Below are 72089 nucleotides of genomic sequence, written 5' to 3'. Positions count from 1 at the left end.
AGAAATTGGATTAATTAGTCAATGAAAGTCTAGATAGATATTATCTGTTTTGCTTGAAGTATTTTTCTAAGTGTATTTAATTAAATAGAAAATTAATATTTAAGTTGATTTTTTAATCATGATACTTAAATATTTGAAATTTTTCTTGGATATTTAATTAAATAGGGAAATTATTTTTGTTGAAAATTAATTTTATTAATTTTGGGCCAACATAAAATTAGAGTAATTTTCCAGGATTTATTTTATTTTGTTTTAAAGCATTTTCGAAATGCAATATATATTTATAGAAAATTAAATTTGAGTTGTAAATTAATTTAAATTAATTTTGAAACAACTTAAATTGAATAATTTTCTAAATATTTATGGAAATTATTACTAAGATGGAAATAATTCACGTTATTTATCCATCTAAGTATAATTTATAAATATTAAATTAAAATTTATATTTGGAATTTTTCATTCTAAATTGGAAATTTTAATTAAATAAATATATATTTAAAATAAATTGATTAAAATAAATATTAGAAGAAAATACAACCCTTCATTAAATAATGAGCTTTATTATAAGGATATTCGATCTCCATTGTTGGTTTTACATAGCTATTGTTTTAGTGAGTAATCCTCCCTAATGGAGGAACGTTCATTAGCAAGTTAGCACCGTTTAATCTCGAAAGATAAGTAATCTTGTAAGTTTTTTTTATATAGTTTATGCTCACCCTAATGGTGGCGACTATATAAGACTTGCAAGAATATGAAACAATGGTGGAAGCTCATAAGATAGAATAGCCTTGACTCTCGCCTAAACGGGACAACGCGGATTCATATCTTGATCGAATAAAAGGTTGCTAGAATGTTTGACATTTTAGATGAGCTGACAACTCTATTCAATGAATGATAGCTTTGACTCTCACCTAAACGGGACACTGATATCAGTTTGTTGAAAACCTTGGAAATTATTTAGGATTGTATGTTTCAGTATTTTCACTTGTCATTCCTACTTGCTATATGCTTCATAATTTCTGAATTGTGTATGAATTTGTATTGAACCATGTTATTTTCTGTTATTAAATTGTAGTTTAATTTCGAATCTTCATTGTTGGTTTAACTTGATTTGTTTTTCTAATGAGATAAATCCCTAATGGATTTTCACCATTAGACTAACATAACAGTGTTAGATCTCGAAAGATAAATATTGTATACGCAAGGTCTAGCTATTCATCAATTGATGACACCTTAGACTAGTGTCTTACAATATGAAACAAGAAGATTGTATAAATAAGATTACTTTTGACTCTGGCTAATCGGAGCATCGTTGGATTCTTATTTAAAACGAAATTATCCTAATTCCTCTTAGCTTATTCATTTCGAATTAGCTTGAAGATATATCATTGGATGAATGGTCTATAAATCATATAAAGTCTTAATTTCTCTTAAGAAATTAGATGACGCATATGATTATATTCCCGGAATTCTATCCCTAAATGATATAAATCCTCAATCTTAGATATCTCCTACTTGTATAGGCAAATCATAGAGTTAGAATAGTAGTGGTGGCCCAAGAAAGAGTTACTAATTATACAGTTATACTTTCACAAGTGTTTCATAACCATTTTCTATCAATGGATTCAAACTGTATGAGTTTAGTATTCTGTGACCAGAATCCACTTGCACTATTCTAAGAACTCTTTGATGTAACTAAAGTAAGTCATCAAAAGATACAATCACATATTTTATAAATCTAAGGCATTTGTATCTTGTTCATAGTGGTTTTGACAAGATCATTCTCTGCAAAGAGTTAATATGCCTATATCCACTGAAAGTAATTTCATCTCATTCGCAGATGGATGTACATTCAGGGGTGGATATGAGTTTTCATTGTATTCTTAAAACGATCACTCTAGATTTTACCTTATGCAAAAGAAATTTGAAATGTTTGAAAAAATTTCATGAATTTCTAGCAATGGTGAAGGTAAGTGGTTAAAGATCTTGCGAACTGATAGGGGTGGAGAAAAAGTTAGTAGATATGCAGTTCAAAGATCATTAATCTGATTTTGAATAATATCCAAACTTACCTCCCCAAAAATTCGAGTTGCATATTGATGATTAGTTACTAGTCGTTGCCTAAATCCTGCTATGGAAATATAATTTCAGAATGATGTAATGGTTGTATACTTAATGTAAATAATTACTAGCTTCATGGATGACCTAATCGAAATCTTAAGAAAAGCTAGAACTGCTAACCTTGGTTTGCATGTTTGTTAGCTATTCTAAGTGATTAGGGGTGGAGCATCCCATAGTCATTAGATGAGAAAGTGTTTGTTTAAACAAATACTACTTTTCTATGAAAATGACTAAGTCTGAAAGTAAAGTAGCAAATAAAGGAGATATTTTTTCTTGATTCCAAAAGTGTTCTATCATCTTATTTTACAAGATGATCCCACTGCCTCTGTTGTCTTAACACAACCGAAGAGGTTAATACCATTTAGTTTTCTTAGACATAGTTCACTGTACCTTGTCGTAGTGGGAGAGTTTCTAGGAACTCACTCTTCTTATGACTTGGAAGACACTAGTGATCAAAATCCATTGTGAGTTTAAACAAGTAATGGATTGTCAAGATAAGAAACTAAGAAGAAAGCCAAGAGAACTATGGTTTGATCCATTCACATGGAGTAACCTAAAGTTTTCTATTACAAGGACATGATAGGAAATTTCGTTCATAAGTCTATTCAATGGACTTAACAAAACTTCCTGTTCCTAGTATTATAGGTATGCGTTTATCTAAACCTATGGCTTGTGGTATACCTGGTAATTACTTACTCTAATGCAAGCATGAGATGCTGATGTATTTTCTTTCCAATGGAAATCTATAGAAGCTTCACGACTTCTTAGACATAGATTTTATTTATCTAAGGAAAAGTCTCAACTATTCCAGAGAAGATAAAGCCATGAAAGAATTTCTTAAATCAACAGTGAGAGGTCTCAGATATGCTTTTGTATGCCTTAGACCAGACACCTGCTGTTGAGTGGGAGTAATGAGTAGGTATCAGATTAATCCAGGAGAAGAACATTGGAAGACAATCAAGTAAATTTTAAGATTAAGAAGAGGAACTATATGTTAGTCAATAAGGGTGTGTTTTGAAACTCTTAGACTACACCACATCAGATTTCGAGACTTGCCTTTGTGCTAGAAAGTCTGCTGATGAGATGGTGATTACTTTGGGGGTGGAGTAGTGATTTTGGAAAAGTGTAAAAACCTATCTGAAATCTCTTAGTCTACCAGAAAGAGACTGAATGTTAAAAGTTGCAGGAAAGATACTTATTCAGTCTAAGGAAAGTTCTATACATTTGTGGCAGTGTTCCAACTTGCCTTAACTACTAGGGTTACTTCCTGTATAACAAAAGAGTAGTTGCCCAAAAGTATAGAATCCAGTATCCCAAAAGAGTAGACATATAGAGAGGAATTTCACATTATCAAGGATTTTGTGATTAAGGAAGAGTAATGGTGGAGAAGAGGTTGTGTTTAATTCAACTTGTCAGATCCCATTACGAGGAGTATACTACTATTACACTTGATTGGTATATCAAGGTGTTAATGATTATTTGAAATGCACTTTTTGTTTTATATTAGTGCAAGTGGGAGTTTGTTGGGTTTTATGCCCTAAATAAAACTCATTTCATATAATCAGATTTACTTATTAATAAAGATCAGAAATAACATTTTATGTTGCATGGTTCACATGATTTATTTAATGATTATAGGTATATAATGTATGAATTCTTTTTAAGTCCAGAACATATGAGTTGGTTAAAGATTATAGTGTTGTCAGCACAGTGGAATATAATCTTTATTGTATGTTCAAAAGTAGATTCCCTGATTTGTCAGAACACTGGATTTAGACTGACATGGTATAATCAGCGATAGGTATTCTTACACCTTGGAAAAGTGTTATGTCCTTTCCAGGACATTGGCAAAGTTTACCAGTATCGGATGCATGGAGTATGCATTGGAATGGACCGATATTGAACTTTGAATTAGATTTTGAAACTTACCGTAAATATCTATTCAATTCAATATCATAAGTTGATCCTAGATCACATGATCGAAATCCTGATATGGTTAGGCTCAATTTCAAGAGTATTACTCGTGTTCTTTGATTTGTTAGTTAAGCCCAGTTTTGTATCAGGGTAATACGTACATTTTGGGAACACGGTAATACAATTGAGTGGGGGAGCGCTAACATAAATATGGAATCTATAGCTTCTATTTGGCAAATAGAAGTAAAGGATGATTTCCTTCGAGCTTAACCAAACGAAGATAAATGGTGGAGATCTCATTTCACTTAGGTGAAATATCATTTATACAGGGTTAAGTGTTTTAAGGATAAAATACATTGTAGGGTGTTACGGTAATTTAATCCTGTACAATGTAAATCATCTATATAGAGGATCATTGATCACATTAGGGTTATAACAATGGATAACTAATGACGTGTCTATATCGTGGAGCATATAGAACGTTTCTATATGACTGAGAGTGCAATTCCAAGTTCTAAGTGTGGATTCAATGAGGAATTAATAAGTTAGGGAATTTACTTGGTAAATTCGGTTCGACTTATTGGAAGCTCGGTTATATAGACCCATGGTCCCCATACTAGTTGAGGCCATCTTTTGCTTGTAAGACTCAGTTAATTGATTTTAATTAATCAATTATAATTCTAAAAGTTAGACTATGTCTACTTTATGAATTATCACAGTTTAAGGATGAAATCGTAAAGAAAAAGGGTTTCTAGGTTTAATTATTAATTAAGAGACTTTGTATCTCTAATTAATAATTATTTTAAATGACAATATTATTTAATAATCTATTTTAGTTATTAAATAATTAGTTTTGGCATTTAAATGATTAGAATTGGAAAAATGGCATTTTTGGAGAAATAGAAATAAAATTGAGGAAACTGCAAAATCCAAGTGAGGCCCATTTCCCTCTATGGCCGAGCACTCCCTTTGTGTTTCCCAATTATTATTTTCATTTTTAATTGCCATGTAATTGCTAATCAAAGCCTAGCTATAATAGGAAAGTGGTGGATCACACTAAATAAGGCAGTTAATCAATTACACAGTAAAAGAGGAAACTGTTTTATTTAGAAAGTTGTGCTCTCCCTTCTCCCTATATAAAGCAACCTTTGTGTCTCTTCTCTTGCATGCTATCAGCCACGAAATTGAGAGAGAAAAGAGAGAGAATTTTCGAAATCCTTGTGAGATGAGTAGTGCCCACACACATCAAGTGGTATCTCAATCATAGTATGGAAGACTATGGAATTTCTGCATCAAAGAAGGAGAAAAGAAGATCCAGGTTCAGATCTTGGTGATGCTCTGCTACAGAAAGGAATCAAGGGCTAGAGATCTGAACGGAAGGAGTCATATTATTCCGCTGCACCCACTGTAAGGTTTTCTAACTTTATATGTGTTTATTTTCATTGTTTTAGAATTCATATTAGGTTGTTAATCCAACATACTTGTTAGTAAATCTAGATCCTGGTAAAATAATTTCCAACAGTGTCTATATGGTGGAACATATAGAGCATTCTATATACTGAGAGTGCAATTCTAAGTTCTATGCGTGGATTCAACGAAGAATTAATAAGTTAGTGAATTTAGGTTATAAATTCTTGATCTGCTTATTGGAAGCTCGGTTATATAGACCCATTGTCCCCCCACTAGTTGAGATAATATTGCTTGTAAGACTCATATAATTGGTTTTGATTAATCAATTATAATTCTCAAATTAGACTATGTCTATTTGTGAATTTTTCACTAAGTAAGGGCGAAATTGTAAAGAAAGAGTTTTAGGGGCATATTTGTTAATTATGATACTTTGTATGGTTCAATTAATAAATATGATAAATGACAATATTATTTAATAATTATTTATAGTTATTAAATAGTTAGAATTGGCATTTAAATGGTTGAATTAAAAAATTGGCATTTTTGAGAAAATCAGATGCAGAATTGAGAAAACTGCAAAATCCAAGTAAGGCCCATTACACTACATGGCCGGCCACTTGGAATGATTTTTCAAACTGATATTTTCATTATTTTAATGCCAAATAATTCAAACCTAACCCTAGTGGAATGCTATAAATAGATAGTGAAGGCTTCAGGAAATTTACACTAAAATTTCACACTTTTCATTCAGAAAAAACTGAGCCTCTCTCTCTCCCTATCTTTGGCCGACCACTCCCTCTCTCTCTTCTTCCTAAAGATTTCGAAATACTTAGTGTTAGAGTAGTGCCCACACACAGCAAGTGATACCTCAATCATAGTGAGGAAGATCGTGAAGAAAGACTTTCAGCAAGAAGGAGTTTCAGCACTAAAGAATCAGAGAAAGAGATCCAGGTTCAGATATTGATAATGCTCTGCTACAGAAAGGAATCAAGGGCTGAATATCTGAATGGAAGGAGTCATATTATTCCGTTGCACCCAATGTAAGGTTTACTAAACTTTATATGTGTTTATTTCATCATTTTAGAAAGTTCATATTTAGGGTGTTAAACAACATACTTGTGAGTAGATCTAAGATCCTAGTAAAATAATTTCCAATAACTGGCCTCAAAGTCATGGTAATTGATTTGCTTGCAAGAAATTTGGACTTTAAAACGATTGTTTGATGTTTTGGATGGTATCATGTTGTATCGAGTGTTATTTGATGATTGATTGATGTTTGTGAATTTACGTGAAAAATAATCGAATATCTGTTGCTGGAATTATTTTTATTGGATAGTATGGAAAAAAATTAAGCAAGTTACTTTTTTACAGAACTCAATTTCGATTTAATTTGAATTAGTTATGATTTTTTGAAGTTTGATCTGTATATGACCTAGCAACATGATAGGATCCATCCAAATTGTTTGCCTGTGTGAGCCTATATGTTTAATTTTGTTATAGATGCATATAGGTTGTTGTTGCTAAATAAAATATCACAGTTCTTGATAGATTTTATTTAGGCCCATTTAGTTTTTGGGCCTATTCAATTAATAACAGTTGTTCATTTTAAGGTTAAATTCCTCTCTTTTGGGCTTTGTGTGAGAGTTGGGAGCCATAGTAGTGGGTACGACATACTGAATCCAGCAACCCTTCACATGAACCACCCCAATTGTGAAGGCCCATTTGCTTGATTTGAATAACTGTACTAGGTTAATTAAATTAGTTTAACCTAATAAAATTGATTATCAACATAATTAATTTCATTTATTTTGAAATTAATTTAAGAAAACCATAGTTTAAAGAATTTTTTAATCTAAGCTAAACTATATGTATTTTCTTGTATTTAATTAAGGGATAATTGCGGCAAAAGTCCCCAAAAATTTAAGGTTAATGCAGGTTAGTCCCCAACCTCGAAAATTGGCGGTAATAGTCCCTAAGGTCGCAATATTTGTAAGTCCGTTGGTCCTTTTTTCTAACGGATCCGTTTTCTAATTCAAAATGCCACGTGTCAATAAATAATTGGTCCAAATTATAATTTGAATTCAAAATAATTTAAAATTAAAAAAAAAAACTAAATAAATTATTTTAAAATTATAAATTATTATCTTTTTCTTTTTTTTTTTCTTTTTTCGTTTTTTTTTCTTCTTTTTAATTTTTTACCTCACAAAAGACAGTATCACAAACAATTATCGTTCTAGCATAGATAAAAAAAATAAAACTTCTTGTCAGTGATCACATCACCAAACACAGGATCTTACCACCATAGCCCATGTACACTCTTCTTCACTATACTATTACAATAACCCTTTAAATCCAGAAGAAAAAAAAAACCCAGACAAAGATCACTGCTACTGTTTACATCACAAAAATATCACTTTAAATCCAGTCAGATACCATAGGCAAACCTGTTAAATAAACTTAGAAGAATCTTCCACTCGAAGATTTACAACAATAAACAAACCCCAAACCAAAATGCACTTTATAAAAATGTATGTAAAACTAGCTCCAATTAAAAAAAATCACATCTACATTTATGCCTTTCCCAAGTTAAATTACTTACCTGATATTGGCACAGCAGGAATCCCTATAAAAGCCGCCAGAGGGGCTTCCTTGGCCGCCGCCGCCATCGCTGCTGCTTCCTTCTCTGAGCTCTGACCGGATTCCTCCTGCTCGAAATCCGAGAACATGCCATCCGGATTCCTTTCACCTTCTCCAGTGGCTCCTCACCATCACCAAAAATATCTCCAACTCCATTGGGTCCTCACCATCACCATCTAACTTGTCTAAATCCCCAACTCAACTGAATAATAAGCTCCAAAATCTAAACCCCAGGCGACATCCACAGCAGCCCTCCGTTATTGAAATCAAGCATGCTATCGGCGCTATAAGATTCTGCGACGCCAATCCCAGGTCAGATCGGGCTCTCTCCTTCATTGCACGAGGAACCTCAAGTCCAGATCCGACGTATGAAATCCCAGTTATTTTGTAATGGGTTTGGATTTTGGGTTTTAAAATTTGAGTTATTTGTTGTTGTGATTGTTATTGGTTGAATAAGGGATTTTGATTACTAATTTTGTTTAGGGATTTTTGATTAAGAGCTCTTTGTTATTGGCTATTTTCTTTTTGTTCTCGGAGTGGTGGTCTCGCCGAGATTGTGGTCTCACCGTTGTTGAGGGTGGGGTGGTGTTGGGTTTTGGGTTGGGGGTTGGTGGGTGCTTCGTTTTTCTGGGTAGTTCTGGGTAGACTAAGGAAGAAGACGAAGAAAAAAAAAGGAAAAAAGAAAAAAAGAAAAAGAAAAGATAATAATTTATGATTTTAAAATAATTTATTTAGTTTTTTTTAATTTTAAATTATTTTAAATTAAAATTATAATTTAGACTAATTATTTATCGACACGTGGCATTTTGAATTAGAAAACAGATCCGTTAGAAAAGAGGACTAACGGACTTACAAACATTGCGACCTTAGGGATTATTACCGCCAATTTTCGAGGTTGGGGACTAACCTGCATCAACCTTAAATTTTTGGGGACTTTTGCCGCAATTATCCCATTAATTAAATATAGAATTATAACCATCTAGATTCTTTCTGAAGCTTAATTTAAATTTTTCATTAAATATTCTTATTTAAGTTGATATTTAGTTATCTATAACTAATCAACTTAAATCTGAATATCTTTTGGATTTAAAATTTCAAAATTAAGTATACTAGTTTCGAATGTATGGAGTATACATTGGACTGGACCGATATTGAACTTGGTCAAAGATATTCGTTGTATCTTTCCAAGTCAATATCAGAAGTTGATCTTAGATTAAGAGAATCTAAATCCTGTTATGCTTAGGCTCAATCTCAGGAGTGCTATTCATGTTCTTTGATTTGTTAGTTAAGCCTACTTTTGGGTCAGGGTGATACGTATATTTTGGGAACATGATAGCATAACTGAGTGGGAGTGCTGAACATAAATATGGAAATCTATAGCTTCTACTGGTGTATAGAATGATTCCCTTCGAGCTTAGTTAAATAGAAGTAAATGAATGAGCTCTTGTTTCAGTGACTATATATTAGATCACTAAAACATCATTTACAAGTAACTAAGTGTTCAAAGGGGCAAAATACATTGAGGGGTGTAAACGGTAAATTGGTCCCATCTCGATGTAAATCATCTATATAAAGGATCTTTTAATCACATTAAGATTATAACAATGGTTAAATGAGATAGCATATTGATATCGTGAAACATATAATATGCTCTATATAAGTCTGAGAGTGCAATTCCAAGTTCTAAGAGTGGATTCAACAAGGAATTAATAAGTTAGGGATTTACTTGGTAAATCGGTTCAACTTATTGGAAGCTCAACATATAGATCCATGGTCCCCATTCTAGTTGAGACTATACTGTTTGTAAGACTCTATAATTGATTTATGATTGATCAATTATAATTCTAAAAGTTAGACTATGTCTAATTTGTGAATTCTCACAGTTTAAGGATGAAATTGTAAATAAAAGGGTTTCTGGGTTTAATTATTAATTAAGAGACTTTGCATGTCTAATTAATAATTATTTTAAATGACAATATTATTTAATAATCTATTTTAGTTATTAAATAATTAGTTTTGGCATTTAAATGATTAGAATTGGAAAAATGGCATTTTTGGAGAAATAGAAATAAAATTGAGGAAACTGCAAAATCCAAGTGAGGCCCAAACACACCATGGTCGGCCACTCTTTGCTTGTTTCCCAATTATTATTTTCAATTTAAATTGCCATGTAATTGCTAATCAAAGCCTAGCAAAAATAGGAAAGTGGTGGATCACACTAATAAGGCAGTTAATCAATTACACAGTAAAAGAGGAAACTGCTTATTAGGAAAGTTGTGCTCTTCCCTTTTCCTATTTATAGCCGCCCCTCTCTTCTCTTGATGCAAGTCTTTGGCATGCATTGTATCACACGAATTCAAGAGAGAAAATAAGAGAGAATTTCGAAAATCCTTGTGAGAGAGAAGTGCCCACACACATCACTCAGTACCTCAATCATAGTTTGGAAGACTGTGAAGGATCACATCCAACTGAAGGACATTTGGGCTCAGATCTTGATTATACTCTGCTAAATCAAGGGTTAGAGATCTGAGTGGAAGGAGACACTTAATTCCGCTGCCATCACTGTAAGTTATTCTTAACTTTTATGTGTTTAGTTCATTGTTTTAGAAGTTCAATTTTAGGTTGTTAAATTAACATACTTGTGAGTAGATCTAAGTTCCTGGTAAAATATAATTCCAACACATACTTGTGAGTAGATCTAAGATCCTGGTAAAATAATTTCCAACAGTTGTTATAATTGACAAATTGCCTCCTGGTTGGAAAGATTTTAAAAATATTCTCAGGCACAAAACAAAAGAATTTTCTTTGGAAAGTTTGATCACTCGCCTTCGCATTGAGGAGGAGGCTCGTAAACAGGACCAAGAAGAAGAGGTGCTTGTTGTGTCAAACAACAACACTAAGAAATCCAGTGCAATGCTGAAACCCACTGGGAAAAATTTTAAGAATCAGAATCGCAAGCATGTTCCAAACTGTAACAATAATTCTCAGATTAATAATCAGGATTGGTTTCCAAGGAACCAAAACAAACAACACAGCAACCCCCTAATAAGAATGACCCGGCACCATTTTTGTGCTTTCTCTGTAACAAACCGGGTCATATGGTACGCAAGTGTCGAAACAGGTCTAGTTATGCTCCACAGGCTAACCTAACTGAAGAGTTGCGTTATACAGCTATGATTTCAGAGATTAACCTGATTGGTGGATCAAAAGGGTGGTGGGTAGACACTGGTGCTTCTCGCCATGTCTGCTTTGATCGTGCGATGTTCAAAACATACACAGTTGCAACCGAGGATAAGAAAGTGTTGTTAGGCGACTCTCACACTACTATTGTTGCTGGTACTAGTGATGTGGAATTAAAGTTTACCTCTAAAAAACCAGGATTCTCAAAGAAGTCATGCATACTCCAGAGATCAGAAAGAATCTGGTCTCGGGCTATCTCCTCAACAAAGCAGGGTTCACACAGACTATAGGGGCTGATTTATTTACTTTAACTAAGAATGGGACTTTTGTGGGGAAAGGGTATGCTACAGAAGGAATGTTTAAATTGAATGTTGAAGTTAATAAAGTGAATGTTTCTGTTTACTTATTGTGTTCTTTTAATACTTGGCATGCTAGACTCTGTCACATTAACAAACGAATAATTAAAAATATGAGTAGTTTAGGTTTAATCCCTAAATTATCTTTGAATGATTTTGAAAAATGTGACTTTTGTAGTCAGGCTAAGATCACAAACATACCACATAAATCTGTAACTAGAGAAAGTGAGCCTCTAGAATTAATTCATTCAGATATTTGTGAATTAGATGGTGTTTTAACTAGAAATGGAAAACGATACTTTATCACTTTTATTGATGATTGTTCATATTTTACCTATGTGTATTTAATGAAAATAAAAGTGAAGCTCTTGATATGTTTAAGTTGTTTGTGGCTGAAATTGAGAATCAACTTAGTAGAAAGGTCAAGAAACTAAGTAGTGATAGAGGCACTGAATATGATTCTACTGCTTTTTGTTGATTTTTAAAACTCACATGGAATTATACATGATAAAAATGCACCGTATTCACCTGAAATGAATGGTAAAGCTGAAAGAAAGAATAGAACCTTTACTGAATCTATTGTTGCCATCTTACTTAATTCTCGTACTGCTTCTCATTGGAGGGGAGAAATTCTCTTAACTGTTTGCTATGTGCTTAATAGAGTACCTAAATCAAAAAGCAAGATTTCTCCCTATGAGATTTTGAAAAGTAGACAACCAAACATTTCCTATTTTAGAACTTGGGGTTGTTTAGCTTATGTTCGTATTCCTGATCCTAAGAGAATTAAGCTAGCAAGTAGAGCCTATAAATGTGTATATTTAGGGTATGTTGTTAATAGAAAAGCCTATAGGTTTTATGATCTTAATGCGCATGTGATAGTGGAATCTAATGACGCTGATTTTTTCGAAGATAGATTTCCATTTAAATTGAGAGATAGTGGGGGTGCATCAACTAGCAATCTTCCAATAATTAGGAGTAATGAACATACTAAGGATTTAGAAACTGAACCTAGAAGAAGTAAGAGAGCAAGGTTAGCTAAAGACTTTGGTGCTGATTTCTGTGTTTATAGCTTAGAATAGGATCCTGCTAACCTCCAAGAAGCTTTGTCTTCTTTAGATGGAGATCTTTGGCAAGAGGCCGTAGATGATGAAATGGACTCTCTTGTGACGAACAAAACTTTGCGCATTGTAAACTTACCCCCTGGCTGTAAGACTGTAGGTTGTAAGTGGATTCTAAAAAAGAAATTGAAACCCGATGGAACTATTGACAAATACAAGGCTCGTTTAGTAGCGAAGGGTTTTAGACAGAGAGAGAATGTAGATTTCTTTGACACCTTTTCTCCAGTCACTAGGATAACATCCATTAGAGTTTTAATTTTACTAGTTGCCATACACAACTTAGTTGTGCACCAAATGGATGTGAAGACTGCATTCCTCAATGGTGACTTAGAAGAGGAAATTTACATGGATCAACCCGAAGGGTTCGTGATCCCTGGCCAAAAACATAAGGTTTGCAAGTTGGATAAATTTCTGTACGGTCTAAAGCAGGCACCTAAACAGTGGCATGAAAAATTCGACACTTTAGTCATTTTAAATGGCTTTAAAGTGAACGAAAGTGACACGTGCATCTATTACAGATCTGAAAATCATATATGCACAATCATATGTCTATATGTTGATGACTTGCTCATTTTTGGCTCTAACATTCATGATGTTAACACTGTAAAATCAATGTTGTGTTCCAACTTTGATATGAAAGACCTCGGAGAAGCGAGTGTAATCCTTGGAATAAAGATTACTAGGTCTGATAAGGGAATTTCTCTAGATCAATCTCACTACATTGAGAAGATTCTAAAGATATATAATTACTTTAACTGTAAACCTGCTTGTACCCCATATGACCCAAGTGTAAAATTATTCAAGAACACTGGAGATGGAGTAAGACAATCACAGTATGCTAGCATAATCGGCAGCCTCCGATATGCTACTGACTGTAATAGACCCGACATTGCCTATGTCGTGGGATTGTTATGTAGGTTTACCAGTACACCTAGTATAGAGCATTGGTATGCTATTGAGGGGGTCATGAGATACCTTAAAAGAACCATGAATCTTATATTACATTATCAGAAGTTTCTAGCTGTCCTAGAAGGATACAGTGACGCTGACTGGAATACTTTATCAGATGACTCCAAAGCAACTAGTGGCTATATTTTTAGGATAGCTGATGGAGTTGTTTCTTAGAAATCAAAGAAATAAACTATTTTGGCACAGTCCACCATGGAGTCTGAAATGATAGCACTAGCAATTGCTAGTGAAGAAGCAGGTTGGTTAAGAAGCCTGCTAGCTGAGATTCCTTTATGGGAAAGATCGATATTAGCTGTGTTGATCCACTGCGATAGTATCGCGGCTATTGCAAAAGTTCAGAACCGTTATTACAACGCTAAGAGATGACAAATACGTCATAAACATAGTACTGTTAAAGAGTTCCTCTCTATTGGAGCAGTAAGAGTGGATCATGTACGCACTGATGAAAACTTAGCCGATCCTTTGACGAAAGGATTAGCTAGAGAGAAAGTTCTTAAAACCTCAAAAGGTATGACTATTGCCCTTAGAATAAATGAGTCATCACTCATAATGGTAACCCGACCTATAAGATTGGAGATCCCAAGAAATAGGTTCAATGGGTGATAACAAGTCATGATGTGATAAGGAATGAGATCATGCTATATATGTAAAGCATGAAATCCTGAAGCGATAGAAGGTTGAGATAATAGAAACTCCTAATGAGATTTATACTCTATGTAGAGTGGAGTACCGAGCTACAGGAGTACTCTTGATAGACTCACTTACGTGAATGTAGAAGTGGGGTCGCTTCCTATGAAATTTGGGCAAATTTCTAGAGCGTTCACTACACTGGGATAAACGTGCATAGCCATTAAAGCACGGGCTTTTGGACTACACCTAAGAAAGGTTGTGCGTGGTACATCGTTAGAGATAGAGTTCAAGACTACGAGTCACTCTAGTATATTCTAAGTGTATTCACAACGCAAAGGTTCAAATCGAAAGATACCTCTATTTATGCTCAATCTTATTGCTTAGAATACTGCTCGAGAAAAATATTTTCTTAAAAATTTCAAGTGGGGGACTGTTGGAACCTTGTGAAATATTACAAAAAATAAAGTGTGTGAGTAGGACTTCCACATGGGATAGAAACACTTCATTTGAAGTGTATAACTAGTGCAAGTTTGAGATATGGGTTTGGGCCCCAAGGGGTACCCAGTTTTGTGCGCATGGGTGAGGACTCACACACCGGACCACCACACACGCGCGCGCGCACTACAAGAAAACCAGCTTTTGCCGGCGCATTGTTGCGCCGGTAAAAGTACCCTGACTGCGCCGGCAAAGATTATCTGGGAAGCTTGGTCGGTAAAGGACTTTTTACCGGCGCGTATAGTAACTGCGCCGGTAAAACTTCCTTTTACCGACGAATAATAACGCCGGTGAAAAATAAGCGCCGGTGTTAAAAAATGGCCTTATCCGCCATGAACCTGCTATGATAAGCTTTTGCCGGCGCAATAGTGCACTGACAAAAACAATTGGCGCCAACAGTCAGATTGGCGCCAATAGTTTTGCCGGCGCACTACATTCGCCGGTAAAACTATTGGTGCCAATCTGACTGTTGGCGCCAATTGTTTTTGCCACTTTTTACCGACGCACTATTGCGCTGGCAAAAGTATTAAATTTTATTTTTTAAAAAATTTAATTAATTATATTTAATTAATTATAATATTAATTAATTATATTTAATTAATTATAATATTAATTAATTAAATATAATTAATTATTTTTTTTAAATAATTATAATATTATATTAACAAAATAAACCAACATAATTTACATTAAAAGATAAACCAACATTAATTACTATTAAAATCAGTATATAAACAAAATGTTAAATGTTCGAACTGGATAATAAAAAAAGTACAGTTCTATAGGCGGGTAATGTCGTCATCGTTGTTTCTCTGAGTCTCGGGAGGCTGCGATGACGATCCAGCACCAGCAGCAGCCGATGATCCAGCACCAGGAGTGGGCAATGGTGGAAGATCCATGGGAGGCAAGTTGAAACCCGGCACAGCTCGAGAAAGATACTCAAACTGATCTTGGAATCGTCTGAGGTAGAGTTGTTGTGTCTCATACTGCTGCCTCGTATGTTGAGTTGTCTGCTCCGCTTCCTCCACTTTTTTCTGTAAAGCCTCGTACTGTTCCATTGTAACAGTCGGTTGGGCTGAAGGATGCGTGGCAGGTGCTCTTTTGGCCCCAACTCCCTTCAGTCTGGGGAGATGGCCAAAGCCTCTAAGATGCCGAGATCGTTCCCCGAGTACTTGCGTCATAACAGGTAAGTCTCGGGGGTACTGTGTAGGATCGACAGCAGGCTCTTCGGGCTCATCTTCAGTGGGCGCTGGTTGAGTTGCCGCTATTTCAACCATTTGCTCCTAAAACAATTAAACAAATAAGTTAAATGGTTAATTTTAACACAAAATAAATTGAAAGAAATAAATAAAAATTGAATTAAAACGTAAACTTACGTAAGCTTGTTGCGCGAACTCGTTGCGCCAATCGTTGCCTTTATGGTGAAACTTTTGAAAAGTTTCCACCGCAGTTGGCAGTTCTCCTGTGTCGGGGTTAGCCTATTTTCAAGAGAAAATATATTAGTATTGTTATTTTACTAGAAAAATTTAAATGAATGATAGTTAAATATAAACTTACCCCTTCGACAACATGTGAAACAATAGGCTTGGAGCCCCAGCCTCCTAGAAATTTCATCTTACCCCGACTTTCTTTATTTTTCGCTGCTCTCGCCTGAAATTAATAATTTTTCTAACAATTAATTATTTATTATTGACTATATAAATTAAACATTACCAAAATTAGAAATTTTAAAAAATGTACCTTTTGTTTGTCTGTGCTCCAATAAGCGATGCAGTCACTCCACACCTCTTGAGTTACTCCCTCAGGAGGTGACATGTCGGCCCTCTCCTGTCCAAGCTCCTCAATGTTTTGTATCCACTTCTTCTTGCAGTCTGCCCTCCAGTCACGTAAACCCTTTGACATCTCGTACTCACCGTAGTCTACGAATGTAGGGTTATCTCGTGGGAGGACAAACTTGGTCTGCAAAAAGTTACACATTAATACATTAATTACAATTTAATAAGAGTATAGTAATTTAGAAATTAAAAAAATTATTAAGGCATACCTCAAGTCTATCCCAGAGTGCGTTGATGTCAGCTCTACTGACATCTTCCCATTTGAATTTATTAATGGGGATAGACATCCGAGTCATCCATTTGGCCATATTGTTGAATTTTTTTCCGTTTTTGCCTACGGGGGTGCCAGTCTCTGCGTGCACCTCAATCGGTAACTTGGCAGATTGTGTTTTGGAGAGCTCCTCCTCAACATTCTTGCCCTTGTATTTACCTCTGACGCCTTTCTTTTTCGAACTGCTGCCACCTGGTGTAGACATACTACATATAGAACACATATTGTTTATTTAAAATAAACTAACATATTGCAAACATATTAAAGAAGAAGGGTTGTAATTTTTATTTTATTTAAAACACTATTTCAATTACAATTCATCATCCTCATCATCAGTTACATATACAGCATTATCATCACTGTCACTCTCTAATTCTAAGGAGTTGTCTTCTTCGGTATTTAGACCCTCGTTGTCATCATCGACAATTTAAAAACAAACAAAAAAATGTGCAAGTGTCCTAATCCTCCTTCTCACTCCATTACTAAAAGGGTAAAGAACCTATCCCATTCAGGTTTGTAATATACATATAGTGCAATCTACGCTCTTAAGATTATTTCATTTTTGTAAAAATTTCGGCAGCACCTTCCCACAGTTCTTATAAGTTAGCAAACTTGTAGTAATTAAGTTTGCCGACTTACAAGAACGTGTAAGAAGACGTTGTACCAAAATATCTACTAATGAAATAATCAAATAAGCAATAGATCATACTATAAGTATAAAACAAGCCCAAACTATCCATGCGGACAAACGATCTGGATAATTTGGAGAAGCGTATTTAAGAGTCCTTACTGACTCAGCCTCTCCAAACGGGTCTAAGGTATTTCGTGCATGTGTAAAATTGAAAAAAAATTAAATTATCACTATGTGATAATACAAATACAATTGTTCTATCCTATCTTTGGTGTATAACCAAAGAGATGAAGAAAAGATAAAAACAATTTAATTTTATGCTATTTTAATATCTTATGCTCATTTGTACTTAGTTTATAATTACACTTACTTTATGATAACTTGATTAAATTCTAAATATAATTACTTTAAAATTTTATTTTATTTTATTTTTAGATTATAAGTATAAAAGTTTTAAAATTTTAAAAATATCACTTGATTAAATTTTAATTTTTATTATAAAAGTTAATTCATAATTTTTTATTTTATTTATTTAAATTACAAATTACCAACTTTTTAATCTTCAAAATATCATTTGCTTACATTTTCAATTTAACAATAAATATTCATTTATAATTTTCTATTTTTTTTAACTTAAAAATTACAACCTTTTTAAAGTTAATAATATCACTTACTTACTTTTTAAAATTAAACAATAAGTAGTAATTTATAATTTTCACATTTATTCATTTAAATTAAAGATTAAAAATTTTTTAAAATAAAAAATAAATTGATTACTTATTATAGATTATAATATATACTAATTTATATATTACATTTTTTTATTTTTATTATTTTTTTTATCATTTATTATTTAAATTAAAATTACTAACTTTTTAAAAATTTTAATATATAGTAAATTATATATTACATTATTTTTCACTTTTATTATTTTTTAATCATTTATTATTTACATTAAAATTACTAACTTTTTAAAAACATTTAATACCACTTTATTACATTTTAACTTATATATTACATTTTTTAATATTTTTTTTAATTAAATATTTTTCTAATTATTTATTATTTAAATTGAAAATATTTTTTTTAAAATAAAATTACTTCACTAAATTTTTAAATTACATGTTCCAATTTCAATTTTATGTTTTACTTTATTTATTTTATTTTATCAACAACTAATTTATTAAGTTATTCTTAATTTTTTTTAAACAATTAATTAATTTCACATTTTACCTACTAAAATTTCAGCAGCATAACGGCTTAAAAATTGTAAACCCAAAATTTTCAAAACCTATAAACAACACAAACAAATATTGCAAGACAATATATAAACAAAAAAATAATCCACCCATCCAACAACAGTCAATTTTATCACAGAACCTACTTCACTAACATGCATATACATATAAACTAATATCAAAAACTACTACGTACTAAGCGAAAGCAAAAAAATATACCTGAATCGAGTGCAAAAATAACAACTTGTGGCAGCTTGCGGTAATCCCGAGCGGTTGAACACGGACCTAATTCCATAAATAGTAAAATCAAATTAAAAATTTAATACCTAAATACATATCAACACATACAACCACAACCACATACACTCACATACACTTATACACACACACATACACACGTATATACATATATATTCACATACATATATACATACATATTTACATACATACACACATTCATATATACATACATATACACATATATACACATATATACATATATACACATATACACATATACACATATACACATATATACACATACATTTATTCATACATATATACATACATACATACACATACACACATATATACCTATATACACATACACACATACGTATATACACTCACATACACATATATACATACATACATACACATCCATATACATACATATATACCATAATACACATACACATATATAAAAATTTAAATTTTTAAACAATGCATTAAAATTAAAAAAAAATACCTTTCAGCCGGCGTTTGGGGGGTGCGGTGGTGTGGACGGCGGCAGTGCGGTGGTGCAGCCGACAGTGGTGAGGACGGAGTGGTGGCCAGACTTTTTTTTTTTGGGGAAAAAATAGATGAACAAAGAGAGATTGAGTGGGAAAGAGAGATTTTGAGATAAATTTAGAGAGATTGAGAGAGTTTGATAGAGATTGAGAGGGAAATGAGAGAGAACGAGAGAGAGAGAACCAGAGAGATTGAGAAAGGGGGCTGTGTTTTCTGAAAATGAAAATGGGGAAGAAAGGGGGCTTCGTGCCTCCTGATACATATGACTACTTTTACCGGCGCATCCAATTGCGCCGGTAAAAGTGTTTAAAAAAAATTACTTTGACCTACGAGTGAAACGCGCGTTTCACTAACACTTTTGCCGGCGCATAATTGCGCCGGTAAAAGTGTCCCCACCTACCAAATAAAACCCACGCGGGAATTTTTCCTCCAACTTTTTTCAGCCTTTTACGCCGGTAAAAGTAGAAAAGCGCCCCAAAAATGAAATCAAAGGCGGCAAATTCTCGCGCCTAATGGTGTTACGTTTTACCGGCGCATTTAACTTGACTACGCCGGCATTGCTATGTTTTACCAGCGCACAAATGTGCCGGCAAGAGTAAACCCAAAATAAATTTGGAATTCCACAATTTTGGTAGTCTCGACAACTTTTACCGGCGCATGTCACGAAATGCGCCGGCAAAAACACCTTTTCTTGTAGTGGCGCCGCCATTGTCGTCCGTCTGTCTGAGCCGAGCTGGCGGGCGGGTGTTGTGTCACCTTATTTTTTGGAAGAAAATTTATTTATTAAATTATTATTTATTTAATTAATTAAAACAGTTTTTTTTAAACATGTTTGATTAATCAGTAAACAAAGGCTTCCTGATTTTTTGCATCGTTCCCACGATCCCATGTTCTAATGTTCCCATCCAGTAACGTCTTTCTTCCCATTACTATTTTCAACGCATTGCCTATATAATGCGACTGAACAGTGGGAGAAAAATATATTTTTCACTCTAAAAAATTATACGATATTATACATACTACTATATTACATATTTATATTTTCGAACAGTAGTTGGTTTTGGGTGTAGTATTTCGACAGTACTCTATCGTGTAATAGAGTTCTGATACAGTGTGTTCGACTGGACTGTTTTATCTTAGGGACAACGAGGCTGATAGTCTGCTTGCACAAATCTAGGCAGTGTCGCGAACGTCTTAAAGAGAGCGACCTAGTCCGCGACTCAACCCAAGTTCTAATTCGGTAACTTCGTTCTTTTTATTTTCTGCAGCAACTAGTTTCTAACACTATGGTCGGCCATAGGCACCTCTGCCTGGCCAACTTCTGAATCTTTACCGTCAAGAGTTTGTACTTTGTATGGCCAAATATTTATTAGTTTCTAAAAAAATAGGAACATAAAAATTAATATCTTTAAATAAATTTAATAGTAATAATTAATGAAAAAATAATTATTCCAACAAAATTTGAACTGTTTATGTAGTTGTACTTGTCTATATGTTTTTTAAAAAATAATTATAATTGATTATTGGATATATTTAGTTCAAATTTTCTTCCTTAATTTGGGTATGTATAGTTGGCAGGTGGACCATAATCACCTGTAAAAAAAAAAAACAAAAACAAGACCCATCCACATCAACGCGCCTGTCAAGCACGTATCCTTTCTTTTCTCATTTTCTTAGATATTTTTTTTTGGAATAAAAAAATTATATTATAATTTTGTTTTAGTTGGCCGGAAAATTTAGAGAATGATACGACGACTTGAGTTCAATTTAAATCTGATATATTATAAAAACGAATACTACAAGGCGGGAACGCCACTCCGAAAATCGTGGATGAATCCAAAAACACCACAATTTTCAAAATCCCTAAAACGCTTTTCTCTTTTATTCTTTTTATTTTTTTTTAATATATAAAAATAATTATAAATAAATTCTAAAACAGAAAACACCTCTCTCCCATATCTGGGAAAATAGAAAGAGAGAAGAAAAAAAAAAAAATCATTATATTTACGTTTCCATTTTCCAAAGTTTTTTCTTTTTAAACTTCTTTTGTGTTGTTTTTTTACATATCTATTTCAGATAACGTCGAGCTTAAATTTTAAATTCGAAAAAAGAAAAAAAAAAAGAAAAAAGGAAAAATAACATGAACAAGAAATGAATCTGCTTTAGGTGTTATTTTTTCGAAACGGATCGGTTTTGAGAATCTATCGTTATTCGTTTTCCCTCTCTCTCCGTGAGTCCACCTTCGATCTCTTACTGCAGAGAGATTTCAGGCGCATGTCGTTTCAGGTTTGTGATTTCTGGGTTAAAAAGTTTCGAAACCTTGTAATTTTTGTATTTGGGATTTGTTTGGATCTGAATACAAGTTTGAGTTTGTGGTTTTTGTGTCTTTGCGTGTTTTTTCTTTTTTCCTTCTATTTATGAGTCGATATTCTTACAATGCAGCTTGTGCATTGGCATTCTTTAGCTCTGAATGAGATTTGAGCTTTCTGGGTTTTCGTATTCTTTGCATATTTCTGGATTTTGAAATTTTTGGTTCTTTGAAATTGGGCTTTTAACTGGTTGATTTCTGATTTTTTTTTCTCTTAAAATTTATATTTAAAGAAGGAATCTTTGAAGCATTTGTAAACAAAAATTCGAAAAGAAAAAGAAAAGGGGTTTTGCTTCAGTGTAAGAAATGTTTGAACGAAAATGTAGGACGATAAAATGTATCAATGTATGAGCTTTAGCGTGTAAGTAAATGTGGTTTTGAAATGTTATTGCGAAGCTTAGCTGCTAATGTCAGGTAAATTTATTCATCTATGAGTTTTGTGTTGCAATTTGTTCTACGTACTATTGTATTGTTGTTCAGAAACATACAACCACATTCCAATGAAAAAACTTGTAAATTTTTTGTGTGGTTAGAATTATGATGGCCCAGAATGACATTTTATAAAGCATTGATTTTTTCTGTTGGGCATTGTGCTATTGGTTTGATATGATAAGGCCCATATGGCAGATGTGTAAAGCCTTGTAACGATTACAGGTTTCTGACACCTTGCTTTGGTGTGTCTTCACATTTTGTTCATTATCCTTCCTATGGTGGACTGTTTTCCTTCTATGATTGATTTTGGAAGGGGGATATTCTTGCAGGATTTATCATGAAGTATGAACGTCCATTTCCAGCCACAAGCTGGTAAATATGGAAAAATGGAATGTTCAAAATGGAGCATATGATGAAAATTCTGCAATGATGGAAAATTTTGGCGACATGTCTCAAGGTAAGTAATCTCTGATTGTTGTAAGCTTATTTTTTATTTGTAGGTGTCAAGAAGCATGCCCCTTTGATTTAAATTTCAAATGCTTCTTCATGCTATACATTTGACTCTCATTTTATATTTAGGCTATCAGAAATCATCTTTGTTGGAGTGGATAAATTATTTACTTCCTCACCTGAGCTTGCCCATTGAGGCCTCAACAGAAGAATTGAGGGCATCCTTGATTGATGGCACTGTTTTATGTAGCATTTTGACTAAATTATGCCCTGGTTCACTTGAAATGGTAGGAGTACTACTTTGTTGCGTGGTTTTCTTTCTTTTTTTTTTTTGTTGGTGAATTTGGAACTGCAACCTAATTTTATATTTCCTGTGGTTCATTTTTTTTTCCTTTTTCTTACAATTTAGGTACCAAATTCTTATCCAGATGTCACAAATGTCAAAAGGTTTTTGGCAGCTGTGGAGGAATTAGGTTTGCCGAGCTTTCAAATTGTAGACCTAGAGCAGGTACATAAAGTCCATTTCAGTTATTATTATTAATAATTTGTTTTGTTGTTGCATCTTGCTGGATATGTGGTAGTCTGACTTCATGGCAGTAGTATCTGGGTTGCTGGATAAAAAGTATCGTATTGACACTGCAGCCTTAAAAATGAACCTATGCCAGTGGGTGTTTCGACTCTTAAAGTTGAACCTGTGCGTTAAAGTTGTATTTTGACTCTTGTGCTTAGCCTTTCCATAAATCACTAGGAGAAATTAGTTAAGCCTTTTTAAAGGGCACAAGTTAATTTTATATGCGCAATAAGTTCCACTTGAATTTGATTTGCAATGTCGAACCATTATTTGACAAGCAATTAATAGGGTCCTTCCCATTGCACCTCTTAGCTTTGTTCATGGTTATCAATGGGATGAGATTGTTTGCAGGGATCTCTGGTGCCAGTTTTACAGTGCCTTAGTACACTTAGAGCTGCTTTTGATTATGGTGCTGGGGAAGATAAAAATGGATTTCACACAAGGAAGAGATGGGATTCGTCAGAGGTAGAATCTATAAATGGATTTAATGGCTTACGAGAGGATCTATCTGCATATGGACAGTATGCTACCCATAAAGAAGAAATGCTAAGAAATTTAGTTGGATCTGGTCTGCAATCTGGTCCTCAGGATTCTGTTACATCAGGTATTACTACAGGTTTTTTTCTAAATAGAATGAAAACAGTATAAGAAGGGGGAAGGGGGCTTAGTGTTATTTATGATCTTTTACATTTCGTTTCTTACTTTTTTTTCTTACTTTTGTTTTCCCCACTCCTTTTAGACCTATCAGCTACTTTTACACATCAGACTGCACAGAAACTTCATGAGCTGTTGTTTAAGCAAGGGTGCTATGCCGATCTTACAGATGCCAAGATTTTGGAAATCATCAACTCATATAGTTTTGATGTAAGCACTTGTACTTTCTTTCCTGTTTAAATCATATTGGTGCAGTTGGGAGTGCGATAATAAAGTTACAAATCAAGCTTGATGATGCTCATGTGTCTTGCCATTATCTTTTGCAGAACACATCAACTCAGTCACTTTGTAATGCTGTCAATCAGATCTTGGAAGATACTATCCAAAGAAAGAATGGTGATGTTTCTAATGTATGGCAGTAAGAGGATGCATGGATGCATATTTTTAAACCATGCATTAATTCCTTACATGGTTTTTAGACTAATTCATTTCCCCCCTTTTTGTATTTTGTTTAGCAGTTCTAACTTCTATTTCCGTGAATACTTTAATCAGCATGTTGCATATCTGTTGAGAAAAGTAATGGATGTGATCCAGCAGCGTATCTCAAATCAAGCAAAGAACTTGAAAAATGTAAGATGCTAATTTGCTTTCCTTTCCCCACTACACATAAATAATATATTGATTGTAGCTTGTCATTTACTATCGACTGTTTATGTTGCCTGCTTGTAGCATAACAATCTCTTCATGGCTCGTGAAGAGAAGTATCAATCAAAACTTAGAGTACTTGAAAGCCTTGCATTAGGGACAACTGAGGAGAATGAGGTTAGTCAAGTTATAGATTTGAGCCATGTTTTCTTTTTTTAACAGATTAAATTAACATAATTTATTAAGCTACCATCTATTTGTGTAGGTTGTTTTGGACCAGCTCCAACTTTTAAAGGTACTGGCCTTTACTGTAAATTGGATCCTTTCGCAGTTTTTCTTTGTTACATGTTGATGTTTCTGAATATATGTTTTTTTTCGTCTTTATCAATTTATATTAGAGACTAATTGTTTTGTTGAACGAATTTTATAATCTTATAGTTCATGATACAAATAAAAATGCAGATACGTAATTATGTTCTTTATACACTATTGTTCTAGTCGTGTATAAAATTACAACTACCATTCATCATGCATGCCACTATTGATAAACATGCTTCCATTAGCTTTCACTTCTTATGCAAGTTTTTGAGATAACTTGTCCATTATTATCATATTTTAATACTACATTGAATATAGCAGCAGTTTAATACTAGTGGTTTGGTCCATTAAAAAAAAAGTATGAACATTTCTGAATAGTCTTACCAATAATTTACCAGTAACTAGTGAAAAGAATGCTAGAACAATTAATTGAACAATCTGATACATAATAAAACTCCTAAAGTATTTCAATAATTATTGCAATATATACATGTATATAAATATGTTTAACTTGCAGAACAGGATACTTTAAATGTATTTAAGATTTGGTTTTTAATTATATTTTTGGGCTTTTGGTTATTCTAAATAAGTTTATTGGAATATGCAGTATGAGAAAATAAAGTTGGAGGAGAATAAAAAACTTGAAGAGAAGGATGTTCAGAAAATAAGGGAAGAGAAGAATCAATTTCAAAATGAGATTTCAAGACTTAAAGAAGAACTAGAATCAGCCAAAAACAAACATGAAAGTCATTGTCTGCAGTTAGAAGAAAATGCCAAGGAAGAAAAAATTCAATTGGAGCAAAAGTTGAAGGAATTTGAGCATGAATTGATAGATTCTAGGAAGAAGATGAAAGAAACAGAGTCATTCGCAGAGTCTAAAATACGGAGATGGAAAAAAAAAGAGCGTACTTACCAGAACTTTATAAAGTTTCAATTTGGAGCGCTGCAGGTATGCCTACATCATTAAATTGTTTCCAAGTTTAACTTTTAACACGTTTCTAAATGTTATTTAATGATAATAGGATTTGAGGGCTTCAATGGAGTCCACAAAACATGAAGTTTTGAAGACAAAAAGAAGTTACTCTGAGGAATTTAATTACTTAGGTACTTGATGTTTGCTTGTTTAATTTCATTTTCAGTTGATATTGTTTTGGGTTATATTTTTCACTGTTTTTTCCTTGATATTTTATGACATATACTTTTACATATATTAGGAGTGAAGCTTAAAGGACTTGCGGATGCTGCTGAAAATTATCATATAGTTCTTGCTGAAAATCGAAGATTGTATAACGAGGTTCAAGATTTGAAGGGTATGATGTTTAGCATAATAATGTTTTCACTATTTTTTCTTTGGGGTACATATAATAGTTAGTTACTTGTCAGCTAATGGTGTTAAACTGCTATTATATTGTTCTTCTTGTAGGTAATATAAGAGTGTACTGCCGAATAAGACCATTTCTTCCAGGACAAAGCAAGAAACACACCACAGTAGAGCATGTTGGTGAAAATGGTGAATTAATAATTGCAAATCCCTCTAAACAAGGAAGCCACAGGCTATTCAAATTCAACAAAGTATTTGGTCCTACAGCTTCTCAAGGTATAGACTTTTGTATTAGTCTCAAATAATTTCAAGATTCTTATTCTGTTTTCATATTTTATTAAATTGGTCACTCTGCCAGCACTATAAATGAGACATATTGTATGTTAAATGTTAACAGAGGAGGTTTTCTTGGACACACAACCATTAATCCGTTCTGTGCTTGATGGATATAATGTGTGTATATTTGCTTATGGTCAAACGGGGTCAGGGAAGACCTATACAATGGTACGTAATTTGATTATATTTTCTCATAATTTATGCACATTTTAGTTTGGCTGAACATTTATCTTTGTTATATCAGAGTGGGCCTAGCATATCATCAACAGTGGACTGGGGAGTCAACTATCGTGCATTGAATGATCTTTTTCATCTTTCTCAAAGCAGGAAGAGCTCCATTGCTTATGAAGTTGGTGTTCAAATGGTTGAGATATATAATGAACAAGTTCGTGATTTACTCTCAAATGAGAGTTCCCAGAAAAGATATCCTATATCTGTCTTCTGTTTATTTTCATTTATGTTTCTGGTCAATATTTGTGAAATAACAATTTGCCTTAAAGGTGCCTGCCTGCTGCTCTGCTTCTTTGTATGCTTATTTTTGTTGTTTTCTTTCAAATTATTATGTCTACTCTTTGTTTTATTTTGGCTTCTTTTTTCCTTAACTTGCACACACTTGGGATTTGGAGTACGGCCCAACCAAATGGATTGGCTGTTCCTGATGCAAGCATGCATCCTGTTAAATCAACTAAAGATGTCCTGGAATTGATGCATATTGGATTAATGAACCGAGCAGTTGGTGCAACAGCCCTCAATGAAAGAAGTAGCAGATCCCACAGGTTTTATTCTTTTTATAGAGTTTGTATTTGCTATTATCTTGTTCAGGATCTGATATGCTTTGTTTTCTTTCTAATCTCCATTCACTTAAAGATCAATCCTATATGAACATGGATTGTAGTGCCTGCCTTACAAATATTTTGAGAATTTTATTCGGGTCTGTAACAATTTCCATATTGCATGTATGCTTAGTTGTTTGGCATATTTCTTGTTTCATTTGGTTATTTGTGTTAAAAAAATGTTTTGTCTTTTTTGCTCTCTTTTTATATTGGTTTCAATGATTCATTTCTGATCATGGTGTCTATCTAACAAAATGATGCAGTGTTCTCACTGTCCATGTTCGTGGCGTGGACCTGAAAACTGAAAGTATTCTACGTGGTAGTCTTCATTTGGTAGATCTTGCTGGTAGTGAGAGGGTAGATCGTTCTGAAGCAACCGGAGAGAGACTTCGGGAGGCACAACATATAAATAAGTCACTATCAGCACTTGGGGATGTCATTTTTGCTTTAGCACAAAAGAACTCTCATGTGCCCTATAGAAATAGCAAATTAACTCAAGTACTTCAGAGCTCTTTAGGTACATATAGTTTTTGGTCCTCAGTTGCAAAATATTATGATACTTCTGTCTTTATATGTTGTATGCATTTACTTTCTGTTTTCCTCTAGTTTTATTGATGAATTCTTATAAGCTTTTGTTTTTCATCCCCAACTGCAGGTGGTCAAGCAAAGACTCTTATGTTTGTACAGTTGAATCCTGATACAGAATCCTACTCTGAAACTATAAGCACTTTAAAGTTTGCCGAGAGGGTTTCTGGTGTTGAATTAGGTGCTGCACGGAGCAACAAAGAAGGAAGAGATGTTAGAGATCTCATGGAACAGGTCTTAGCTTTATTTCTTCTTAAACTTGTAGATTTATATATGCCGGGTTTTCAGCATTATGCCTGAATTCTAGAGTGTGTTGCCATATATTCAAATTTACTATTGTTTCGGGTTAGATCTATGATTTATCATACGATGCTACTACAAATGTAGCTAAACTTTCAATTGTATAGACATTTGAAATGTTGTTTTTTCAATAATAATAAAGGCCAGGGTTAGTTTACAGTAAGTCCTACTAATGCAACTTTTGTTCATTTACTTCTAATGATTTTCAAAAATCCAATCATCTTTAATCTATATACGATGCAGAAGGTTTAGTTGTGTTTAGTCAAGTGTTTCTTAAGTTTGGGATGAATGAGTTCATGTGTTTAACCTTGGTGCGTGGATCTTTGACTTTCGAGCTCCTGGCTGTAGATTTTTTCTTTCAAAATTTGGGTCATAATATTATTACTACAGTAGCTCTATTATAAACTGTTCTTTTGCTTTCGTTATACTAGTTGTCACTAGTGAGGACTACCCTTGACCCCAAGCTTTTGTCTAAACTTTATGGCTCACACTAGCTATATATTTCTAGTTCTTGTTTTATTCCAGCTACAGTAAACCCTTTTCCCGCTTGGTAACCATAACTTCAGATGCTTGCTGTCAAATGTTTGACACCTTTTCTATTACTCACTGCAATTATTTATTGGATATCTTTCAGGTGGCATCCCTTAAAGATGTTATTACCAAGAAAGATGAGGAGCTTGAGCAGATACAGAAAACTAATGTCAATGGTTTGAAGCGCGGTATGAGTATGGGAACTCTAAGATATAGGTCTTCATCGCCGAGAAAATATTCGGTGGCGACACCTCGACAAAGCAAACGTTTGTCAGGAGGGAAAGGATCAGGGCCAAGTGAAAAAAATTCTGATATGGACAACTGCTCAGAATTTAGTGAGAAGCATTCTGAAAGTGGTTCTCAGCAGTCAATGGAGGACTTAAGAAATCAGAAAGAATTCTCTTCTCAAATGAAGCTTTTAGGAGATGCAAATCAGAACATAAATGAAGACTTTGATCTTTTGGGCTTTGGGGATGCAGATTCTGAGGAGAGATTAAGTGACATATCTGATGGTGGTCTTTCGATGGGAACAGAAACTGATGGTTCAATAGCCAGTGTTGTGGAGTTCACTCTGTTCCCTGAATCTACAAAAACATTTGACAATGCCAAATCTGAGAATGCACAAACTGAACAAAGTAAAGCTGAGAAGGTACAAACTTCGAAAACTCAAACTGAGAACAACAATCGACTGGAAAGAACACAATCGGAGGTCATAGACAAGTGAGTATTTCCTTTATCATCTACTGAACATTTTGACTGTCCTTCTTTTGGTTAAAAAACACATAATAGCTGAACGCACTTACTTTTTAAAATGTGTTCAAGTGGCTACCTAGGCTAATTCTTTGTTATCTACTGATTACACTTGATAACTTTTCTTTGGTCTGCTATCTGATTTCTTGGTTTTGGGAGATCTTTCATTTGACACAGCAAGTTAATATCTTGTTTATATCTAACTCAAATCAGGCAAACTATACCATCTAGACTTCCAAAGCCTCCACAGAAGCCATTGTCAGTGAAATCATCTCGATTGTCATTGACCACCAGAAGTTCATCTAAGGTTTTGTCAGGTATGTATGGCCACTTCAATTTATGTTCCCATATTTGCCTTAAGAGTAAGTAATGTTAATTCAACCATCCATTTTCCATTATTACTCATATCCAACATTGTTGTACTGTATAAGGTACGTCAGGTGCTAAGAAACCAACTGTAGGCAGCTCCTCAGCCTCGAAAGCTGCTTCCAAACGATGGCAGTAATCGACATTTTCATATAGGAACAGCATTGTTAGACCTTTGATTTCCTATCTTTTTGTGTGGTGCATTGATGCTAGGAACATGTTATAGTTTGTTGTTTTTTGTATTCCAATTCTCTTCTGTTGCTTCCATTTGTCTGATATTTGAAGAGGCAATGGGAAAGTTGTAAAATATGTAATGTAATTTGGTTCTTATTGTTTTTAAATATATATTTTATATTTATATAACAACGTTTAAGATTAGTTGGTTTTTTCTTAGTTTTTTGAACTGGAACCAAATATTGATTTTCTTAAGTAGCAGTTGAGAAATGGCCAAATGGGATGGCTAAGCTGAGCATAATCATATGATAATTTATACTTATGAGGGGTAGATGAGATGGTAAGATTGTGATTTGGTTTGATAAAGCATTACTATTGACACTGGATAAAAAATGTGGAACATCATATTGAATCGAGGAGCTATGTACCTTCTATCCTAATGTATCTAATCAATGATTTCGAGTACAAATGTGATTGTTGTGCATTTAAAAGATGACAATTATAAGAACAATGCAGCTTCCTTTATTTGGAATATTTAAATTGAATGGTAGGATCAGGATTCAGGAAGCTGCACTACATAACACGTTCAACATAATTACCAATTACAGCACTACACGTGTTCCGAAATCAATAAGGTCAATACTTACTGTACATCTCCTAACACTGGAACATTCCTCGCAATTTCATCTTTAACTACAACCACACACCTTTCATTGTCTAAATCTTCATTGTGCTTTTCGATAATGATATCAGTTGGTAAGATATATCATTTTCTTTTTGAAAATATCCAATTTCAATGCAATAATTGTTGTAAAAACTTAGTAGCCGTTGACAGGTAATGCAAAAATGCCAGTGACAGAAAACAAGAACAAGAACAAAAATCACGGATTTAGTGTATTAGAGAAGAACTTTATGTTCATGAGTCACTCTTCTTTAGTTGTTTAATATCTCAATTAAGTTAAGGTAATTATTATATACACTTTCTTTTTATTAATATAATTAATTACTTTCGAAATTTATGTGTGGTGTACTTTGTCATTAATATGAACTATATATGAATTGGGCATGTCATTCATATTTTGAGGAGATTTTTGTTGTTGGTTGATATTGACAAACTAGTGCTATTTAATAAGTGTTTATTTATTCAAATTGTTTTTGTTATACCATCTCCAATATTCTTCCAGAAAAAAATACCATCTCCAATAAATCGTATAAGATTAGGCTAAAACAATGCTAATGCTACCCAAAATTTTGTAATTATGATTGGTGCAATATAACTTAAAAGATCAACAAAAAGTATAAATATATTAAGAAGTGGTAAAGAAGCTAAATAAAAAATATATATTTATTGTGGTGTAAAATAAGATTGTTGAAGCCCTATTTAGCCAATGAGCAACTGTTCATGGCTATCGTGGAGAAATATTTTTTGAAGGAAATATATTAATTATATTTATATATGAAAAATCGGTGATATAAAGCAGGGTCTTTCAAAAGTGGAACAAGTGTTAAAAGTTTGTTTAATTAATTCAATATTAATGAACCTAGAAAAGAGAGTTGAGAGTTGGAACGAACTTCTAACTAGAATTCTCAAAATTTTTTGGAAATTCTTGACTAGTGCTGAGCTAACTATAATATAAAGATCTTTTTATTAATAAGATCCAAAAGATTTATCATATGATATATTTTAATTTAAATTTAATATAACTTTTAATATATGCTAAATTTAAAAAACACTTTATATCACCATTAAAGTATTGTTTTATCAAATGTGTTAAAATATAACAATAACCACTTTCACACCACTTCACTAAAATTACTCTGATTGCAGTTGTTTGGTGAAGATGAACTTTAACTCAATATCTTAATTAATATAAATACTGTTTTTTTTTTTAATTTCCCTGTTCTTTGATTTCTTATTAATAAATAAAATATAAATCAAATTATATTTAACTTGGTTGTTCGTGATTCATTCATTTCATAAGAGGAGTCAGATAACAAGAACCATCTTGGAAGGATCCAGTATCCCAATGACTTCGTGTCCGGGTCGATTAACTTTTCCACGACAAAGGTAAGTCTATCACCGTGCCCCAGAGTGAGAGACTCCAGAGGCAAATTGTTTTTGACAGATTTTTGACATGTCGAGGTAACCTCTAATAACAAGGACAACTTTTACAATAGGTTGCCTCATTCATTCATACATCAGGTAAAATAGATTTCCACAAGTATAAACATGGGGATCCAATCCATAAACCTACTACTTTGACACAAGACGTGTGAGAAATGACAATATACTCATGGTAATGCAGGGCCCTTAAGCCTATGATTACGAAATTAGTCTCATTTTAGTCATGTAATTGCTCTATTAGTGAGCATAATAGGGATTATTCTGACCCATAACTTGGTTAGGACTAATCCTCGCATATAAAATGATATAATTTCTAGTTGACAAATCAAAATATGCTGCCAAAATCGTTACAGACCTTTATTGTTGTAAGATTTCAATTTATTGTTGTAAAATCTACACATTTATCATTTTGCTTTTTCTTTTACATTTATTCTGTATTTTGAGTTGACCGAAACTTTATAGTTCACTCAATATATCTTACTTATTATTTTGGAACTTAAGATTAAAGAACAATAAATAAATTTTAAAAAATTGCTGGAGAAAGAAAAATTTAAAATCTAAATCTTTCCAACTATTATTTTATTTGCATTTAACTTTCTAAATTTAAATTTTAGCAGTAAAACCCTTTTAACTACTCAACCGTCTGTCACATTTATATCAGTACACTTAATATTATTATTCTAATTTTTTTTTATAAAATTAAATAAATTTACAAAATAAAATAAAATTATAAAAAACATTATATAATTTTAAATTATTTATTATAATTTTTAAATGAGGCCATTTATTTTAACCAAAAATTTAAATTTTATTAAATTAAATCAACTATTAAGATAGCTTCTAAACCAGTAGGGACAACAACGGAAGCACAACCAAGAATATAACTAGAAGAACAAGCTAAAAAGTTAGCCGTCTGGTTCTCGGACCATTTAATAAAATTAATTGAAATAAGAAACAAAAGAGAGGATTGCATAATTTTTAAATGATAATATTAAGTGTACTAATATAATGTAAATATATTATGTATACACATGGTGAATCTAATAAATGTTAGATTAAATTTTGTCAAGGAGGGAGTGGAACGATAGTTGTGATGGTTTAGTGAAAAAAAAATCTTTTAAAAAATAGTGTCACATTTATGAAGAAAAGAAAAAAATAAAATTACACAGTCTCCTCAACTTTGTGGGGACATTTTGAATTTATATAAACAGAACGAACAAATATCTGATTTTCCCTCGAACTTTCTCGGGAAAATGGCTCCGTTCGCTTTAGCGGCACTGCTTCGCCCCACTCACTCCAGGTTACTCATCTATATCTTTCAGCTTCGAAAGTACGTTTTCCTGTTATGTGCCTTCCCTTTTTTTGGGCGCGTCTGTGTTGTGTTTGGAGGCAGGGAAAGCGGTGGAAAATGCTTATAAATTTTCATCTATTCTTGTTTGATCTTATGGTTTATACTTCTAATAAAATATTACTATTCAATAAGAATTTGATAATGGTACATTGGTTTCTGTTTCATACAGGACGTAGTTTCTTTAAGGGTTTTTATTTTTTTATTTTTTTATGGATAGATCATAGAAGAGTTGGTTCGTTTAATTTGTAGCATTTTGTACAGATTTTCAGCTCGCATATCCAATTATTAAATTCATCTTAAATTCTAGTTCTATGTATTTCTATGGATTTGTATTGACTTTGTATATTGAGAATCTATTCTTGTTTGGTGACTAAGTTTAATAGTTACTTCATTGGGTTGTTTAAATTGAGTTCCTGGGTTTGCCTAATATGGCGAAATAAGCTCTTGTGGTTTTGTTTTGTTTCAGGGCTCTTTTGGTGTTAATCCTTTCATTGTATTCCTATGTACCACCGAAATGTGATCTGGGTGCTCTTGACTTAATCCATGTAAAATGAAAGGAGAGGACACTGTTAGGGAACTCATATATGCAATCGAATCAGGTGAAGGAAACTAAAATTAAAATATGCCTTTGCAATAAAAGGGGTGTTCAGTAAAAAAAAAAAAAGTTAGTGATTTACACATGATCAGAAAAACAAGTAGTTGAAAGTGAACTGTTTTAAGTATGCAATAAGTTTAGATGCAGTTAGATAATCTGGTAATTCCTTTGGCAGGTTTTCTGAGGGATACTCTTAAGAAAATATGGCAGGGGGCAATAAGCCTCTCAGGGGTGATCAAGCTTCAATCAAATACTGTTGGAACACAGTAAAGCAGTCACCATCTGAGCTTGCTGGTTTTGATCGTGAGGAATATGCCTCGACTCTCTCTAACTGTATTGATAAAAGATGGGGTAAAGAATTTGACTCCAAAACTCGTGAAATATTGAGTATGGGCGAACTCTTCTCAGCAGCCGGCCGGATATGGGATTATGCCAGTTGTCCTCTTACTTCTTTGCAAAATGATTCATGTCCCAATGACAGTGGCAATAAGAGTGAGCTTTTCTTTGGTGATTTAGATAGGGAAGGAAACAGTGTGTTACCTACTTCAGCAAGGTTCTCTGCTGATATAAGGACTGCTAGTGAGACTCCAAAAGTGCAACCAATTTTAGATTTTATGAAAGTAACCCAAAAGATATCAGCTTCTGAACCTTCTAGTGAAAACCGTACACATTCATTGTTTTGGAGGTTACTGCAGACTGGTGCAAAGAAGCATAATGAACCTTGGAGACAACAGGGACTTGCAAGTGTTGAAATCTCATATGAATTGGAAAATATATATGGATGGATGAAACAACTATCTTTTGCTGGATCAAGTAATTCAATCAAAGTCAATGAATCTGAAAACAGATATAGTAAGTATATCACTCTAGGAGATATTATTAACTCAACAGATGGCTACATTTCAGGAGATACAACTATACCTGCAAATAAGTTGGGTGGTGCCTGTGCTGATAGTAATGCCAGTTCAAGCAAACCTTGTAATTTATCATCATTTAAAGATGCAAAGTCAGACAAATATATAAGATCCTTTTTGTATGCAGATTACGTCCTCAGGGATGTCCTTGAGGAAGACAGTAGTATTTCAAGGACTAGCTTCTCTAATTTAAATGCTGACTATTATACAAACTCTCTAGTTTCTGATAGTGTTACGCTTGAAGAATATGGGTCCATCGCTGAGGATAATCAAGTGCTTGACACCAAAAGAAAAGAACCTGAAATGTTGGTCAGTAAAGATTCACTTAAGGAGGTCACTACATCAGCATCTCGAAAGCCCCATTTGACGCTTGCTAAGCAAGAGCATGCCTTTGCAGGGGCATTTGCTGGAATATTTGTCAGCCTTTGTCTTCATCCTGTTGATACAGTTAAGACTGTTGTTCAGTCTTGCAGTGCGGGGCAGAAGTCTGTATTCTGGATTGGAAGATCAATTATTTCTGATAGAGGTAACTTGGATTTAACAATCAAAGATATTTAATGTTGTTTGTGATTATTCTTACAAGTCTTAACAGCTAGATTTTTTTTTCTTGCTTTCTTTAATATGGTAATTAGTGATAACTTTGGAAGAAATTTGACTGTGATATATTTTCAGGTTTGACTGGACTTTATCGAGGAATTACCACTAATATTGCATCTTCAGCTCCAATCTCCGCCATCTACACATTCACTTATGAATCTGTTAAAGGGTCTTTGCTTCCTTTTTTCCCAAAAGTAGTCTTTCTCATGCACGTTTCATTTTTCTTTTCTCTTTACATTTTTTTTTTCTTTTTCAAAATCTCACCCAATTTTTCTGCAGGAATATTACTCTCTTGCACATTGTGTGGCAGGTGGGTGTGCAAGCATTGCTACTTCTTTTGTTTTTACTCCTAGCGAGCGTATAAAGCAGCAGATGCAAGTAGGAACTCACTACAATAACTCTTGGTATGACTGTGTTTTTTATTTTTATTTTTATTTTAAAAACTAAGGAACAGGAAAGTATAACAATTGCTATGTAAGACGTTTAAGGTTTTCTGGCTATCACATATCAATTAGTGCTTATTTAGTATGAATTTGATTTGATTGTGAGGTTCTGGTAAATCCGAACTGTACATACTATGTATTTCATGGCTTGTTCTATATGCTTCTGAAAACCTCAACTTAAATTGAAATAAATGGTAGGGTTAAAAAAGGTTTAGATTCTATCATAAGTTCATAGCACTTTTTTCTGTATGAGATTTTTTTTTCTTTTCTGTTTTTTTCATTGGTTATTTACAACATTTAATGGAACTTTCCTTTTGCCATGGAGCTTAAATGAAACTTATGTTAAGGTGTTATTTCAATGTTTCATGTTTCACACAGGAGTGCATTTATTGGAATAGTTCAAAAGGGAGGTTTGCGTTCTTTGTATAATGGGTGGGGAGCTGTACTTTGCAGGAACATACCCCATTCGATTATAAAGGTTAGATATTGCTGCATATTGAACTTGCAGTCAAGCCGGCTAGACAAAAGATGGTGCCCTTCATTTGTGTTGTGGGAGAATCTGTATCATAGTGCCTATATCAAACTGTCTTCTTTATCACATGTGAATCAGAGTCTCTCTTTGTTCCTATCTGCAGTTTTACACATATGAAAGCTTGAAGCGATTGACGTTGTCGTCATTACCATCTGGCACTCAACCCAACACGCTACAAACGGTTTGCATCTGTTTCTCTTTATGTTTTAGACTGCTTTGTTTTTCTTCCTTAATAAATTCTGATACCAGAGATGAATTTCCATTCCTGCAGCTATTTTGTGGAGGACTAGCTGGAACCACTGCTGCTTTTTTTACGACTCCATTTGATGTGGTAAAGACAAGGCTACAAACACAGGTTTGTAATTCATATCTTGCAAAGTAGCTTACCATGCTACATAAATGCGACAGTTGGTTAAGTTCACAGTTTTGGGCTTGTAGAAAACTTAATTGGATCTTCGCTAAGAATAATTTCAACTACTACTTCACGTTAATTCATTTGCTTTTGATCTCTTCTCTGTTCTTATATGGTGGATATTCTGCAGATTCCAGGGTCCACAAGCCAATACGGTAGTGTGATTCATGCCCTTTATGAAATAGGAAAGCATGAAGGTTTAAAGGGCCTTTACAGGTAACTTCATCTTATGTTTCATTCAGTTATTATCTCTCGAGAGTTTATTTTTATCAGAACATAAATCGTAGCGAGTTCAATGTACTCAAGTAGACTATTTTTCTCTAATATTGCCTAGTCCTATTATTAGGGGACTGGCTCCAAGATTGGTTATGTATATGTCTCAAGGAGCACTCTTCTTTGCATCATATGAATTTCTCAAGAAATTGTATTACTTGGAGATGCCACAGCCCGAGACTGAAAGAATACAAAACCAACAAAGCATGGATGATGACACAGTTGTACTATCATCATCATCATCATCATCATCATCATCTTCCCAAACATCATCACCAGCTTCTTTTCCACAAAAGCTTTACAGTTTGCGTTCATCATGATTTTTGGGCATAGAGATAACAGAAGCGGAGTGTAAACTAGTCTGACGAGAAGTTTGATTTGATTTATTCATTTATTTATTTTCACATGGTAATTTTGCGAATGTTTAGCTGATAGATAGGTCTTATTTCATTGATGTTGATTTTTTTAGTGTGTTGATGACTCGAGCTTATGGTAATGTGAAAAATAATTGTAAAATAAGAAAAAGTGCATTGTAGCTTTGTACAATTTCCCATCATAAAAAAGCAATGCTTTTGTGTTAATTCAGAACAAATTATCACTTTACAGTGACTAAGGGTGCAATTGTTAGGAGTGAATCTGAGTGGGCCAGATTTATCCCCATTAAAATCGTTTGTTTTTTTTTCTTCAACCACTTATTCCCCCTTAATACCTACCGAATAAGAGGTAAATTGTAGTGTGAATCATTTTAAAACATATATATAACCTTTATTTTTTTCTCAACTATTTTGCTTTGTCTTTAGATGCACCTTCAATCAAATGCAATATCAAGCATTAATGTATTTCATTTTTTTTTTTAAAAAAATATGTACTTTTATCTCCCTCTCTCTCTCTCTTTTTTTTTTTTTTTTTTGTCATATATTGTTACAATTTGAGATAAGGTAAATGGAGTTCTATTTCAAAATTAATTTAAATTGAAAAGTATAGGTATAACTAATGACTTTTATAAGACCACAGGGTCGAACGTGACATTTGAAAGAATCTCACAAATAACACACATTAGTTCACAAACGGTTTTTTGGACCGGTGCATTTGGGCTCACAACGAATGACAAGTGAATCTGATACATGTTAGAATTTGGGATAAGTTGAATGAAGTTCTATCTCAAAACCAATTGGCAATGGAAGGAGTAGTACATTCATCTTATATATAATATGACAATTATCACACATAAATAATATAAATAATGTAAGACTAACTCTAATATATATAATTTTACATAATGTTAATGTATATTCATTTTTCTTTTAAAAAAAAATTATCTCATTAATCTCTTTATGATATATCTATAATAGGTGGTAGAGAATTGTAACTTTGTCAAAATCAATAGATTAATCATATTTTTTATTTTTATCAATTATTTTTAACTAAGAACAAATAAAAGGTGGTAGAGAATTGTAACTTTCGTCAAAATCAATAGATTAATCATATTTTTTATTTTTATCAATTATATTTAACTAAGAACAAATAAAATATCTAATTAAATTAACAGATTAGATGTAAAAATTAAAATTATAATCGAAGTTACTAAAGATATGTACTTAATAGCATACTCTTATTGTTGCATTTCAATATCAGTTTCACAAATTTTAATTTAATAAATGATTTAGAAAAATACTAACCAATTATGGGGTACTAGATCAGTATGGTATTGAGCACATTAAGGTGTCACATAATAATAATAGTATAAAAAATTATTTACCAAAAAAATAGTGCAAATATCATTCATGAAAATTAAAATTAAAAAAAAGGGACAAAGACAAAAAATTATTGTAAAAAAATAAAATTAAAAAAAAACATAAAAACATAAAAGATAAAAAAAATGGTAAATAGTACAAAGATTATTAAAAAAAATTACTAATTATTTACAAAAAATAATAGTAAATAGTACAAAAATCATTCATACAAAAGATAAAAAAAAAATTACAAACCAATTATTGAGTACTATATCAATATGAGATTAAGCACATTAAAAATATTAATAGCAAGTACAAAAAATTATTTACCAAAAAACTAGAATTAAAACAAATTTAAAAATATACAAAAAAAAATGGTACCACACCGATATGTCATTAAGCACATTATCGATATAGTAAAGCACATTAAAAGCACTAATAATAAGTACAAAAAATTATTTATCAAAAAATAGAATTAAAAAACAAAACATAGAATTAAAAAAAGGAGTAAAAAATAAACTTAAAAAAAACACAAAAAAACAATTGTGAATTTATATTGTAAAAATGTTATAGATATACATAATTTAAAATTTTTGCTATGATTTGATATGTAAGAACATATTTCTATATATATATATATATATACTAGTAAAAAGTTACGTGCAAGGCACGTATACTAAATTTTATGTTAGTTTTTTTTTTCTATTTTATTTAAAAGTGATACAATTAAAAATTAAAGAAAAAATATTATTAGTTATTAGGTGAGATTATTATTATGTGTATTTAAATATTATAGCTTATAATTTTGTCAATTAAAAGTGAATGCCGAATGCAATATATTAGTGTTTAAGAAAACTAGATAATTTAAATATGTTCTTAATCCCGTTATAGATAAAAATAAATTGGGGATTTGACCCTATTAACCTCAACCAAAAAAAAAAATGTTATTTTTGAATAGAAAACTTAAAAAGAAATTCACCCAATAATTTCTCATAAACCAAGAATTTTGTTATATTAGACTGTTTATTATCAGTGTAAAGGAATTAGTTAGTTTGTAGATTGTTAATGGGAATATATATTTAAATTAAAATGGTGTCCTCACTACTTTGATCTATAATTTAAATGACTATTGTTAATGAAACTGATTGCAAGTAATAATAATAATGTTATGATATTGAAAAATAATGTATAAGGTTTTCATGATTGTTCAAAAATATAGCATGTGCTCAAGCATGCTATATTTACACTCAAAGAGTTACAAGAAAGTAATTGTACTAATAGCCTCATAGCGAATGCACAATTTTTTGCAAGATTAAATTTTTTGAATATCAAGCAGATCTCTAAATCAGAAGTAGCAGCCACTCTGCCTTCTCCACTGATATCCAAGTTTATATAAGTTTTACAAGAGCATGTGCTCAAACATTTAGCCTTGCATTCCTCAAGATTCATAATCTTACTCATCCAAGTATATTGAGTATTAAGGCAATTTCAAGCTAGAAAATTTAATGAACCCATCTTTCATCCTTGCATCATCTCAACAGCTCAAAGAACTCTTTCTCACACACCATTTTTACCAACACCTTGCATTCTAATTTTCTTTAATCTTTGGCTCAAAGTGTAAAGACCGCTTAGTTTAATTTGGAAATTAGCAGTTAATCACGTTTAATTATGAAATTATTTATAGCTATTTAAATAATTATTTATACTGTTATTGTTGAATTCTGAGATGCATTTTATGTCAGTTAGTAGTTTTCATAATTTTGCATTTCCGATGCCCGGTAACATGGAACTCGGTGTTTGGCTCAGTAAAATCACAACTTAGTATGTTAGTAGTTTGGGACGGTTTATTAGACATTGGGAATGTCGGGAATGGCCGGGAATTTAGAATTTCCCAAAAATACCCCTTTAGTGTTATTTATGTGATTTTAGTGTGAAGGGGCAAAATGGTCATTTTGCCCCATTGTTAGTTTGTCTTTTGTGGCTTAATATTTGGAAAATATATATTTATTTTATTATTATTTTGGCTGAAGTAAAAAGGAGTAAGTGGCATTTAAATTTCATTTTCATTTCAAAGTTAGAAAAAAATAGAAAATTTCTCAAAACTCTCTCTCTTTTCCTCTCTCTTTCGGCCCCCTTTGAGCAGCAAGAAAAGAGGATTTCCTCTTGGATTTCAAGCTGGTTTTTGGATAGATTTTAACCTCTTGTTGTTGGTATGTTTTCTCTAGCTTTCCTTTTAAGTTTTTCTTGAAATTTTGATGGAAAAGATGAGTAATGCATGGATGATTTTGATGATGTTGCTGCTGTTAATTGTTGTTGTTGTTTCCATGTTTAAAATGTTGAATTAAATATGTTTAATTAGGTTGAAATGCATGCTAGTTGTTCTTGCTTTAGTTGGTTAATTTTCTTGTTAAAAAGTTATGGTTTTCAAAGTGAAAATTGAGGTTTTGGTGGCTGTTGTGTTTGCATGAATTAGGGTTAGTTTTCTGCAGTGTTTTTATGCTTGTTTATGTAGTTCTAAGCTAGTTTAGAGGCTTGTAAGTGAGCTTTAGCCAAGTTTGAGTTTGAACTCAAAGCTTGGAGCTCACATGGTGATTTTCAATTCTGTGCTTTTTGGGCTGTGTTGATGCTTTAGAATTGTTCTATAGGATGTTTAGAACTGGTCTAGAAGGTTTGAGGTTGTTTGGATTGGATTTGTGCAATATGTGAATTTTTGAAAAGTTCCTGCGAGGAACCGAAATTCCGGTTGTGCAACCGGAATTCCGGATGAGGGTTCAGGAATTCTCAGAACTAGAATTCCGGTTGCAGAACCGGTCTACCGGTTGGGGAATTTTCAGGAACCCTAGATTTCCTCGTTTTTATGTTTTTTTGGGGTATTGCCATGCTTTTTATCGATAGGAAAACTTTTAGTTACTAGTTTAAGTCCCCGGGAAGTGATTTAGCGTATCACTTATAGTGTTGTGATTTTTATGGTTTAGGAGCCTGTAATCCGCCGCGCAGATAGTTCCAGTCAGGTTGACCGGCACACCTAAATTCGGAATCCAGACAAAATTTGTATAACAGTATGCATATGTAGATTACATGTTTAGCGTGCATGTAGGAAGCCTGTTAGATTACATTAGATATGTATGTTGGCTTCGAACCATCCAACTGTGTCACGTTGGTACAGGCTGGAGTATGACCAACAGCCGGAGTATGACGGGTTTGACCGATTAGGCTGACACTGTATCACGTCGGTACAGGCTGGAATATGACCAGCAGCCGGAGTATGACCGGTTCGACCGATTAGGCTGATACTTAGGGTGGTGGTTCCGTACTATTTGACGTATCACGTCAGTACAGGCTGGAGTATGACCACCAGCCGGAGTATGACCGGTTCGACCGATTAGGCTGATACTGTAACACGTCGGTACAGGCTGGAGTATGACCAGCAGCCGGAGTATGACCGGTTCGACCGATTAGGCTGTTACTTGTCAATAGTACCGTCCCTATGAACGTTTAGAACTCAGTACCGTGTTGGACACGGCAGTTAGGGGGACTCAGTATCGTGTTGGACACGGCAGTTAGGGTTATGGTCAGGGGTATGGGCGTCTGATCATGACCGGGATTTATGTATGAGTATTATTATGCTTTTCTTGCTGAGTCTGTCGACTCACAGTGCTATGTCTATGTGTAGGTAAAGGCAAGGCTAGAGCTGATGGACCGTGAACGAGCCTATGAAGATTGTACATGTCGGGGCGGTTAGGCCTGGAGCGTACGATCATCGGGACAGCGAGGCTATTTTTGTAATTAGTCGCTAGGCGACAAGTATTTTGTATAAACAGTAAACTTTTGTAAATGGTTTTGTAATCGGGATCCTGAGTCTTTTGTATACATATTTTACCAGTTTAATTAAAAAGCAAAAATTTTAATTAATCACGTTTTTCTATAAACCCCGTTGATTAGCAACGAGCTGCACAGTATGTTTAAAATCACGTAATACGCCTATACTAGTTAGGGTGTTACACAAAGCCTAATAAACAATGGCAAACTGGATTAGTTGTTATGTCATATTTGTATTAGCTCCACGGGAGCCATAGTTTCACACATAGCTACTGTAATTGATAAATGAATAAGAGTCCCAATTTTTCAATGCTATTCAAAGTATAGTACTCCTATTTCTAAGTAAATTACAATGGAGAGAGGTTAGGATTGTTAAAGTGTCAGCCTCTCACCTATGGCCCCCTTCCCCCAATCAAGAAGTGTAGAGGTATGAGAAATCCGAAAGCAAAAACAGCAATAATTTTATTGGTACAGAACACAAACCCCATTTAGAGAGACAAAAATAGAGAGAAAATGGGTTGACTAAAATATTGATAATTAAAAATATTGATAATACGCCCAAAAACTAAAAATTATGTTCTTTTGAAAACAGGCTTTCCATAATACCAAAAAAGTATTATAAAAATCTTACTACCATAATACTTTTGAAAACATTAAAGAAGGCTTATTATTAAAAGTCATGATACTTTTATAATGTATTTTATAACTTATACTAAAATATTATTGAAAACTCTTTTATAATACTTTTTAAATATTATTTTAATATATTAATATATTTAAATTTACATTATCTTTATGAGTTTTCATAATACACTATTTTACCTATACTAAAAATATTATTGATTAATTTACAATAATACTTATTGTGTATTACTCTATTATTTTAATAAGTTTAAAAATGTATTATTATTTTAATTTCATAATACTTTTATCACGTATAATGAAATCATTATTTTAATTTCATAATATTCTTTATTACTTATCTTAAAATCATTATCGAATACGCTAGAATGATTTATTTATTATATTATTTTATTATGAAGATTAGTTAAGGAAATAATTATATATTTAACATATTTACACTAAAAACTATATATTTTTTTATGCAAAGAAAGTAAAGGTACTGTTACAAATTTACAACAATATGTTAAATGGAAAAAAGGAAAATATGTGAATGAAAGTAATGATCCAGTGTAGAAATTGTGTATGTATCTCAGTATCTCACAAAACTAACTAAACAGTCTATCTTTAGGAGACCCAAGCTCTCAACACTTCACACTTCTTGGAACAATCTTAGAGTCCTGCTATTTAGTTGAAATCACAAAATATGAAAAATATGAATAATTAGTCATTATTAATTTCATCTAAGTAGTCACTATATATATACACATATGTGCTTATATGATTGATCTTGAGATAGAATTCTTTCATTCGGAGAATTAGTAAATTTGCCACTTTTAGTATTTCAACATAAATTTAGATCTGGAAGTAATTTATAAAGGGCAATATATAATAGTTTACCTTTGAAGCATGAGCAAGAGACTATCCTTCAATTTTACTATTCCCAATCACAAGAAAAATAAAATAAAGAGTCCTTATTGCCAAGAAATAGTCAATTCTCGTAAAGTGTCCTGGTCTCTAAATAATGAATAAACCAATTGTGTCCAGCATAGTAACAAGATTATTACAGGCATGAAATAAAATAAAGCATATACATTTCGTGGTGGTTTTTACAGTTGATTGTTTAATAAAAGTGGTGATTCTTTTAACACTCTTATTTTTTGTCCACCTTTACCAACAAATACATCCCAGCACAACATAATTTGGCATTAGAAGGATACAAAGCAACACTAATTAAGAAAGAACAATGAGAATAAGTCTTCAAAACAAAACATAGAAATACCCACATCATAGGCCCAAATTGAGAAACTATAGTTGAAACATGATAATAATATAATAATAATCATTAAAGTTTCTACTACAGCCTAATTAGAATGTGTGGCAGCCTAATCAAATTACTTGTTCCTGAACAAAATCTATGTCCTGGTATGGTGATGTGTGGGGTCGATTTAAATATTATATCACCCCCAAAGCATAAATTTATTGTATGGTTTGGCAACGATACATGGATCAAACAGTTCAACATCAATTTGAAGATTATTGTTTGATATATGTGTACACAAGCAATGAAAACAGCAGGTCATCTGTGTGGATGATTAGGGTTTTACGAGTTTAATTTATTTATTAAATTTAACTTAAGATGTAACTTCTGTTAAAATAATAATAATATTTTATTTTTATTTTATTATATATCTTTATATATTAAAAGTGCCTATCTAACGGTATTTCTTGGTTTAACAGAATATACCTTAAAAATAAAAGAATATTCTGTTAAATTTAATGATGTTAGTAGTTTGATCTCCCGTTAACAAATAAACCCAATAATTAAACTCAAAAAATTAAACAATCTTTTCTTAAATTAAAAAAATCATCTTACCCACATATCTCTCTAACAAACCGTATATTTTTAATTTTTGATATTTTTTTTAAAAAAGAAATAAAAGAATATTTTTAATTTTTGAAATTTTTTTTTCTTGTCTTTCTTTACTTTGTTGCAGGACCGCTTCTCTGCATCGTTCATTGACTCCTTAGTTCTTCATGTGAGTTTTAAGCTTCTGTATCAATTTTGTTTGGTCAAGGTTTTTTTCAATCCAATTAGTATTAATTGTTTTATGATTATACATATATTGGATCTCAAGATGTACAAAATTCGCGATTTTTTGATTGGATTTCATGAAGTCTATCGATGTAAATTTCTTCTCTCTGCATATTAAATATCTTTTTATCATTTAGCCTTATAATATAATTTTATCTTAATTGCTGCTGCTAAACTCTCTTATTTTTAGCATATGATGATTTATGTACTCTTTTTAAATTTTAATTAATAATTGTGTAGGTGCTATATTTTTAATTGCCGCTAATCTTACCTCGTGTGTCTTCATACTCTTTGGTTCTCCGTTTCTTGACCAACCCATTCATACCCACGAGTACAGGGGTTAGCAGTTTTGTTTAATTTTCAAACCTCATTATTTCATACGAAAACTTAATCCATTCGAGTTTACTCAATAGGTATACTCATAGTAGCAGTACATGGTAGAACCTACCTTACTCTATTTGTGAATTAGTAGTTGGATCTTAATAGAACTGGTCTGTAATTTTGAACCATAATGGTAAAGGTGAGGAAATTATACCATGTTTATGATGTTTTCTTTGGAAATCTGATAAGTACCTAAATTTTGTAATTCAGTGTGCGTTTGTTATTGTCTGATTTCCATTGTCAGGTAATTACAACACAACTCCGTCTATAAATGAGAAGGAGCCTTCCAGCAATGGAGGATCCGATCACATTGCAGCACAAATGTTTACATTCTGTGAGTTGGCAGCTGCAACTAGAAATGGGCAGAATGTCTCTTGGGTGAGGGAGGTTTTGGTCGAGTATACAAAGGGCCTTTAGAAAGCACTAACCAGGTTAGTCCAGTGCAATAATACGGTTACCATTTTATGAAAAAAACTAAGACGCTAATTTACCTTCTTAATTTGTCAATATATGTTTTCTTTCATGCTTTTCATCTTCTGAGTTTTGGACCAATTTATTTACAGAGCCCACCAGTTATGGCATAGTTATCTCAGTTTACCTTAATTTGAGTCATTTTTGGGCGGTGTTTGTATTGCAAGCTAACTGTGGATTCTGTTATTTTGTGTGTTTTGTATAGGTTGTAGCAATCAAGCAACTTGATCGTAACGGCTTGCAAGGGATCAGGGAATTCTTGGTTGAAGTTTTGATGTTAAGTCTTCTTCATCACCCTAACCTTGTTAACCTTATTGGTTATTGTGCTGATGGTGATCAAAGGCTTCTTGTTTATAAATATATGTCCCTAGGATCTTTGGAAGACCATTTACATGGTATCTATTTCATTTTGTCCATTTCTTAACCTCATTTGTCTATTTATTCTTTTGCACATGCTAAAGTTTCATAAGCTTACTTTGCAGACATTACACCAAGAAAGAAACGACTCGACTGGAATACAAAAATGAAAATAGCAGCCGGGGCAGTAAAAAGATTGGAATATTTACATGACAAAGCTAGCCCTCCTGTTATATATATAGATCTGAAATGCTCCAATATTTTGCTGGATCAAGGGTACCATCCTAAGCTTTCTAATTTTGGCTTGGCAAAACTCGGGCCTGATGGGGATAACACTCATGTGTCAACAAGGGTAATGGGAAATTTATAGGATAATAATGATGAACACTGCCAAGGCCAAGGCTAAGTTGGATGCAGTGGGTAAATTCATGCATTCATTTATTTTTTTACCTTTTACTGTTCTTCATCTTTTAATTAATATTATTAACATATATATGTCATTAATTTGTTTAATAATTGAGTATATATATAGGATGATGATGGTAACGGTGAACACTGCCAAGGCTTAATGATGAAGAGTATTATAGTATTATGGCTATTGTGTTCCTAAGTATGCAATGACTGGTCAGTTGACTTTGAAATCAGACGTATATAGTTTTGGGGTAGTTTTTCTGGAAATTATTACAGGCAGGAAAGCAATTGACAATTCAAGAGCTACAAGAGAGCAGAACTTGGTTGCTTGGGTAAGAAAATATAATTAACCAATTCAAAGTTCTCATTTTCCGCCCGGTACTCCTAAATCCAAGAGAGACAGCAAGAAGAAATCACAATGGTGGTAGTGAATGATCAGACCTTTGTGAATGCTTCTCTCACTTGCATCTCATTCACTCTACAGTTAGCAAACCTGTGATACGAATAAAAAAATGTCAATCACATTTGCTTCTCCATTTTTTCATTTATTTTCGTTACATAATAAAAAAATGTCAATCACATGAGCATGTTGTCGAGGACTCCATCTGATGAAGTGGGGGAAAGACCTTCACGGTTCACTCAACAAATGAGTATGAATAAATTGAGATAAACTTATTTTTTAATATTAATAACAATGTGTATGATTATGTGTATATCATAGGTTTATATAGACAATTATGACATTCTTAACAAGTGTACTTATATAAAACATATCCTTTAAAAAATAATTTACAATTAATTATTGAATTCTTAAACAAAAACTACTAAAACTTAAATAAAACTAATATTTACGTGGTTCGGCACGTAATTTTCACCTAGTAAATAAAAAATCCCCAATAATTTCTCAACCATTTTATTTTTAATAATAAATCATTTTATTTTTAATATAAATAAAAAGTTACCCATGAATTTCTCATAAACCAAGAATTCAATTATATAGGCACACTATATATTATAATGTTTCAAAAGTTGTTTATAATTTGATGATATATGATATTAAATAATATAGTGTATAATATTGTGTACAGAAAATAGAAGAAAAAAAATCTCTTTAAGAGTATTATCATACATACAATATTAAAATAATATTTATTTATTAAATAGATTGAAAAAAAAAAAGAACCTAGTTCTTGAGATGATCAAATCATAAACAATTTGAAGAATAAAATTGTCCTAAAGCTAATATTGGGGAAGCAATTACTACTTAATTTTTCTTTAAAATTAATATACTAAGTGTGTATTTTTTTTTAACAATAAGTATGAATTATTTTTTATATTTGAATACTTTTATAAATTGAATACAATTAAATAAATTTGTTAATCTTATATAATTAAAATATTGAATAATTCAGATGTGAAAAAATATAAATAGTATAAATATTTTATATTCAGATTTAAATATGATATCTTATTATTGATATGAACATTTAGATTTAGCGGTTTAAATCCTAAAAAAAAAATGCACCCAAAATCTCTTTAAAAGTATTATCATACTTACAATATTAAAAATTTATTTATTTATTAAATAAATTGAAACAAATGGACCTAGTGAGATGCTCAAATCATAAATAATTTGAAGAACAAAATTGTGCTAAAACTAATGTTGAGGAAGCAATTACTACTTATTTTTTCTTAAAAATTAATATATTAAGTGTGTATTTTTTTTTAACAATATGTATGAATTATTTTTTATATTCAAATAATTTATAAAATACAGCTAAATAAATTTGTTAATCTTATATAATTAAAACTAGTAAAAAGTTACGTGCGAGGCACGTATACTAAATTTTATGCTAGTTTTTTTCTACGTTATTAAAAAGTGATACAATTAAAAATTAAAAAAAAATATATTATTAGTTATTAGGTTCAACATCATTACCCTGTGTTCATTTTTAAGGAAAAAAAATATATTTATGAAATAATAATTTGTTGCAACGCGAGTACAGGCAAAATTCAGAAAATATAGCATTTATTAGTAGAGTATTGACAATTTCAACAGTAAATTAACTGATTGTATACTTTTTTGTCTGCTAACATTAAGCTTTTGATATTTGAGTGGTGAACTCTTATTTGTCCGCTTTTCAAATTTTTCTAACACTCTCATTTTATTCTTCCAACTTTCTATAGTTAGAGTCGATGTCCTTAATTGTTGTATATAGTGTAGTCATTTATTCACCTGTTTTCAAATGAAACAATAGATATACAAAATAAAAAATATAATTAAGCTCATATTAAAATCAATCTCACCTTTCAATATAGTGAAATGTTTTTAAATTGATTCATTCTCACTTAATAATTGTGACAGACCTAATGAATAATAATATTATGTTACCTAATAACAAAATAGGAATCCACCAGACAATATTATCAAAATTTATTCCAAGTATAATTATATAAATCTATTACTCATTGAAGTCTATTAGAAACTCTAAAAAGCTCACAATACGAAATTTCACATCAAAAATCTAAAAATGATCAACTATGTAGCAAGAATGATAATACAATAACCAAAATTGCCTAATCATATACAGTCTTAAAACTTAAAAGAGTGACATTATTCATTCAAGTTTCGACTAAGTGTTTCTGAGTTTGAGTTATAATATTGTGTCCTATATTTATGTCTAAATATTGTGTGTGTCTGACTAATCTAGTGAAAAAGATTAAAATTTTGATTCTCAATAAATAGAATGAATATAAGTGTATACTTTGTAGTAGGCCATTATTGTGTCATTTTTAAGTTAATGTGTCAACTTGAAAATAATTCATTTAATAAACGGAATGGAGTCACTCTAAAAATATTTTCTACCTTAATAAGTAGAGCTATAGAAAACAAACTCGGTAACTTTTTGAGTGTTAAAAAATTGTAAATGGTTATAAATTCAGAGTAAGTAACTTGTGTGTGACAACTGGTTAAAGAAGCCAAAATTGAGGTTTATGATTAGAAAGTTGAAGCACCGCTAGAACTTTCTTTTGTTTGAAGTAATAGTATAATAACTAATATCTTTTATTACATATTAATAATTAATTCAAGATGAACTTTCCAAAGTATTTTTGAAACATCGTGAGATATATAAATGCAATACTTTTGTATAATAGCATGTAGCATGTTGTCTTCATTAGTATTTTTTAAATTTTAAAATGAAAATTAAAATTATAAAATATTGCTTAAGAAATTATAACTAAGGTTATAAACTGGTAAAGGTTGTTTTGGAGGCTAGGATTTTTGCTCTAGAAAGAGAAATTTGTTAGATTAAATTTTGGTAGGATTATTTAGCTAAAATTAATCAATTATAATTAACGTTTTCTAATCATAATATTCTGTTAACATTTTGACAGAAAAATAAATAATAACATTAAACCAAGAATTCTGTTACATAACCACATTTTATATATAAAAAATATTTTTTAAAAAAAAATCACCCAATAATTTCTCATAAACAAAGAATTCGCCACATTTAATATATTCAGATGTAGAGGCAAACAATTATAACTTGATCGAGCAAAAAAAAAAAATAGAAATTTTTTTTAGCAAAATATATATAATATATAAATAGTAGTAAATTTTTATTTAGAATAAAATCCAACTAACATAAGTATATTTATAAAAGCCAATCGTAGATGTACAACAGCAAAAACTCAATTATATTTTTTTTTTGGATTTAATGAGATTTATTTTATTATATATAAATAAAAAGTGACTCATGAATTTCTCATAAACTATTTTATTTTTAATATAAATAAAAAGTCATGAATTTTTCATAAACCAAAAATTTTATTATATAAGCACACTTTATATAAAAAATAGATATTGAATAATTCAGATGTAAAAAAACAAAGTGTCTAAATATATTTGTATTACATTCAAATTCAAATTCAGGAGGATCTTAAAAGAAAAATACACCCTAATAAACTTTATCCCCACTCCATTCCAGTCTTCAGTACCATCACCAGGGGAAAATAATTAAACATGGGTTTTCTTAAAAAAAAAAAAAACTCTAATTTAATGTATTGTCATTAAAAAAGCATTAATGAAAGTGGTAATATATATCACTCTTTTTTTATTGGGAATTTTAAAAAAATCTTATAGGTGAGGCATTTGATTTTAATGGACCCCATGTCATCTAATAATTAGTAAGTGGGATATATATTTATTATTGTGAGTGAGGGTGCAAAACAGATTGTTTGGCTGTGTTTTTAGTTTTCAGTTTTTAAAATTGTGTTTTTAAAAGTGAGAATAGAAAACAGTTTTTTTATTATTTAAAAATTTAATGGTGTTTGACACAAATTTTTAAAAACTGTTTTCAGATTTTTTTTTTACGAAAAACAAATCAATATTTTAGCACGATATTAACCTATCCGGATCTAGGTTCGGGTCTAGGATCCAAGTATGTGAGCAAAATATAAAATATAATATGTTAGATAAAAAAAAAGTATTTTTGAAAATTGAAAACAACATTTTGATGCTTTCTGTTTTCTAGTTTTTTAAAACTGAATTTTTAAAAAACAGTTTTTAAATATTTTTGCCAAACGACTCCTAATAGTTTTTAAAAACTGTTTTCAGTTTTAAAAATCAGAAAACAATTTTTAAATTATAAAGCCAAACAGCCTGTAAGTTTTTTTAATTTTTTGTTTTTAATTATTAACAAAATATATTTTTTTTTTCAACAAAATATTATAAATATATAATCGATGGCTCCAAACTATATATCAATATAAGGGTAGAGTTCAACATGAGGAAAGTAATTAGTAGGCAACTAATCTATAATTTAGATTTTTTTATCTAAAAAAATAGAATTGAATATTTTCAAATTGCGTCATAATTTTGTCTCAGAATATATGGGCATAATCTTCTTGCCGAGAACAAGGTGGAATCCCACATGGTGGCTGTGGACGGTGGACGTCGTAGGTAATAGAAAATTATCATACAGAGCTTCAACACCAATTTATTTTTTGAAATAGGGGCTTCAATAACAACCTTTTTTTTAGTAAAAGGGGATGTCATGACTAAAAGACACCATTCATCAAAGCCAAATTAGCGAGAAACCGAACAATACATTACATCATCATCATGGACAACAACAACAATACCTGGTTTATTCAAAAACACTTGCTTTACCTTTGCACACTATCATGCATACGTACCCTAGCAGAGATAGTACGTAGTAGTATTAGATATATGATGATGAGTTCAACTATATATCTCTCTTGAACTCAACTGCAAGAGTGATATTGTAAGGTTTTCTCTTGTTGACTTGACAATAGTAAGAACAATAAGCCGCAGCATCAGAAACCCAAATACAAACGCCGTAAAATGTCTAAGAAGGCCAAAGTCAATCAATTAAAATTCTATTGTTTTGATGGCAAGGAAAAACATCAAATCTCTCAAGTCGAAAAGGTACTATATTTCCTTAATCACTAAAAGAACCATTTTTATTGATCCTGAAATGTAACTAAAAAAAACTATGACGTAAATAAAAATAATACAATAATTTGGTACAATAAAATTATTTTACATCTGTCCAATATTTATATACTAAATTTCCTATATATATCATATATTAATCTAGGAAATCCTTACCAAAAAAAAAATCTATGAATTGAGATTTTAATTGTAATATATATAATACAACGATTTAGATAATCAACGGGTCGTTGTAGTATAGTGGTAAGTATTCCCGCCTGTCACGCGGGTGACCCGGGTTCGATCCCCGGCAACGGCGATTTTTATTTATTTTTAAAAAATTAATAATTCTCTACTTTAGATATGACAACTTCTTACAACAGTGTATTCCGTAAACGGCATTAGTATATACATTTCTCTCTATTTATTTAAGGGTAAATAGTTACATAAGTAACTAAAATTTTAAGTGGCATAAATTCAATACTTTTTTTTAATGACATAAGTATTTAATATTTATAAAACTGTAATTTTTTACTAGTTTCATCAGTACACTCTGTTATTGTCTTAAACTTGACACATATAAGACTTAAATTTTAGATTATTTGGTCTGGACGAAAAATATGTAGTATCAGTTACTTCTAAATTTTTTTTAATAAATTTAAACCGGAGCCTGTACTGACGAAAATAGAGAAAAATTACAGTTTTACAAACATTGGATACTTATGCCACTAAAAAATTCATTGGGTTTATGCCGTTTACAAACTCAAAACTTTGGGTACTTATGCCGCTATTTACCCTTTATTTAAAGAGTAATTTGCGGCGTAAATACCTAACTTTAACTCGCAGTTGTAAATAAATACCCAAGTTTAATTTTTGGCAGAAATAATACCTAAGTTATAATTCTGGAACTTATGCAGGTACCTGACTGTAATTGTTAAGTAAATTGCCAAACGTAATTCTTAATTGGTCCAAGTCATTAAATTTTTATATTTTTTAAAAAAATTAATTAAAATATACACGTGGATAATGGCATAATATTTTAACGGTTAGGTACCTACAGAGTTCCAAAAATATAACTTAGGTATTATTACCGCCAAAAATTAAACTTAGGTATTTATTTGCAACTGGAAGTTAAACTTAGGCATTTATGCCGCAAATTACTCTTATTTAAATTAGGGTAAATTGCGGTATTTTAAATTTTATACACTTAAATATTTTGTTTTTATTTTTGGTAGCAAAAATAACTAATGTTACAATTTTTTTTATACCCGTTACTACTACTTGCATTACATTTATTTTAAAACTTAATATTCTTAATATTAGAAACCAAATGCTACTTGTTTTTTTTTTTTAAAAAAAACTAGTTCCCATAATAATTTTCACATATACTGCACTGGTTCACTCAGTTATAGTAATTTGGATTTGCATTTTTTTTTTTTGAATTAAGTAGCATTTAGTTTTTGATATTAAGAATATTAAATTTTCAAATAAAATAAATAAATGTAATGCATCTGGGCCCTCCACATGTCCATATTTATAAGTTAACGGAAGTGGTAGTAACGGATGTAAGAGAATTGTAACATTGGGTATTTTTGCCAGTATGAGACGGTGACGTGACGGTCTAAAAATACTCTAAATACCTATTTCTATTTTCTCTTTAATTCTCTCATTTATATAACATTTTATTTAAAAAATTCCATATATATAATATATAATTAACTTTATATATATATTTAAACTTAAGAAAAAAATCACGTATAACTATATATATATTTTAAAAAAATATCTATATATACATATTGTTATACAATTTATATGTATAAACTGAAACATATATGATTAAGTATAAAGTGCGGAATTAATAAAACATAGATGTACTATAACTAAGGATCGAAATACCTCCAGCCATTGAATCTTTAAGCTTCAAACCCAAAACTTTGATCTGCAACAGAAACCGATTGATGTGGGTAATCGAGCTTCCTCGCTCTCTCAACTCTCTCTAGATGGATTTTGCTGTTATAAACAGAATGAGTGAGGAGCTCGGGGACCGAAACCCTATATTTATAGGTGAGATACTCCATCAGTATCTGTGCCACATTAATTGTCAGAATATTTTGACAATTAATTCAGGAAATCAAATCAGGTAATGAATAGAATATTACGTAATTGATTTTGTCCAGATTAAATGAATATAAAATATTCATTTATCACAAAATCAATTATTTAATTATTTCCTTAAATAGAAATTAATTTATTTCCTTAAATAGAAATATATTTCCCAATATAGAAATATTCTTATATTCTCCCACTTGGTCAGTATTTAAACTAAAACATTCAAACCCAACGTTCCTCATTATATAATAAACATACGAATCATAGCGACATGTCCTCATTATGAGTCGAGTATTATCTTCCATGTATTACAATACATTTATTATATAACAATGTACTTTATGTGGCAATATTCTTAAGCGAATAAACCCTAAGCCTTATGTTTATTCTGGTCCTCTTACGATAATTTTCTCAGACGAAATTAAGGTACACATAAATATGAGAAAATATCGAAATTAGAGTTTCATTGAACAATTTTTGGTTGTACAAATAAAAAACTGCATATGGGTTAACTGAATCCCATATTTACTTTATGATCCTTGAGTTTGTGTTGCAGCATGCCTTTAGTCAAGGATATATGCGATCACTTAATTCAGTTTGCGTGATTAATGACCACTTATCACGCCTTTTTATGACTAAACTCTTAATGTCGATATGCTAGCTTCGACCAGTACTCTTATAGTTATTTAGTCATAAATATTGTAGCTGAATTTATCGCAAAATTTTCTTAATGGCCTAATGAAACTGTAATTTTTGAACTCTAGGCCTACTATGAAACTCTATAATACATCATACGAGATGTATCCTCAAAACAATAAATGAATCTGACTTCTATAGTGGAAAAAACAATCAAGATTCTCTACAATATAACTTACTGGTAATCTTAAGAATGTAATAAAATATTGATTTACGTGAATCAATACAACCAGTGAAATACGTTAGAATCTAATTGGTTAACTATATTTCCAGATGGTCAATTCATCTTAAAATATGTATGAATATAACTTTTAGTATCTTAAAGACACCTCATCACTTTGTATGAAAAATAAAGTGGTCTTAACTTTAGCTATTCTGATATTACTTAACGATCCTGCAACAAATGCAATGCAAAGTCTTATTCAGACTCTTAAGCATACATTATTAGGCTTCAAAAATTAAAAGCAAATGAATGTTCTTAATTTATTCTCACTCCAGATCATTTTTCAAATGCTGGTTCGAGTTGAATTTATCACACTTAAAGATAAAAGTTATATCAGATGAATAATACATAATTTTATTTAATCAGAGATGTTGTGGCTACTCTCTAATTAATTAAAATTATACATGTTATTTATATTCATTATCTCAAAATAATAATTTGAGATATGAATTATTTCACCCCATATAGAAAATTTTTATCATTATTTGCAAGTAACATATTGTCAACGTATAAAACAAATATTACTCCCACTAACCTTCTGGTATATAATTATTTCCATAATTCTCTTTTCAAACCTAAAGGAAAAGATGATATAATACCAATTTGTGAGATGTTTGTTTTAATCTATAGGTAGACATCTTAAGCTTGCATATGTTCACCACTATTAGAGAAAAATCTTTATGGCAGCTGTATACTTTCTCCTCTAGTTCACTGTTTGGAATTGATTAATGAATTGAAACGAGCAACAAATGCCAAGGTCTATAATAGAATCTTTTATAAAAACAACCAAGAATGTAAATCTCCTATGTTATTGATTCTTAGTTCAAAATGAACTTTTTAGCAATGAATATATCATTTATATCTTTATGTTTCTCAATGTTGCCTAATGAATATTATTGGTGAAAAAACTTATGCTCAATATGTTCTCCACCCCATTGGCAACTTTACTAAAGATAAACTTTATTGCTATTTAAGATATTCATTTCTTCATTCATGGCATATTGTACTACAACTTCAATTCTTTATCATTCTATCATTTAATTTGTGTCTCAAATTAATATTGTAGTTGAACTTTTATTGTACAAAATGTAATCACTAGAAAACATTGATCTTATTGTTCTAATAAGTCATCTTAAGGATGGACCAACAAACTCTTAAAAGAGCAAATGGTTCAATGTGCATGTTATTTTAGAAATTATAAGCAATTACTAAATAACATAACTTATTAGAATTTTATCAATGACTTGTCGATTATTAATGATTAGTTATGAATTCTCAATAACCATTAACCTGAAGGGTTGTTGTGAATCATAATTAATCTAACACTTGAGGTGGAAGTTTGAGAAAATATGAATGATCTTTCTCAGAAACAAGGTTCCTAGATAGATCACTCCCACTGATCAAGTCAATTCTTAATTCCACAGTTCTAGTGTTGTGAGATGGATAATAAAATATGTAACCCTTAAACCTTATAGCTTTTCAAATGAAATATGATCATTTATGATTTTGGGCCGAGATGTTTTCTTTGACAATTGTACTCTAACTATATATGGGTATTTATAAAATGTGTACATGTCATCAAGTCGGTTTTCAACCTTATCACAACTCAAAATATGTTTGAGAAACAACTTTGGTTAGAACACGATTCGATATGTACACCTCATTGAAGAGTATCAATAGACAAAGATTTAGGAAAGATTGGAGTTTGCTATGTAAGCTCCACCCCATGTCCAAAAAATACTTAGTTTCTTAAATCCGTCACACACTATAATTTGAGTGTACCAAGCATATGTATCGGGCAATGAACCTATACTTTTAAAGAAACTTTGCAAATAGACTGAGAGTTTATCCATACTCACGAATTTTAATGTAGTATTCTCCATTTTATATTTGATCTCACTATTTTAATATGCAAAATGCACCATTTCTCTACTTAAGATTTAAATGTCTTTGAAACATATAAATCTATACTTTTGTAGAAAAATAATTTATGTGAGTAATCGTTAAAAAAGAGATGCAAAATTTGAGTCCATGTCTTCAAAATTAATTGACTTGTATGATTTTTAATATGATAGAATTCTAATATGCACCGATTTTGACTTGTTGGAATACAAATTCTTAATGAATTTCACACAATTTCTAAATAAAGTTAGTAAAATCAAGTGTAATGAGTATCCCCACTATTTACTAACATTTATTCTATTTATGGATATATATTTCATAATTTTTGGTGCTATAATGTAGAAGAATTCTTATTAATAACACATTTCTTATTGTTAGATTGAACTTGCATATCTTTATGAGTGACATCATTTTGTAGTAAAGACCTCTATATGTGTCTAAATCAACTTTCAATAGAATCTTGGAACATAAAGGTCTTTGCCAATTTTAAAACAAAGTCACTACTATATTGCTTGTTCCTTAAATTTCTAAATGTGAGAACTTATCTTATCTATGGATAAGATTTGCTCACAGTTACTGACTTTCTTAGGTTTATTTGTAAACCTTGCAAGAAATTATGAATGTGGAATAACAATCTAAAATAATCCACTATGTGTTAATAATCACATTAACTATATTAGAATGAATTCATACACAATAAATTAAAATTTATTGGTGATAATAAAGTGTGATTTATTTTTCTTAATTATACAGTAAAAATTGTACATTTTAGATGAAGTTATCAGAATAAATTTTGAAAATTTCTACTCGTATAGAAGAAATTTATGAATAGTGATGTAATAAAATTACATTTATAGTTTTGATGTTTAAATGAATCATGTTTTTACCAATGAATAAACATGCTTAAATATGAAATCTTATTAAACAAAAATTGCATGTGGGCTAAATTTTTAATTTAATAAGATTAGATTTAGATGTAGATTATGATAGATTTACACAATTTATGAAAAAAACTTAAAGTTTAATATTTCTATCTCAATGAAAGGTACGAAACACTTAATTATTTATAAATATTTCAAAATTTTATACTTTATGATAAAATTATTAAATTAAATCTACATAATTCCCTGTGGGATAAATTAAGAGAATTTAATTTAACATATTAATTATGTAAATATAATAAAATCCCTGTAGGATAAGATTATTATGTTCACATAATTCATGTCCATTATGTGATCTTTATCCACTTAATGTATATAATTTTATATAATTAAGGATGTTGTGGCTACTCCCTAATTATTTAAAATTATGTGGTTCACTAGACACCAAAGTATAAACTGAAGATTAAAATTTTACTAAATCTAAAATTGCCTGTGGGCTAAATTTTAAATTTAATAAAATTAGATGAACCTTATGATAGATTTAATTAAACAATTAGTTTAGGAAAATGAAGGTTTATTATCTATCTTTAATTGAATTTGGGATAACACTATTAAATTAAATCCCCATAACTCCCTGTGGGGTAAATTAAGAGAATTTAATTTAACATATTATCCTAATTAATTATACAAATATAATAAAATCCCTGTGGGGTAAAATTATTATACCTATATAATTAATTACAAGTTATGTCCATTAAGGTGAATTTTAATTAATATATAATTTTATACAAATAAGGATGCTGTGGCTACTCCCTACTTATATAAAATTTTATTTTCACTTTGACATTAGGTATTGGGCTCTACCTAAAAGTAATTTCGTTATTAACATAATAGACAATCACTGAGATTAGTGCTCCTAGTGTGGTCGTCCGAAGATCATTAAAAACCGTTCTAGATATGAGCATTTGTCCCAAGTTCATGTTTTCTTATGTCAAACCACAAAATTACTTACATTTTATTCATATTTTATTCATTTTAGGAAGTTTTATGAATATTTTATGAATAATTTTATGAAGTTTTATGAAACTTAATGTGCTAAATAAAATATTCAACCTATCTTAATGTTTGAATATTTCTAAATATATCTAGGACTATAAAAGGAATTTATGTATAGCATTTAAATCATACAAATCTAAATTAATTGCATTTAAACACAAATTTGTCAAATAAGTACAAATTAATACAATTAATGTATAATAATTAATTAAATGCTAATTCCTTAATATGAAATTAATGGTAGATTTTTCAAAATTAATTTAGAAAATAAATTGCATAAATTTGGTAATATATAATTAAATGCACAATTATTACATGCCTAAATAAATCATGTAATAAATTACCAAATTAAACAAATTTCTATTTTCAATTTATACTAGATATATGTATTAAATAAAAATGGAAAATTGACTAAATGCAATTTATGGACTAAATTAACACAAAATAGGAAAATAATTAATATTCCAAATAAATAAAAAAAAATTATTAGAAATTCGGAATTTTTCCCCTCTTTTTTTTTTTTTGAAAAATGCACTGCACAAACGACATGTCGTTTTTTGCAAAACGCAAAACGACGCGTCATTTTACAAACTAAAGGGCTGATCTCAAAATTGAAAAACGACATGTCGTTTTCCATAGGGGAAAAACGACATGCCGTTTGAGAAAACGACAGCAGCACCATCCTGAAAAACGACACGTCGTTTTTCAAAAATAAAAAACGACATGTCGTTTGATCAAACAACAGCAGCCAAAAACACTGAAAAATGACATGTCGTTTGTGGAAAACGACACGTCGTTTGGGTCGTCTCCTTCAGCCAATCCGGGTCATTTTGACCCGTTTTTCTGCACGCGGGTCCGACAGACCCGACCCAAGCCCGATCGAAAATAGCATTTCCGACGACCAAAAGACTCCAAATCAATTCCAAATGAATCTAAATGCAAAAATTAAGACATTCATATAGATTTCATACATCGAAAACACGTGAAACAAAGTCTTTAAAATACCAAAAATCTTCGGGTCCGAAAAACGTTTTCCAGAAAATTTTTGAGATTTCTTTGTTTTTCAAAATGAGTTTTCATGCTTAGAACAATCTGTTGGGTTTTATGCCCTAAATAAAACTCTTTACAATCTGATTAGTTATCAACATAAGAAATCTGAAGTGATTGATGTTTGCATGAATTCTACATGCTAATGGTTTAATATATTTATTACATTCATACACACAGAATCAGTTAAATCCAGATCATATGTTTATTCACAATTACAGTATCGTCAACACAGTGGAATGTGATTGTGATCATATGAATCAAAAGTTTTGGTCCCTGTTTCATCAGTGTTATTGGATTTACACTAATGTGATAATCAGCGATGATGTGTACTTACACTTGGAGTAAGTGTTATGTTCTTTCCAGGACATTAGTAAAGTATACTAGTTTCGAATGTATGGAGTATACATTGGACTGGACCGATATTGCAACTAAGTTAAGATATTACAAACTTACCGTTATACATATCTTTCCAAGTCAATATCAGTAGTTGATCTTAAGATTAAAAGAATCTAAATCCTGATATGCTTGGGCTCAACTCAGGAGTGCTATTCATGTTCTTTGATTTATTAGTTAAGCCTACTTTTGGGTCAGGGTGATACGTATATTTTGGGAACATGATAGTATGATTGAGTGGGAGTGCTGAACATAAATATGGAATCTATAGCTTCTACTGGTGTATAGAAGTCAAGTGATGATTCCCTTCGAGCTTAGCAAATAGAAGTAAATGGATGAGCTCTTGTTTAACTGACTAATCATTAGATCACTAAACACCATTTACAGGTAGCTAAGTATTTTAAGGGGCAAAATACATTGAGGGGTGAGAACGGTAAAGAAATCCCATCTCGATGTAGATCATCTATATAGAGGATCTTTAAATCACAATAAGATTATAACAATGGTTAAATGAGATAGTATATTGATATCGTGGAACATACAATATGCTCTATATAAGTCTGAGAGTGCAATTCTAAGTTCTAAGAGTGGATTCAACGAAGAATTAATAAGTAGGAATTTACTTGGTAAATTTGGTTCACTTATTGGAAGCTCAGCATATAGATCCATGGTCCCCATTCTAGTTGAGAATATTCTGCTTGTAAGACTCATTAATTGATTCGTGATTGATCAATTATAATTCTAAAGTTAGACTATGTCTAATTTTATGAATTTTCACTGAGCAGGGGTGAAATTGTAAAGAAAAGAGTTTCTAGGTTTATTTATTTATTAATGGACTTTATATGTCTAATTAATAATTAAATTAAATGACAATATTATTTAATAATCTCTTTTAGCTATTAAATAATTAGTTTTGGCATTTAAAAGGTTAGAATTGGAAAATTGGCGTTTTTGAGAAAATAGAGATAAAATTTGGTAAAACTGCAAAAATAAGTGAGGCCCAATACTACACCATGGCCGGCCACTTAAATAGTTTTTTCAAATTAATATTTTCATTATTTTAATGCCAAATAATTCCTAACCTAAACCTAGTAGTTGCCTATAAATAGAAAGTGATGGCTCAGTCACAGAACATGCTTTTCACATGCTTTCATTAGTAATCTGACAGAAATTTCTCTCTTCAGAAAAACTGAGCCTTCCCCACTTTCTATACCTGGCCGAAACCCTGTCTCCTCTTTTCTCCTTCATCTTTTTCGACCCTAGTGAAAGAGTATGTGCCCACACACAGCAAGCAGTAACTCAATCATAGATTGGAAGACTGTTAAGGATCAAACTTGAAGAAGAAGGACATTCGGGCTCAGATCTTGATTATATACTCTGCTACAGAAAGGATTCGAGAGTTAGAGATCTGAGTGGAAGGAGACATTAATTCCGCTGCATCAATGTAAGGTTTTCTTAACTTTATATGTGTTTAATTTATCGTTTTAGAAAGTTCATATTTAGGGTGTTTAAACAACATACTTGTGAGTAGATCTAAGATCTTGGTAAAATAATTTCCAACAACTGGTATCAGAGCCATGGTAATTGATTTACTTACATGAAATTTGGACTTTAAAACGATTGTTTGTTTGTTTTTGGATGGTATCATGTTGTATTGAGTGTTATTTGATGATTGATTGATGTTTGTAAATTTTCGTGAAAAATAATTGCGATTCAGTTTCTGGAATTATTTTTATTGGATAGTATGGAAAAAATTAAGCAAGTTACTTTTTTACAGAACTCAATTTCGATTTTATTTGAATTAGTTATGAATTTTTGAACATTTGAAAAAATCGGTACATCTTTGAAATTTTCCTGCGATCGCGAAAACTGTCCGTACAGCTCACAATTTTTTCGTTTTTCTTCGATTTTTCATGCTTTTTCATGGAATTAACTTCCGATTTTTTGTATAGTTTTGTATATATACTATTACTATTCCTAATTCAATTCTAATTATCATTTTGAATTAATTTAATTTTTTTTAAATTTAATTCAAGATATTAGTGTAATTTGAATTTGAATAGAATTAGTATCTATCTTCTTGCTTAAAAATCTATCTTATTTTTAAATTTGATTATATCTTATCTTATTTTTAAATTTAAGGTCAGATTTTATATATATTTTTAAATTAAATCTTTTTTTTAGATATTTTGACCTTATTTAAATTTAAAATAAGATAATTATAATCATGTAATTTTAAATAGATGTAAGATATTTTGCTAACTTTTAAATTTTGTTATTTTATTTATTTAAATTAAATTTAAAATCTGAAAAGATATTTCATTTATCTTTTCTAATTTTTATTTAATTTTTATTTTTAAAATAACATTTAATTTTTAAAAGTAGTTAGCAAATTTTTGAAATGATATTTAGGTTGGTTGAAACCTAATTTTTCAAAATAGTAGGTTTAATTTTAAATATTTTTTAAATAATCTCGAAATTTAAATTTTTTATTTTATTTATTTCGAAAATAAAATTAATTTTTTTTTATTTAATTATTTATTTTTCGAAATTGTTTATTTAAAATTAAATAAATCATACTTCCAACTATCCAGCTAACCTTGTTGCAGGAGTATGTGGTTTTAGCTTGTGTGTAAGTTTTCAAAACCTATTATTACTTGATTGCAAATAGCCATGGTTACTTTTTGCCAGATCTAATGATCTGATGGCTCCCTTGGTCAAGTTAATAATTTGTAACAGATAAATTTTACAATCTTCTTTCATCTGTGTATGACCTAGCAACATGATAGGATCCATTCAAAGTGTGCCTGTGTGAGCCTATATGTTTATTTTGTTTTAATATAGATACATATAGGTTGTTGCTAAATAAAATGTCACACCATGATAGATTTTATTTTGGTCCATTTAGTTCTTGGACCTATTCAATTAATAACAGTTATTCATTTTAAGGTTAAATTCCTCTCTTTTGGGCCTTGTGTGAGAGTTGGGAGCCATAGAAGTGGGTACGACATACTGAACCCAGCACCCCCTCACATGAACTACCCCAATTATGAAGGCCCATTTGCCTGATTTGAATAACTGTACTAGGTTAATTATATTAGTTTGACCTAATAAAATTGAATTAGCAACATAATTAACTTTTAAAATATATGAAATTTATTTTCATTTTAATATTTTAAAGTTAATTTTAAGAAAAACACTTTTAGTTTAGATATTATTTCTAGACAAATTATTTGTATTTTTCTTGTATTTAATTAAATATAGAATTTTAACTAACTAAGATTCTTTCTGGAGCTTATTTACTTAAATATTCCTATTTAAGTTATAAATTAGTTGTATCAATTGATTTTTCTTATCTAACTTAAATTTGAATATTTGATTTAAATTTTAAATCAAGTTGAGGAATCCTAGGCATTAGTTATTAAAGATTCTTAAGATATTTTTTAAGTTAATATCTTTTCAAATATTAACTTAAAATGGAATATTTTAGATATTTTTTGGTTAATATCTTTTCAAATATTAACTTTAAAAAGATATCTTCAAATTAAGTGGTTACAACTTAATTTTTGATATTTAATTAAATCTAAATTTGAAATTATTTAAGTTTTAGATTTTTTCTATATAACTTAAATTAGATATTTTTCAAATTTTTGAAAAGATACTTAGTCAAATAAGATATTTTCTAGATAGTAATTTCTAGACTACTTATTATTTCTAATATTTAAATAAGAAAATATTATACTTTGTGAAATTAATTATTTAAATAATTAATTTTGGTACAATTTTATTAAGTATATTTTTCCTAGTATTAAACTAGAAATAAATAATTAAGCCTTCTCTACACTTAATTATTATTTCTTGAATTTAATACATTTAATTAACTTGAAAAATCTAAATATCTAAGTTGATTTTCATCATGATACTTAAATATTTATTGATTTTTTCATGACACTTAATTAAATAGAAAATTATTTTTAGGTTGAAATTTAATTTTTCAACTTAAATTTAAATAATTTTCAATATATATTTTTCTTTATTTTCTTAATCAATTTCGAAAATTGCATTTTAATTATGCAATATTTTTTGAATTTCTTTTATTTTGAAAAATAGATTGAGTTGTAAATTAATTATTTATTTTAATTAATTCTTGGACCAACTACAATCAATGATTTTTTCATTTAATTGATTAATTTAAAATAAATGAATTTAAAATATATATATATATTATTAGAAATTGAATTAACTAGTCAAAAGAAAATCTAGATAGGTATATTTTTGCTTGAAGTATTTGTTTTCTATTTTTTTTATTATTTTTGAAAATTGTATATTTTTAATATATACTTAATTTTTCGAAATTCAATAAATATATTCTCAAAGGAAATTTTTAAGTTTCTAATTATTTAATTTAATTCAACTTAAATTAATTTCCTTAATATTTATATTTAAGATTACTACTAAGATGGAAATAATTAATTTTATTTCAATCACCATCTAAGTATAATTTTATAAATATTATATTAAATTCTTATTTTTGAATTTCAATTCTAAATTTCGAATTTAATGAGAATTTATTTATTAGAATAATAAAGAAAATACATTTTAAATAATGAGCTTTATTATTATTAAGATATTCGATCTCCATTGTGGGTTTTACACCCCGTTTGTTTTAGTGAGTAATCCTCCCTAATGGAGGAACGTTCATTAGCAATTTCGCACCGTTTAATCTCGCATGATAAGTGGTTTGTAAGTGTTTTATATGGTATAGATCACCCTAATGGTGGCGACCATATTTGACTTGCAGATTGCGAAACAATGGTAGAAGCTCATGAGATAGAATAGATTTGACTCTCGCCTAAATGGGACAACGCTGGATTCCAATCTTGATCGAATAAAAGGTTGCTAGAATGTTTAACATTTTAGATGAGCTGACAACTCTATTCAATGGATGGTAGCTTTGACTCTCGCCTAAACGGGACACTGATATCAGTTTGTTGAAAACCTTGGAAATTATTTAGGATTGAATTTTTTAAGTATTTTCTCATATCATTCCTACTTGCTATGTGCTTATGATTTCTGAATTGATTTTGTGTGTTAAACCATTATTAATTTCTATTTGTTGATTTCTATTATTTTGTAGTATCCTGTTTTGCCAAAATGAATCCCATGTTATCACTGTTGACTGAAAATAAGCTGAATGTATCTAACTTTAATAAGTGGAATGAGAACATTAATATTGCTCTCATAGGAGAAAGTGCCTTGTTTGTTTTAACTGAGCCGTCACCTGAAGTGCCTGGGGATAATGCATCCAAAGCTGTGAAAGAAAAGTATGAGCATTGGCAGAAAGAAAATGACAAAGCTCTATACTTTATGCTTTCTAGCATGGTTGACACCCTCAAAACTCGGTTTTCTAAAACTGAGAAGGCTGCTGAAGTTATGACGAAGTTAAATGAGCTATTCGGTAAGGCATCACTTCAGTCACGCTTTGACGCGACTAAGAAGTACATTAATGCACGGATGGAACCTCATCAAAACGTGCGTGAGCATGTTCTCCTCATGTCAAGTTATTTCCAAGAAGCCCAAGATCATGGTGCTGAAATGGACAGTGCTACTCAAGTAAGTCTTATCTTGAATAGCCTGACTCCAATATTTCTACCATACACATCAAATTATGTCATGAATAAGAAGGAAATTGACTTTCATGAATTAGTCAATGACCTTCAAACTTATGAAAATTTGATTGGAGGACCCAAGAAGAAAGGGAGTAAACCTCACAATCCTGGGAATGGTAATGGGACGATAAAACCTGAAGCAAATGTTGCCTCTGCTTCAAAGCCCAAATCGAAGAGGAAGTGGCACAACACTAAGAAGCGAACCAAAGCCAATAAAAAGGCTGCTCCTTCTGGTGATGCTACACTTAAAGGAAAGTGTTTCTACTGCAATGAGAAAGGTCATTGGAAACCCCAATGTCCTAAACTTCTTGCAAAGAAACAAGGTATTTCCATTAATAAACTTTAAGAGTTTAGTGAATTATTGTCCAATTGGATTTATGATTCTGGACTAAACTTTGTTTATTTGTTTTCTTCTTCTTATAGGCCAAGCTACTTGAACTCAGTTGAGTTGGATCAGAAAGCTGGACCAAGGGTGAAATCGTCCAGATGAAGATGAAGCTCTTCAATTTTTTTGAATTAATTGTTTTAGTTTAAAAACAATTTAGATTTTAAATTTTAGTCAGGGATATTTATCCCTATTTCTCTCATATTGTTGCAATACATTTTTTTTTTAATATTAATAAAGTTTTATTTTCGAAATTCACTATTGCAATTTATGAGATTGAGCTTCATTTAATTTTATCTTCATCAATTATTACCACATTATATTTGTATGTTTGTATGTGTAAGTGTTTTTATTATTGATGCAAATTCTATAATATTTACAACTCTTCATAGAGTTATATTATATAAACACTAGAAATTATTTCTATGTTTATCAATAATTGTTAATTCTCATACAATTATTAAGAATTTGTTTAATAAAAGGATCTTTTGATCTGATAGGGGTGGAGAAAAGTTAAGAAAACTATGCAGTTCAACGATCTTTTATATCTAATGAACTCTGGATAGTATTCAACTCCACATAAACTCTATCACACTAAGAGAATCATGATCTTTACAACCTTTAGGGGTGGATCATAATCTCTATATACTTAGGGGTGGAGGTTATCCACAAGTACCCTATATGTATATACTTAGGGGTGGAGTATATTCCACAATTCCCTATGTAACACATATCTTCTTTAAACATGGAAGTAATATAATGAGTCAGCTATTGTCAATATAAATTCTTGATCTTGATTGTATGTTCCATTTCGATTTTACTGTTGTAAGTAAAAGTTTGATACCTTTGAAAGTTCTTTGTTAAAGTTTCACACTACCTTAATTGAGTGGGAGAATTTTAAAGTTCTATACCCATCTTCATTAGGTTGATAATTGTGATAGGTACTTAAGAACACTACTGAAAAGCAAATCTAACCATTCACATGGATAGGTATAGCTTATCAGAATTATGAGAATAAGATAAAGAACTCTAGTTCAGTCCATTCGAATGACTTGAACCAAGAATTCTTAATCCTCATAAAATTTGATGGTATCTTAATATTGATTACTTTATCTCTGGCATGTATTTTTCACTTCAAATACTAGTGAAACGCCCGTATTTTATAATAATAAATTCGAAAATTAATTTTTAATAATTTATATCTTTACAACATATGGATTGGGATCCCGAGTATCAAAATACAAGTTAAAAGTACTTTACTAATATGCACATATATTTTTTTTTAAAAGTTTTGCAGACATGCATCTTCAAAATACAGACTCCAAAATATTAAGAGATCGAAACCCTCCAGGTTGCACTGCCGCGATATGTACAATCATGCCGAGCTCTGCCTCACTGTTCCTCCAGCTTTGCTTTTCCTTTACCTACACAAGGTAGCAAACTGATGAGTCAACAGACTCAGTAAGATATGCAAGAAAATATAAAAGTAATGTAATGTCGGCTTTATGATTAAACCGCCCTGAGCTCAATAACCAAGCTCACCAAATGACTAAGAACGTTCTTAAGGGAAGTACGACTACTATACCCAATGCACTAAAGTACCAAAACTTGTACTTGTGTTGGTAGAGTCTTAACTGTACTTCCGGGAATTACTAAGTGTTGTACCACGAACACGACGTACCCTTGGTACTCGTGTTGGTAACACCGTAACCCCAATTATAACAACACTATACTAACACTCCATAAATCATAATTAAACTAGTGTTAGTAGTGCAACAAATAAACAAACATATAATCTTATATATATTCTTACGCTATCTTACCTCGTTCCGTGCTCAAGTGTGCCGGTCAGCCTGAGTGGAAACGCAGCTAGACGCTTTACAAGGCCCTAAACCATAATATTCAAAATCCGATGAGAGACACGCTAAACGCTTTACGGGGATTTAAAATACAGACCAAGCTTAACCCTATCGATAAAAAGGATACCAACACCCTAAATTACTTAAAAACGGGAAAAACTAGGGTTCGGGAAAAAGTCCCAACCGGCAGACCGGTTCCCAACCGGAACCCCAGTTCCTGGGTACCAACCGGTCGACCGGTTGCACGGGGCATCTCAAAACCGGTCGACCGGTTCTGAGCTGGGAACAAAAAACTCGACCCCTTTAATTCAAACCAAGCCCAAACTTTTCAAAAACCTCCAGAATACCTGAATACAATAATATAAACCAATTCCAATCAACAGAACCCATAAAATCACATAAAATTCCAAACCACCATTAGAGCTCCAACCTAAGCTCTTGAACTTAAATTTCCAACCAAACACCAAAATAGCCAACAAACTCAGCTTAAAACAACAAAATCTACAATTATCTAACTTCAGATTAAGAGCCCAAACCAAACACATACACACAGCTCCTAATTCAAGCCTAAAACCATAAAATCTACTTCAAAGACTAAGAAAAACTCAAATAGAAAAGCTAGGGAGATTTACCTTGGTTCAAAGGAGTAGGAACCTTGCTAAAATTCACAAGTTACAGCAAAGAACACCCACCTCCTTGCTGGGTTTGGGGAATTCGAAAGAAAGAGAGGGAGAGATGAAGAAGTCTCAACTTTTCTAGGTTTTTCCTCTTATTTTTTTTTTTATTAATTGTGTTTTATCAATGAAGAAATACACCAGCCCCCAAATCCACTACAAGACAAAGAACATTAGGGTAAAAAGACCTATTTAACCTTTGACCAAACTAAAACAAATAAAAACTTCCAAGGGTAAATTGGTCAAATAACAAACCCCGAAAATTCTAACGTCTCTAAAATTTAACTTATAACACCCCACTGTAATTCTAGAAATACAAAATATGACTCTCTAAAGGCCCAGCGCCGCTTTCCACCGCTTCCGAACACAAACACAGAAATTGGGTAATCTTACATTAAATAGCATAATAACATAAATGATATTAAATATATTTCTAAAATGTACATTTCATAATTATTAATTAATCTCATACATAAATCTTAATTATTTAATATTTCAAGGTATTAACCATATGCGGCCTTTACAATTATCCCCCCGTTTAAAAGATTTCGTCCCCGAAATGTACCTGAACAACTCAGGATGCTGAGTCCTCATATCAGCTTCTAACTCCCAAGTGGCTTCTTCCACTTTACTGTTTCTCCAAAGTACCTTGACCAAAGATATGGTTTTAGTTCGGAGAACTTTTTCCTTCCTATCCAGAATTTGCACTGGTTGTTCATCATATGATAGGTCAGGTTGCAATTCCAATGCTTCATAACTCAAAACGTGCATTGGATCAGATACATACTTCCTTAACATGGAAACATGAAATACATTATGCACAGCTGATAAAGATGGAGGTAAAGCCAACCGATAGGCAACTTGCCCAACCTTTTCCAGAATTTCAAAAGGTCCAATAAACCTAGGGCTCAACTTGCCTTTCTTTCCAAAACGTCTGATTCCTTTCATTGGGGATACTCGTAGAAAGACATGATCACCAGGTTGGAATGTAACATCCCGTCGCTTGGGATCTGCATAACTTTTCTGCCTGCTTTGAGAAGCAAGCATTCGAGCTTTGATTTTGTCTATTGCTTCATTTGTCTTCTGGACTAATTCAGGGCCTAAGTATTTCCGTTCTCCTGTTTCGTCCCAATGAATTGGGGAACGACACTTCCTGCCATAGAGCAGCTCATAGGGAGCCATTCCTATGGTACTTTGATAGCTATTGTTATAGGAGAATTCAATCAGAGGCAAATACTTACTCCAGGACCCTCCAAAATCCATAACACAAGCCCGTAACAAATCTTCAAGTATTTGAATAGTTCGTTCAGATTGCCCATCTGTTTGAGGATGAAAGGCTGTGCTGAATTTCAAATTAGTTCCCATAGCCTTTTGCAAACTCATCCAAAACTTGGATGTAAATTTAGGGTCTCTATCTGAAACGATTGACTTCGGTACTCCATGAAGACGAACAATTTCTTTCACATACAAATCAGCATACTGATCTACGGTATAGGTTACCTTAACAGGTAAGAAATGTGCTGACTTTGTAAAACGATCCACCACAACCCAAACTGAGTCGTACATTCCTGTGGTTCTAGGCAAGCCAACCACGAAATCCATTGCAATGTCTTCCCACTTCCATTCTGGAAGTGTCAATGGCTGAAGTAACCCCGCCGGCCGTTGATGCTCAGCTTTGATTTGCTGACAGGTTAAGCATTTAGTGACGTAGTCCACTACATCCCTCTTCATCCCATACCACCAAAAATAGGGCTTCAAGTCTTGATACATTTTGGTGGTTCCTGGATGTAATGAGTAAGGGGTAGTATGAGCTTCTTCTAGAATTTCTTTCTTAAGTTCATTGATATCAGGGACACACACCCGTGCTTTAAACATCAGCATCCCATTGTCTGAAATTGAGAAGTCCTTAGCTTTGCTTGCTAAGACATCTTCTCGAGTCTTAACCAATTCAGGATCTTCTAACTGGGCCATTCTGATTCTTTCCAACAAATCTGACTGAAATGTCAGATTAAATAATTTCTCAGTCACCAACTCAATGTTTGCCCTAGTCATTTCCGAGGCTAACTGAGAGGAAATCATGACCATGTTGGATATCTGATCAGGTCCCTTTCTGCTTAAGGCATCAGCCACAACGTTTGCCTTTCCAGGATGATACAGGATTTCACAGTCATAGTCTTTTACCAACTCTAACCACCTTCTCTGTCTCATGTTCAGATCCTTTTGAGTGAAGAAATACTTGAGACTCTTGTGGTCAGTATAGATCTCACACCTTTCACCATATAAGTAATGTCACCAAATTTTCAAGGCAAACACCACTGCTGCAAGTTCTAGGTCGTGAGTTGGGTAACGCTGCTCATAATCCTTCAA

The 72089-nt window shown here is 31.4% G+C and overlaps 3 protein-coding genes, 1 non-coding gene and 1 pseudogene across 10 annotated transcripts; 4 read left to right on the top strand and 1 right to left on the bottom strand.

Annotated features, from left to right (window-relative positions):
* Positions 1-15559: 15559 nt before the first annotated feature.
* LOC133037918 (uncharacterized) lies at positions 15560-17178 on the bottom strand. The gene is made up of 5 exons (XM_061115696.1): positions 16875-17178; positions 16571-16789; positions 16388-16480; positions 16207-16308; positions 15560-16113 (listed from the first exon to the last, which is right to left on the bottom strand). The coding sequence occupies exons 1-5, from the start codon at positions 17157-17159 to the stop codon at positions 15610-15612; spliced, it is 1203 nt and encodes a 400-aa protein (XP_060971679.1). The 5' UTR covers positions 17160-17178; the 3' UTR covers positions 15560-15609.
* A 4179-nt stretch (positions 17179-21357) lies between these two features.
* On the top strand, positions 21358-30435 carry LOC115716059 (kinesin-like protein KIN-14J). 4 transcript variants are annotated; one of them, XM_061115694.1, is made up of 22 exons: positions 21358-21883; positions 22727-22854; positions 22977-23134; positions 23257-23355; positions 23770-24022; positions 24158-24282; positions 24399-24482; positions 24625-24702; positions 24802-24894; positions 24983-25012; positions 25643-25984; positions 26058-26139; positions 26250-26345; positions 26459-26632; positions 26754-26860; positions 26937-27116; positions 27305-27468; positions 27789-28042; positions 28181-28344; positions 29045-29661; positions 29905-30008; positions 30132-30435. In XM_061115694.1, exons 2-22 carry the CDS (start codon positions 22776-22778, stop codon positions 30194-30196), a joined length of 3348 nt encoding a protein of 1115 aa, XP_060971677.1. In that variant the 5' UTR covers positions 21358-21883; positions 22727-22775; the 3' UTR covers positions 30197-30435. The 4 variants fall into 4 exon arrangements, with proteins under 4 accessions (XP_060971677.1, XP_060971676.1, XP_060971675.1 ...); XM_061115693.1 differs by having other exon boundaries at positions 21360-21883; positions 22711-22854; positions 30123-30435; XM_061115692.1 differs by having other exon boundaries at positions 21360-21883; positions 22620-22854; positions 30123-30435.
* Positions 30436-33352: 2917 nt separating this feature from the next.
* On the top strand, positions 33353-38054 carry LOC115717131 (mitochondrial aspartate-glutamate transporter AGC1). Of its 4 annotated transcripts, none has more exons than XM_030646079.2 (10): positions 33353-33656; positions 34174-34306; positions 34478-35742; positions 35889-36007; positions 36093-36217; positions 36635-36734; positions 36892-36969; positions 37060-37143; positions 37331-37416; positions 37535-38054. In XM_030646079.2, the coding sequence occupies exons 3-10, from the start codon at positions 34506-34508 to the stop codon at positions 37791-37793; spliced, it is 2088 nt and encodes a 695-aa protein (XP_030501939.2). In that variant the 5' UTR covers positions 33353-33656; positions 34174-34306; positions 34478-34505; the 3' UTR covers positions 37794-38054. The 4 variants fall into 4 exon arrangements, with proteins under 4 accessions (XP_030501939.2, XP_030501941.2, XP_030501940.2 ...); XM_030646081.2 differs by having other exon boundaries at positions 33405-33656; positions 37547-38054; XM_030646080.2 differs by lacking the exon at positions 33353-33656 and adding an exon at positions 33695-33851.
* A 7560-nt stretch (positions 38055-45614) lies between these two features.
* On the top strand, positions 45615-48074 carry LOC115703932 (probable serine/threonine-protein kinase PBL7; annotated as a pseudogene).
* Positions 48075-53069: 4995 nt separating this feature from the next.
* On the top strand, positions 53070-53141 carry TRNAD-GUC (transfer RNA aspartic acid (anticodon GUC)). The gene has a single exon. It is a non-coding gene; the product is annotated as a tRNA-Asp (tRNA).
* The last annotated feature ends 18948 nt before the right edge of the window (positions 53142-72089 follow it).

Source organism: Cannabis sativa, chromosome 5 (genome assembly GCF_029168945.1).
Source record: "Cannabis sativa cultivar Pink pepper isolate KNU-18-1 chromosome 5, ASM2916894v1, whole genome shotgun sequence".
Classification (NCBI taxonomy): Eukaryota; Viridiplantae; Streptophyta; class Magnoliopsida; order Rosales; family Cannabaceae; genus Cannabis; species Cannabis sativa.
Note: the sequence above shows the minus strand (reverse complement) of the source record. Positions and strands in the feature narration are given on the sequence as shown.

What these genes read in the sequence shown, in the direction of transcription:
- LOC115717131 (XM_030646079.2), top strand. Translation starts at nt 34,506, where the DNA reads ATGGCAGGGGGCAATAAGCCTCTCAGGGGTGATCAAGCTTCAATCAAA. An exon ending in TACCCCATTCGATTATAAAG is followed by an intron (nt 36,735 to 36,891) that starts GTTAGATATTGC and finishes TCCTATCTGCAG; the next exon opens with TTTTACACATATGAAAGCTT. An exon ending in GGTTTAAAGGGCCTTTACAG is followed by an intron (nt 37,417 to 37,534) that starts GTAACTTCATCT and finishes AATATTGCCTAG; the next exon opens with TCCTATTATTAGGGGACTGG.
- LOC115716059 (XM_061115693.1), top strand. Translation starts at nt 22,776, where the DNA reads ATGGAAAAATGGAATGTTCAAAATGGAGCATATGATGAAAATTCTGCA. An exon ending in CAGGGAAGACCTATACAATG is followed by an intron (nt 26,861 to 26,936) that starts GTACGTAATTTG and finishes TTGTTATATCAG; the next exon opens with AGTGGGCCTAGCATATCATC. An exon ending in TTCATCTAAGGTTTTGTCAG is followed by an intron (nt 30,009 to 30,122) that starts GTATGTATGGCC and finishes GTACTGTATAAG; the next exon opens with GTACGTCAGGTGCTAAGAAA.
- LOC133037918 (XM_061115696.1), bottom strand. Translation starts at nt 17,159, where the DNA reads ATGTGTTCTATATGTAGTATGTCTACACCAGGTGGCAGCAGTTCGAAA. An exon ending in TTTCACATGTTGTCGAAGGG is followed by an intron (nt 16,309 to 16,387) that starts GTAAGTTTATAT and finishes TCTTGAAAATAG; the next exon opens with GCTAACCCCGACACAGGAGA. An exon ending in AGTTCGCGCAACAAGCTTAC is followed by an intron (nt 16,114 to 16,206) that starts GTAAGTTTACGT and finishes TAATTGTTTTAG; the next exon opens with GAGCAAATGGTTGAAATAGC.